Source organism: Nuphar pumila, chromosome 1 (assembly GCF_984573655.1).
Source record: "Nuphar pumila chromosome 1, dmNupPumi1.hap1.1, whole genome shotgun sequence".
Taxonomy (NCBI): Eukaryota; Viridiplantae; Streptophyta; class Magnoliopsida; order Nymphaeales; family Nymphaeaceae; genus Nuphar; species Nuphar pumila.
This window is the reverse complement of record NC_143249.1, coordinates 11,971,959-12,044,047: the sequence shown is the minus strand read 5'-3', so window position 1 is coordinate 12,044,047 and position 72,089 is coordinate 11,971,959. Positions and strand designations below refer to the sequence as shown.

At 37.6% G+C, this 72,089-nt stretch overlaps 1 protein-coding gene across 8 annotated transcripts; it reads left to right on the top strand.

The window, feature by feature from the left end:
• Nucleotides 1–16,115: 16,115 nt before the first annotated feature.
• Nucleotides 16,116–55,747, top strand: LOC149847979 (class V chitinase-like). Of its 8 annotated transcripts, none has more exons than XM_090011934.1 (4): nt 16,116–17,212; nt 35,565–35,792; nt 35,925–36,090; nt 45,095–46,422. In XM_090011934.1, exons 1-2 carry the CDS (start codon nt 16,138–16,140, stop codon nt 35,567–35,569), a joined length of 1,080 nt encoding a protein of 359 aa, XP_089868060.1. In that variant the 5' UTR covers nt 16,116–16,137; the 3' UTR covers nt 35,570–35,792; nt 35,925–36,090; nt 45,095–46,422. The 8 variants fall into 8 exon arrangements, 7 of the variants coding, with proteins under 7 accessions (XP_089868060.1, XP_089868121.1, XP_089867942.1 ...); XM_090011995.1 differs by having other exon boundaries at nt 35,912–36,090; XR_016433012.1 differs by lacking the exon at nt 16,116–17,212 and adding an exon at nt 17,908–17,943.
• The last annotated feature ends 16,342 nt before the right edge of the window (nt 55,748–72,089 follow it).

Here is a 72,089-nt window from a genome sequence, read left to right as displayed (position 1 = left end):
TTTTTGACTGTCTTAGCACACATATAAGCATGATCGAATCACATATATAGCTTTTTGCCTGCCTTAGAGCACATATGAGCATGATAGAATCACATATAAAGTTTTTTTATTGCCTTAGAACACATATGAGCACATGATAGAATCACATATAGTGTGTAATTTATTTCATTATATTTTGTTTATCAATACTGATTGTTCTTTTCTTGTGTAGGCTACTAGCGATAATCAGCGTAGCGGAGCTGAAGGGACAGATAAAGGCAATGAAGAAGAAGACGCACAAAATCTTGGCGATGATTAGAGAACTGTGTTGAATAAGTTTTATTTTTTTTGTTTCTTAAATGTAATTATTGAATTGTAGTTAATTGAACTTGTTAATTTTAAGGTAGAACGATTAATTGTTGTAGATTCCTTTTATATGGAATTTTTTGTGTGGTTTGTTTTTTATTTACAGAAAATATAAATTGTACAGAAAATATAAATTGTACCATTCTCGGTATTTAATTTTCAAATATTTTTTTTTTATTTTTTTCGTGTTTGTGAAGGATTAGCGCCGGAAACATTTGTCGTCATGTATATAAATCTAGCGACGGCTTAGCGACGGACGTAAATCCGTCGCCAAGCCGTGGTCGTCGTTTAGTACCGGCGGATTGACGACGGAATATATCGCTTGTTATTCTGTCGCAATTAGCGACGGACCTGACGATGAATTTATTCCGTCGCCAGTTAGCGTCAAAAAATTCGCGACGTAAGCATACCGTCGCCTCATCGTCGCTAAGCCTGTTAGCGACGGAATGTGGTCGTCGCTAATCCCCTGCTTTGTTGTGGTGAGACATCGAATACAACTCATCAAACTTACATGCCAAATTGGGTAAATCCTAAGAACAATGCGAGCCATTAAAAATTTTAGCCTATTTCTAATATATTTTTTATTACAATTTTTTTTTTGTAAAATATTGAATATATTATCCTATATTGAGAATTTTATGATATTTTCAGAGCAAACTCTTTTCATTTGTAAGTTTTGCAAAGGCAAAGCCAAGGACAATAACTGTCATTGTGGTCAGACGGCTCTACAAAAGTTCCTGGCAATTTCCTTGGGGCAAGGGGTAAGCTCACTAAGCTTTATACTATCAGAAGAACGATTGTAAGGTAAGTCTGGCAGAACCAACGTGGCTAGGTCTTTAATTTTGAGAGTAGTTTTTTTTGTGTAAATATTAAAAAATACAATATTGAAAAAAATGTAAAATGATAGTATTGTAAGACAAAAATCACTTATTTTTCAAAAATTCTTACAATTTGTCAAAATCAGCTGATATTCAAAAATTGTAAATAAGGTAAAAGAACCTTTTTAACCTTTGCATGTGCGAAACTCACAAAGTTTGCGCGATATATTCTTTTGCTCGCCAGATATCGCAAAATTAGTATGCACATTTTTTTTTGCGGACATCATGAAATTCACATAATTATATTTGAGAAAATTCTATTAAACTCAAACCCCGATCTAAGTTTCGCATATATATCCTTCTAGATACATGAAGTTCCTCTAAAATATGTGAATTTTCTTTTAATTATGCAAAGTCCAGCTCCCAAATATACCAATATTCTTTCAGGAGATTCACAAATATATAACAATATATGCGTCAACTTTTGGCATGCCAATTTTATCAAACCACATTAATTATGATGTTTAGATATTTAAAAAAATGATAATTTGCATTTTAGGGTTTGTTTTTCCCTTTAAAAGCCAAAAATTTCTGGAAAAGCAAGAAGACACTACAACAAGAAGGGAAAATAACGACGACACCGAGACAACGAGTCCTCCTCGAAGAGATCCAATCGTAGGTAAGGTCCTTGCAACCTAGAGTGGTACCCAACCCTTCCTCCATCGAGGGGCTTGGGATACTCTCTCTCTCTCTCTCTCTCTCTCTCTCTCTCTCTCTCTCTCTCATGCCTGGTGTGCTCCTCTGGTTGGGAGACCACTGCCACATGGCTATAACTACCAAGGCAGAACCAGTACCACCTTCAACACTCGTACTCCACCGATACCACTTTGCTGGTAAGGGAACATTTTCCTGTCGACCCCGTTTGCATGGAATTAGTATGCCTCATTACTACTGTACTGATGCAGCTTCCAAAGGTGCATTTCCTAGCCCCTAGAAGTAACATTCTGATAAGGGTTGGTCATTGTACCAACCAAGAAATTTGCAGGTTTGTTGATGTACCATATATTTCCCCATCACCATTTGATTCAATCAATCGTGGGGTATGAGGTCCATAGGAAGTTTGATTGAATGGCCAAGGACACTATCTTGTCCATTGGCTCTCAATGTTTGCCACCCAAATATAGGTAAACCAACTGCTACCAATGGCACACATATAACGGTGACACTGGTGCCACCTTCATTTTTATAACAAAATGGAGCAAAAAACAAGGGTGGTTCCTGCATTTTGTACTTTTTCATTTTTTGCCATTTAATTACAATCTTGCTCTAAAATGAAAATTAGCTCCAAAGTTCGATCAGCTAGAAGTCTACGCTCAATTAATTAAGTAGCAGCTGAATCTGTGGGTATATTCATGAACATGGTTTATGTATGAAGTTGTATTTATCATCATTTAAGTATTATATCAATATAGAATTCTATTGGACATTTCTGTTTATATGATCTTCCTTGGTTGTATTTCTACTTAAGTGGTGGCTAAGATTTTTCATTATGAAAATTTCAACTGAACTTTTTGTAAATTAAATTAGAACTTGAAATACTCACAAAAAATCAATGCGTGAAGAGCGCTCTGAATTTGATATGGATTAGAAAAGTATTTGTTATTTAGTGGAAAAGGTCTATGTAGAACATGAGTTTAACACAATGTGAATCGGAGTTTTGAGTCATGGTTGGCATGTTTGAAGGGGTATTCAATGGGATCATAAGTGTTGTCTCCGTTTTCAACATGTAAGTAACTTTACTAAGAGCTTGGATGCATCATGGAATGACTCAATGCATCTAAGGTAATGGTGACAGAGGAGAAAAACCTCAAAGCAAGAAAAATCAATGGAATTCATCCTGCTAGCAGGGGTGGGCAGCAGGTCTGCCTGACCCAACTTGAGCCCATCTAGCCTTCACCTACCAGGTTTTTCGTTACACCTTTGAATTGTATGATTGATTTATATATACATGATAGAAGCTACAACATCTACATGCCAAAAAATTTTAGAATTTTGTAATACTATCCAATGATGTAAAGTTTTATTTCATTTTTTGCAGAAAATTGATTGTGAAAAGTTTTGTGGTCCTTACAGGAAGGAAAACTAGCATGTATAGAGAATGGGATGACTTCAGTGGACAAGTAACTCACTTTAAGAAATCGTCTTACAAATCATTTACTAGCGAAGAAGAAATCTATCATTCTCTGTGTTTCCGGAAACAAGAGCAAGTTGCAACTCGAGAAGGCCACAAGCACATGAAATGTTTTTGTATACATTTGTTTATTTCCACACTTGTAATTTTATTGATGGTTTATGTTTAAGGTTGTAAGAAATATTGAATTTTGGCATGTTTGTTTTTAGTTAGTATGTTGATTGGTTTCCTATCTAATTGGTTCCCCATTTCATTAGCGAACATATTGTAGATGTGTACAATCTCGTCTCATCATGTATGTTGGTAAAAATAAGGCCAATCTGATTCAATCTAGCACAGTCGAATCCTTCTTGCAAAATTTGCAAAAATGATAAGCTGGCTGGCCTCTTATTGAATTCCATTATTTTGAAATTTTTGTCATGTTCAGATTTGAACCACATTTCGCATATGATTTGAATATGGAAGTTTTACCAAACCACATTCCACTGCTTTCGAAACAGCCAAGTTCATTCTTATTAATGAGAAAGGCCTAGAGAGTTTTCAAGCAAGGGAAACATGTTTGTCTACAACCATGATGAAACTATTCATTATATCTTTCTTTTTTTTTGAAAGGCAAGCTGGGGTTAGGCAGACACCTACCAGTTATACAACTGTACCATTGGGTTTTGAACCTGCAACATCCCAACACAAGGTGACGTGCACTAGTTGCTCCTACCAGACAAGCAGAGCCTCCTTTGGTATTAGTTATATCTATTAATGACCGAAGGATCCAGTCAGACAACCCTATTGAAATGAGAACTATAGATTGCCTATTTTTTGCTACATATGCACATTTTTTATTTCATGAAGCACTCAAGGCAGACGTTGTGTAATTTGACACAAGGACCCAAACAAATAAAGACATTGTTTTAAAAAACACGTGAAAAGTATGACTATCCTTTCAAGTTGACAAAAAAAAGGTATACTTACTAGAAGAGGCTTAATTACTAGAATTGGCATGTCAATAATTCACAGACTCAAAGACACGGGATTCAAGTTCCACTCAAAAACTTTGAAAAAAAAAATTCAAAAATTTGACACACAGAAAAATAATAATTTTTAATCAATAAAAAACCATTTTTTGGGTATTTTAACATTAAAAATAGCTTTCTATTGAAATATATATTTTTAGAGTGAATGATTCTCCAATTTATTTATTTTTGGATATGCTTTAGATTTTAGGGTTTTTCTATTTTAATCTCTATTTTTTAAATTTATTGAGTGAATATGCTAAATTTGTTTTTTGTTTTTGTATGCTTTAGATTTTAGCAATTTTTTATTTTAATTCCTTTTTTTTAATTTATTGAGTAAATGGTGCTTAATCCATTTTTTTGTATACTTTAAACTTTAGGGATTTTGTATTTCAATCCTTATTTTTGTAATTTATTGAGTTAATGATGCTAAATTCGAACTCTTTTTTAGTATGCTTTAGATTTTATGGATTTTGTATTTTAATCCCTATTTTTATAATTTAATGATCAAGACAAGACTAGACAGAGCATGGTGGCCTTGTCCAACATGGCGTGCGAATCAAACACCTCTTAAAGTAGAATGGCATTTGCCACTTTTACTTTAAGGGCAAATATTGCAACCACCACCTCAATTACTCAAATGCCTTGTCAATTCTTTTCTCAAACAGCCACAACTAGATTAGTTCAATTGAACTCGACCCAACTCCTTACTTCCTGCCTTGTCTACCAGCTTCCAAAGAGGGCCCTATAGGAAAATTACACCAGTTTCCCTAGTGGATCCTGCCATCATGAATAGTTAGAGTCAAATATATAGTACTGAATATTTGTATTGAAGGCTCTAAAGGCTAAATTTTACAAAACAAGATCTCACACCTAAACAGTGCCGCGTTTCTGAAATTGCAAAAGCTAATTTTTTTATTTTTAGAACACAAGCACATCTTACAAGTGAGGAAAATATGAAACTTTCATAAAGATCTGCATCAATCTACATAGGATATTCCAGTCTTGAATTACAGTTTCATATACATACTCTCCTAGGTAAGTCAAAGCTCAAAACCATATATACCATGACTTATATTTTAAACCTGTATTGTTGTTGAACTACTACCAGTCCTAAATTAGGAGGCCATGTATCAACCAGTCTTTTGGCCGGACCAACCACTTGAACCAAACAAGGACATTGTTGGTCATCAGCGGATGTACATATGTGCCTTCTTTCATGCCCAAGCAAAGACGATTACCTTCCTACCAAAACCACCACCAAAATTATGTTCTTTGCAAATGGAATCCGTAATAGTTATTGCAAGTACATAGCACTTAACAGAGCATGTATTAATTAATAGTAATACTCATTTCAATTGAACACTTTGAACAAACAAACAGAAACAAGAAATATTATGTATTTAACAGTATTAGAAAATCATCACTAGGAGAGAGTACTTGAAACAAATACTTTCCAGGCCAAAAAAGAATATTTGAACAAAAAATAGCAACTGAAGCTTGTGCATTTCTCGTAGGTAGGTATTAAATCTATAATCTATTACATAAAGAGCAAAACTATAACATGCAATTGAATGAATGCAAACAAGAGACAACCAACAATAGGACGGGAGTAACAAGCAGGTCAGATGGATGTTCCACTTTTAGTTTGAATAGGGTTATAGATGTTTGTTGTTGGTTACCTGACCTGAACTTTGTTAAGTCTCAACTAGGCTACATGGCTCTAAGGACCTAGATCTAATTATTTGGCAGATAAAGGCCATAGTTGAGTGAACCATGTTTAAATATGCTGTTGGACATAACGGATCTGGGTCTAACCCATTTGGGTGACCCACATTAGTGGACCACATAATGGAGAGATAGTGGGTGGAAGTTAGGTACGTAACTGCCTCTTTCCCCATTATATAAGGGTGTTGGCTGCTACGAAGATGATGAGAGATTCATGACAATAGCCTACCCAAATTTCACATTTTGTTTACGTGGTATAGGGTCCTGCTCACCATCGACCTAAGGCCTAAGCTCACCGTGGGCGTCGACCGGATGAGGAGAACGCCAAGCACCCGCACGTACATTCTGTGGCATCAGCAGACACTTGCAGGTATACTTTCTGTGTATGTTGATTCAGGAAACACTAACATTGGGTTATGGGCCCACAACCACACATACCGCTTACCGCTGCGAGTGGGTGCGTGCAGGCATACTGGCGTTTGTTGTGATCGTTGTCGTGGGATGACGTAAGTAGCAAGTTGACGATGACAACCACCGTGAGGTAACTATTTTTTCGGCAGTCTATCGCCGTGAGGCGACTGCAACAAACTGAAACTGTCGTAGTGGGGCAACAGTGTTTCCTGGCAGCCCGTTAACACTGGTCACCAATAAATGGCTACTGTCACCGTGAGGCGACTGTTTTTCCTGAAAAACTGTCGTCGTGAGGCGACAATGTTTTTCGGCAAACTGTTGCCATGGGGCAATATGCTTCACCGGCGATAGTGTCATCCTGAGGTGACCGCCCGTCGTTGTTGGGCAACGTTTGTCACTCGATGATGGTGATAGTCGCCGTAGGGCAAATGCTTTTCCTGACAATCGTACGTCGGTGGAGGTTGCAGCCCCGCTGACCCTCATTAAAAAAAACAGATCGAGGGTTATTTGTGGTTGTCGAGCTGCAGGGGGATCAAAGGGTTTCCGACCATTGAGGTATCGCCAGGATGCATCGTCGAGCAGAGGCCCCCCCTTTCGCTGGCCGATTTACCTATGGCGTCGGGCGTCAGGCGAAATAAACGGCATCCGGCATGATGGGGGTCTGTTGTCGTTGGCAACATAAGGTATCCAAGGTTGTCACCTGGAGCGTCGCCACAGACATCGTCCAGGCGGGGGGTTGTCGGATTGTCGACGTCTGTCTGGTGACGCATGGAATTCAGACCTCCATGCCGTTTGGTTGACCGGCATCTGGATAGACTGGTCATTGATAGAACCCTTTTGTTGGATGGGGGTTTCTGTCAGCGTCATCGCCGGACAGTGATGATGTCGACGTTGGGGTGCATCGTTGCCGGGGGGGGCGATGTGCAGCAAGTAGGGTTGAAAACCCTCATTCTTCAAAACTTTGTTTTGCTACTTCAGTCGTCGGGCTAGGGTTTTAGATTGGTGTGCTTTCACCAGGGGAATCAGGCTGATCGATGTGGGGCGATATGCCAAAAGGGGCGACAGTTGGTCGTCGTTTGCTTTCGGCTGACTGTCGGTGTCTATCGTTGTGCTGCGACGTGGGTCACCGCCAAACGGGTGATAGGCTTCTCCTCTTTCCTCCTCAGACCGCTAGGGTCGAAGGGATTTTCTTCGTCGCTGGTGAACTTAGGTTGTGGGGCATCGCCGGAGGTGACCATCGCCGGCTTGGCACCGATGTCCATCATCGTACGTTGTCGTGGGGCGACGTGGGTAGTTGTGAAACCTGGTAAAGGGGGCGATTCGATTTCTGTAAAAAATGAAAGGTTTTTTTTCAGTTTTCTCAGAAACCGAATGCTCTTTTAGGTTTTTGGTATGGATCTCGATACTAGGTCCAGCCGATCGCCAGACCAGATCCAGACCCATATAGTATTTCAGGTCTGGGTCTGATCCGATGACACCGGGTCTTTTTTGGAACAGGTGACCCGGGTCGGACCGAATCCATAAAGTATTCGGGTCTGGGTCTAATCCTGTGGACTTGGACTCATTTAGTATCGGGTTCGGGTATGGGTCAAAACCAATGTTTTGGATCAAGCTTAGGATCTGATCCTCTAGAGGGACCCAGATCCATTTGGGGTTCAGGTCGGTGACAGGATCTGACTCAGTTGGATCAGAATCGAACCCATTTGATTTCGAGTCTAGTCTGATCTGATTGTACCGGATTAAGATCTAAAACATTTCTGGACCCATCTGGTGTTCGGATCTAGATCTAATCCATATGACGCGGGTCTAGTATATGTCGGGTTATACCCAGATTCAGTTTTGGATTGGGTTATGGTTCGGACCCATAAGGTATTCGGGTCTGGATCTCATTCGAACAACATGGATCCAAATAGATCAAAATCAAATCCATTTGGTTATGGGTCTGGTCTGATCCAGTTAAACCGGGTTAAGATCCAGAACTATTCATATCAGATTATTATTTGGACTCATCAGCTATTCGGGTCTGGATCTAATTCAAAAGACCAAGATCCTATTTAGATCCAGGGTTCAGATATTGTTTACACCTGAACCGGATCAGGGACTGATACGGTCATTTAGGGGACCGGTTCAAAGCTATTTTAGATCGGTTTCTTCCAACTTTTCACAGATTCTGAGAAGCTAAGACCCTGTTTTCATAAATATGTGAAGATACAAGGATTTCGACATACGGTTATAGGGTTTTATGAACTTTTGTTCATATTTAAAACCGGTTCATAGGGTTTAAAATCAGTTTAGACCCTTGGATGATCGGTTCATGGTCGTATAAGACCGGTTCCTGCTTAAAGACTTTGGGTTTTACTCATATGAGCTTGTTTTTGTTATTTTTCATGCTTTATAAAGTGTTTATTGTATAGAAAGCATGACCTATGCATATTAATTTATGTGTACCATGTTGGTTAAGTCATGCATGATGGTTTTAAGCATTAAACATGAATTATGACTAAATTCATGACCTTTTATTATCAAAATTAGTTTATGCATATAAGTGGAAGCATGAACTTGTATTTTTTGATATAAAGTGTATCTTGTCATGAATATATAAGCATTGTTAATGTGTGCACATGCATGCTCCATAATACGAATATATTTTCAGTAAAAGATCATGATTGACCGATTTATGTTATTACCAAAGTGATATGAGTTGTGTTGATTAAGAATTCTTTGAACCGTATTAAGATTCGTTATTATGATTGTGTGTAAGTTTATGAAACATTGATTCTACCCAAAGGTAAGTCGTTGTGTTCTAAATTCACACAGGATGTTATAGTAGATGTGTTTTATAGCCCATGAAGCATGTTTGTACCCAAATGCACAATGTTGAATTGCCTCTAGTTACATGATTTGGTAGTTTCACCAACTGAAGTCAATTCTTTGAGAATTAAAGAGACGGAGCAACTATCAGTATTGTCGTTTTCACCAAAGTGAAACAATAATGACTCTATTATGCTTGTCTTAAAAAAGGTGAATAATAAAGGGTCTCATATTTACCTTTTCAATATGAATCTTGTATAGAGCAATTTATCTTTCACTCATACAGAGAATAGAATAACCATTTTGAAGGTTGTCTATGAGAAGTGAGAGCGCTCAAAATGATGTCCATGAGAAGTGAGAGTATTCGAATAATTTTAGCATGTTACTTTTGCAATCTTAAGTGACTCGGAATATTCGAAGTGTTATCTCTCACTGCAGGACAGTGAAGGAATTTCTGAAATCTATTGGGACAAAAATTATTGATTTTATATGAGATTTTATCTCAGACCATTTGGATAAAAAAACTTTATTATAGGTTTTGGTATTGTAGAATCTATTGAGAGACCACTAAAGATCTTTTGTAATAATAAAGTAGTTGTGTTCTTTTCAAATAACAATAAAAGTTCAATCTCGTGTCGACAAATAAAGTTAAAATACTTTGTTGTTAATGAAAGGACTGATAATCATCTGATATGTATTGATACAATTGAGACGAAGGAAATGACTCTGAATCCTCTTACTAAAGGGCTAGCACCGGGATTGTATTCCCAACATGTAAAGGGGATGAGTCTTTTTTATTCCTTCTTATGTATGACAATACATTACGTGATCACATTTAATTGTCTATGGCTTTGTAAATTGTTGATTTTGCATAAAAGATCTCTCATATGGGTTAGAGAGAATAACAGAATAACAATATTAAATGACCAATAGAATAGGCAAGAGACCAACCTATTCATAAAGGTAATTTCAACATGCTAAAGTACTGAAGGTGAATTATAGTGTAGTATATGGGAATATGATATTTCATAAAGGAGTGTTATCTCTATGACTCATATGATTCATCCTTGTGATAAAGGGTAGCATGTGAACCCACATGAAGAATTAAATCGAGATAATGGTAAAAAACTCGATTTAGTGCAATTTTGGTGTTAATGGGTCAAATGAGAGAATGTTGGATATAACGGATCTGGGTCCAACTCATTTAGATGACCTGGTTTGACACCATTAGTGGGTCACATTAGTGGACCACATAATGGGGAGATAGTGAGTGGAAGTTATGTACGTAATTGCCTCTTTCCTTATTATACAAGGGGGTTGGCTGCTACGAAGATGATGAGAGATTCATGGCAATAGCCTACCCAAATTCCACATTCTGTTTATGTGGTATAGACTCCTGCTCACTGTCAACCTAAGGCATGAGCTCATCGTGGGCGTCGACTGGATAAGGAGAATGCCAAGCACCCGCACATACACTATGGCGTCAACAGACACTTGCAGGTACACTTTCTGTGTATGTTGATTCAGGAAACGCCAACATATGCTTCATCCATGCTTGACGTTAGTTCTTAGTATGGATCTAATGGGACAACTTATTGGATCAACCTTTTGACTTGCTTTGATTTGCCAAAATATTGACTTTGAAAAGCCGATGCAGTTAATATATTAAAAAAATTTAAGTGTATCTGGTGGATTCGTGTGGTAGCAACACTAAAGACTATTGTGTATGTGTATGATGTGCAGTTGGAATTTCTATGCAAAGTTCATTGTAGCTGTTTTAAGCTAAAGACAGGAGGCTCAGGGTGGTAGCATTTTCAACATTTAAAAGTGTGGCTGAAGACAATATCACCAGCACTTCAAAATGTCAGGTGCTCTTCTAGTGAAGTTGGTAAAAGATAAGGGAACAGAGGAGTTATTTGTTGTCATGTACATTGAGAGAGGGTAAAAGGTAAGGAATTTTTCTTCTCTTTTTATTGATTTCTTGTTCTGTATATAAAGAGCCTATGTTGGTAGATCAATTTGGAAGATTGGGTTTTGCAGGTGGTGATCTGGTTCTATGAGGAACTCTTGTTTCACAAATTGATGAAAATGCTCAAAGAGATCATGAACTACAAATCTTGAAGCATCACAATATAGATCCATTTAAGGAGATAATAATTCATTGGCCCTTAGTTCCAAATCTGCTAATTTGATGAGATTCATTATATGTTGGGAATAGAGAAAATTATCTATCATTTTTTTTCTAGAGAACATTCAATAATGGTCTTAGGAATTAAAGCCATAGAGTTATGTGATTATCCTGCTACACTAAAATAGTTGGGTCAAATCTAACTATGAACACATCTTTTGAAAGAAATATCTTTTTATAAACCCAAACTAAATGTAAATCATGTGGGGAAAGAGAATCTCAAAACATAAGAAAATTCATAATCATAGACAAGAGGATAACCAATCATAGAAGACAAATACCATAAACACAAGAGATAGAGAGAGAGAGGATGAGGCAGAGGATCCCAAGCCCCTCGATGGAGGAAAGGTTGAGCACCAACTCTCGGCCTGGTAGGTTGCAGGACCTTACCTATGATCGGCTCCCTTTGGGGAGGACTCGATTCTCGGCAGCAGAAAGAGAGAGACAGAGAGTTGAAGTCGGTGCTGTGGGTGGTTGTTGTGCATAGGCAGGAGTGCTGCAACCAAAAGAGCAGCAGCAGACGGTGGATGCACAATGCAGGGGTTTACCAACTAAAGGACAACACACACACACACAGGAAGTGGAGGAAGGAAACTGAGTGAGAGAGAGAGGGGTACTGAACATGACAGGTGGTGGGGGGACAGGAAGGACCAAACTTTTTTAACACAACGTCTAAAAGGGCTTTAAAATCGAGAAACTGTCAATCGTCTGATCCTATTGATCGGACGGTTCATTAGAGACTGGTTTGACCAACCCAAAATCGGGAAACCGTCAACCGTCAGATCCTTGGCTCCCGCCTGATTACCCCTTTGTCATCCCTGTTTCTTCCTTTTATTTCCCATCATCTGAAAGGCGCTGCTTGACAAGGTGTTTTGGTGTGATCAGAAGATCCATTATGATCTCTCTCTCTCTCTCTCTCTCTCTCTCTCTCTCTCAAGTGTTTTGGTTAGGGAGGAAGGAGAGGAGAAGACGAGGTGTTTGCTGCAAAGCCCTCGATCCAAGGTCTCTCTCTCTGGTTTCCGCAAGGGGGGGAGGGGGTTAAGCAGGGACGCCCTGCCCCCAACAGAAGGGGGACCGACTGGGTCTGGGTTCATAGACCGAGTCTGGTCAAGATAAGGAGAGGGACAAAGAGTATCCTAGACCAAGTCTGGTCAAGATAAGGGGAGGGACAGAGAGTTTCACTCTCTCAGCGAGACCGAGTCTGGTCGGGACGGGGAGGAAGCGGGACAGAGAGCTGTCCCTGCTTAGAAATAAGACCCACCCAGACCGAGTTGGGTCTAAGTAAAAAAAAAAAGGATATATTGTCTAACTTGGTCCGAGCTTGACCAGACTGAGTCTGTGGGAAACCGGCCTGGATGCAGCCCAGGCAGGGTCAGTGAGGTCTCAGTTTGGGTGAGTTTTCACACCCATTGTATGTTTAAGAAAAAGGAACTAAGATATATATATATATATATCACATAATTATGGAGAAAACCAAGGTAAGGGGTATCTCAATTTTTTTTACCATAACACAAATCCAATAAGACTCATGTCAAACTAGACCGGGTTATGATTGAATCCAGTGACCAGATTTGGATCCATTAGAACCAAATCAGAATAGAGCAAGTTTGGATCCAGTTCGAACACAAACCCAAAACTGTATCAGGTTTTAGTTTTTGCACCATAGCAGAGAACCAAGGCCTCGATCTGTTATATTGGATTTGGACCTAGCAAAGACTGAATCTCTATTCAGTCGGATCCGTATTAAATGGATTTGGATCCAAGTCGAGGAATGCGGAACTGAATCAGGAAGGTTCAGGTTCAAATTAAACCTAGATCAGACGAGTACTGAGTTTGATAATTTAGAAGTTTAGATTTGAAGGATCCAGACGGTTCGAGAAGTAAAATAACCTTTTTGCCCTTATCAATAATCTAGGCATAACCCTTCACTCTGAACTCAAAATTGGACAAATCTTGGTATCTTGGATTTGGGACTTAGAGAAGAATCTTATTATTTTGTTTTCATAGTCAAACACAAAATGGAGAAAAAAATGAATATCGATAGACCTTTCTAAAGAATAGTAGTTTAGTAATTTTATAAACTATGAGAAATATTGGTTTGGCAATTAAGTAAGCAAGTTTTATGTATTGAACAAATCCTAATACATCAACGAGCGATTCAACTATAGGTTAGAAGTTCAATATTTGCATTTCGAGGTAAAGGATATTATAAACATGTTTAGTTAATAATACATAGTATGTTTGTTACTTGTATGAGTTAGCTTACATAAAATCATATATGTTTGAGAACATTAATGTATCTTGTATTTGATACAGTTGCATTGTAAAATATGTTTCATGTTTCATGAAAGAGAAAATGAATGCACATGAGTTTGTTGTAATGTCAGGAATGATTTCATATATTTGTAAGTTCTCAATACAAATTTCATGTTAAAGAATTATGGTATTTTAGACAAAAATACATATAGAGAATGTAGAACCACATGCATAAAAACAAAATTGAGTACTTGAGTAAAGTCCTAAGAGTCTCTTCTTTCAGTTAGTTTACTAGAAGCTTAAGTCAACTTAGCATGCTAGGCTTAACCCCATAAATCCTGGAAGAGACGACGGATAGAAACGGCTACCAAACAGCCGTCTGAGTGGAAGCCGCCATAAGCATGGGTCATCGGTGATTTATTGATGTAGTGTCACTACATCGTCAGTATGCTTAGATCTTGGTGAATATCAGAAGCCTAGGAAGAACTTGAGAAACTTAGTTAAGTTACAAAGAAAATAGTAAACTCGAGGTAGTTCATGTGGAAAAAACAATGATTGCTAAATACATCCTAGGGACTATGTTTCACACAACAAATGAGACTCTGGGAAGATCATGATATAGCATGAACTATAAACCATGGAGATCTGGTATAACTTTCTAGTCTGACTCTTCGGCTAACTACTGACGTGTCCTCTTTCACTGTAGTGCTTTATGACTTACTTGGGAGCACAAAAAGTGGTTTATAGTTTGGTCAACACCGTAGAATTAAGGTATTCTACACGGGTAGTTACGCCCAAAGTAGATTGAACTTATACATATGGGTAAATATTGGCTACTAATTAAGATAAGGAATTTTATAGTAGAAATCATTTTTTTCTTCAAAATTTTTTAATTTTTGTCAAAAAAAATTAACACAAAAGATCACTTATTTTTATGTTAGAAGAGCACAATCCAAGGCTTGATCTTTAACAAACAAACCATGTTGAATATATCTATGTGGTTAGATTGAGGGGATACAACTTGCACCTATGATTTCTAGCTCATTAGTTTCTTACCTTCATTATATATAAAAGAAGGTGGTAGATTCTAACCACTTTTATAACTAACTATTTTTTTTAAATGTGATTTTTTAAGCCTTGAATATTTATAAAAATCTTAGAGCATAGATTTTCAAGCCTTATAAGAACCTACTTCCATATCAAAATGGGATGATTCAAGTGTGGACTCTTATAAAATGAATCATGTAAAACACATCTATATGGTCAGATTTAAGAAAAAACATGGAAAAAACTCTTCAAAAGCCCTTCGACTCTTTGTTGAAAGTTTTGGCAACCAAAGTCATTGCAATGGCTTGTGGGACCTTTAGCAATGGTTTTAACATATGGGTATTCAAAGTTCCCTCCGGTCCTTGTTTACAAGGACCCGGTAAAGCACAAGACACAGATGGCTACTGTCCATATGCTATTACAAAATCTAACAACCAAATGATAAATATGACCTTGCATATGTGTTTAGCATGATTTGTTTAATATGTTAAAAGGTTTCATTATGTTTAATGTGAAATGGTAAAAAATCGATGGCTCACAATTCATGAAAACAAGGGCGGTTTAGAAATGGTATAAAACGTTATATTTGATTTAACTTTAATACTTGAAAATAATAAGTAAAACGTACCAAACATCATCCAAAGGTTAGATTTTGCTTTTAGAACTTAGTTATGTGTAAATCAAGTGTATACCACCGTGTGTTATGGTGGCACAGTACCACCATAGAATTCACCCATTACAAAATCAATTCTTAGTACCATTTCCACGCGGTTTCTGTTTCCAGGGCAGCTTCCTGGAAACATTTGCATTAAGCTTGACATTTTCGTTGATAACGTCACATCGGTATACGTGTACGGTTACTACTAGCAAGGCAGCAACATGGTTTTATCATTTTGTACGTCAAGATGCCACTTTTATCCCCTAAAACAGATCCATTCATGATTTGTTGATCGGCAAACATCACCAGTGTTGGTTTCTTTTTATACAAGCAAACCCTTTCCGTGGAATCCACTGCCGTGAAAATGAAATCGGACCCCTCATGGGATTCATTTCTTCGAAAAAAGGGGTCCAGCGTGCATTTTTGCACGCCTGTCGAGGGGATTTCACAGTAACATGTTTGTTTCAAAATTTTGGGTACCGTAAAAATGCACGTCAGTCGATAAATACCCATTTTACCAGACATGCAAACGCCCCCTAGGGGTGGGTGGTTACGTTGATTTTGGGGCTCTCTTTCCGTGTGGAAAAGAGCACAAAACCGCGTGAAAAAGAGCCTTAAAATCAACGTGACCACCCCTTAATGATGCCAAATCGCTTCCCGTGGGTATATCCATCATGGCAACCCACAACCCTCTTCTCCTCCTCACCCTGCTCCTCTCTTTCTTCACCATGCAGCCCTCCCAAGCACAGACCACCAACGTCAAGGCCTCTTACTGGTTCCCAGCCAGCGGCTTCGAAGCCTCCTCCATAAACTCTAACCTCTTCACCCACCTCTTCTGCGCCTTCGCCGGCCTCGACCCTCAGACCTACCAGCTCTCCATCTCTTCTTCCATGGCCTCCTTCACCTCCACTGTGAAACAAAGCAACCCTTCTGTTACGACCTTGCTCTCCATCGGTGGCGGGGACTCGAAGGCTTCCGACTTCGCCGCCATGGCGAGCAGTCCTGCCTCCCGGAAATCCTTTATCGATTCCTCCATCTCCCTCGCTCGCACCAACGGCTTCTCCGGCCTCGACCTCGACTGGGAGTACCCGCAAACGGTGCCGGAGATGGCCGACTTCGGAACCCTTCTGAAGGAATGGAGAGCCGCTGTGAACAGCGAGTCGTCGACTTCCGGCAATCCGACACTGCTGTTGACTTCGGCCGTCTACTTCAGCCAAACGATCCTTTGGCCTGCGAGTAGGAGTTACCCTGTGGATGCTATAAGGGATAGCTTGGACTGGGTTAACTTGATGGACTATGACTACCATGCACCGTCCAACTCCAAAACAACAGCAGCCCATGCTGCTCTATATGATCCCACTAGCCCCATCAGCACGAGCTCAGGTATAGACTCTTGGATCATAAGTGGGCTCGGTGCCAACAAGTTGGTTATGGGCCTTCCTTATTATGGTTACACTTGGGCCCTTGTGGACCCGAACCAAAATGGTCTAGGTGCGCCTGCAACTGCACCAGCTGGTGAGCCTACCATGACCTACTCTCGAATTAGGGATTTCATTCAACAGAAAGGTGCAACAGTCGGTTACGACAGCACCAGGGTGGTCAACTATTGCTATTCGGATACGACGTGGATCGGGTACGACGACGTGGAGTCGGTCCAAGCCAAGGTTTCCTACGCTAAGCAGAAAGGCCTTCTTGGTTACTTCTCATGGTCCGTGGGTGCAGACAAAGATTGGAAACTTTCACAGACTGGTGAGTAAAGACATTGACTTTGACTTTAAAGTTTTCGTTTTCTTCATATACAAAGATCTTATCAAGTGAAAGGCATGTGTGTCACTCCATGGCACAAAAAGATACGGGTACGACCTGATACGTGATTCAAGCTTGACACTCATGTTCGATTTTTTTTTTCAAAAAATAAGTGAAGGTGGCATGGATTTTTAATATTTTAATCAATAAAAACCTATTTTGTTGATGTTTGAATATATGAAAATTGTAGTTTTTACTGAAATATTATTAAAAAGTAATAAAATAAAATTTTAAAATATTAAATCACTGTCAGTACGTGTCACTGTGTCAAAACGTGTCAGATTTATGCCACCCATGAATCCATGATACGCCCCTTAAATGGCATTTCATTTTGACACAGGCGTCACCATGACATTGGCCTAGTTCTATATGTTATAGAGTCCATGATGATATTTTTTTTTGGAATGGTCTAGAGGAAAATAAATGTATAGCTTCTTGGTTTGACTAAGATATTGTGGTTTGTAGCATGCCGTGTGTACTATGGGATATTATTTTGGTGTTGTGCTACCAAACACATATCTTTAATGTGGTAGTCTTGTTTGCAGCTTCTACGACTTGGGGGTGAAACGTCGTGGAAAGGGCCATGTTGAAATATATATATATATATATATATATATATATATATATATATATATATATATATATATTGCTGAATATGAAAGGGCTTTGAAATGGTAAACGGAAATATGGTGTTTTTCCAATATGTATGTTGAAATAAGATGGTGTCATACTTTGAATAAGATATATTGAAGCCCTCATGTTGATTAATTTGTTAAAAGTTCGATTCATATACACTAATAGTGATGATGATGTGATGAGTTGAACGATTTTAATTTATCGCGTTACTTTGAAATGCACTTGTTTCAACTTGACCAATTAGAGTTTCTTCATCTTGATTAAGTTTTTTTTTTTTATATTGATTAGGGTTTGCTTTTTCTTTTTCATTCTTCCCGACATTTGTTAGACTTGAAACAAAAAGAACAAAACAACGATCAAACATACCCTAAAATAGCAGCTCCCACGTAACTTCTCCCCAGCGTCCAATTACTATCGTGTCTAACAGCCTAGAAAAAGTATCCTCAGAGTTGGTGGGCCAGGGCAAACTTAATGTTCCTTGTGATTGATGCCACGTCATCGTAACCTATCCAAGCTGTCCTTGCATATGAGTACGTGGACACTGTAGGCCCATCATATACAACATTTGCATTGTTGGCCCAATTGAAGTCTGCCACCTGTGAGTAGGTCAACACTCCATTTCCGGGGCCCACACCCAGTGCTGGTGCACCTATCCCATTCGACCCAGCATCCATGAGGTGTCCAGGTGCGACCGTACACTGGACTCGCTTAGGACCATAGGAACCAGTAGGGCCAAATTAAACCAGGATGGCTGATGTCAATGTGCACAAGTCAAAGAAAGTCGGGTTGTTTTTGTCATATTCTACAGCACGGACTTGGCTCGGTTCTAACCATAATAAGAGAAAACCCCACCACAGAGTTTAACCGAATTAGGATGCCAACAGGGCAACATACCCGATCCAAGACCCACACTTCTCCACCTAATAGATACACAGGTTAGGTATATTTAGGGCTGAGAAACGTTCAGATCGGTTCTGCTTGTCTTGGAAATTGAGCTTGACGAGGCGAGCTATGAGCCAGCTCGTTTAGGTAAATAAGCTGAGCACCAACAACTGTTCTTGATCGATCCAGCTATCTAGGCCCACGATCCAGTCGGAGAAGGTGGACCATGCATGCTCGGAGGGAGGCTCTGAGTCCGGCAAGCGGCCGGGGAAGAAGGCTGCATCCTGGCGTTGGTGACTGCAGGGGGCTGAAAAACCACCAACCACCTCCGAGTCTACTTCCATCTCTCTCCCGACTGTTCCTTTCAGAGTTCAACTTTGAACCTTTAACATCGATCAAGCTTAAGAAGAAGCATCTAGGGGCCTTTTATTTTATTGTTAATTGAAAAAAGAGCAAGGGCCACACGAGATGTTCCAACGCCTCAGGTTGTTTGGAATCAGAGTTGTTCGGTCGACAGCATCAGCAGTGGAACCATTTTTCTCGTACTGCTTTATCCAGTTCAATTCCCGAAACTATTTTTTTTTTTAACGAGATTTCGACTAACAATGCTTTTCTTTCTTCCTGTCCCGTTAAAAAAAACATGCTCAAATGTGTATTTTAAAGATGTAAAAGAATCAATAGTTGATATTATACTACAATTTGATAATAAATTTTTTATATTAAATTAATTTTAAAAAAGATTGTCGCTTAGTAAATAAGAAATGACAAACATCCAGCAATAAGTACTTTAAATTTCTTGAAAATCTAACCTTAGTGATTGATTTCTCCTAACGGTAGGAGGGTGTGGATAGTCTTAATTTTTATTTTTTATTAATTTCTTGGAAATCTAACCTTAGAGATGTAATCTACATGGTTAGTTTAGTAAAAAAGTGGTTTTTTTAGTAATCTAATTATGACATTTGAGCAGAATTTTATAATGATTCAAAAATCAACCTTCCCTTGCATGTTGCAAGTCCATGGCGACATGAAACAGAGGTGTGTCTTTAGCTTTGTGAGGTGGATTGCGTAAGACAGGGTGGTCGTGGGGCCCCACTTGAGGTTCTCCTTGCTTCAGTGAAGGTTCCTTATCATACAAAAACGATTATAAAAATTTGATTAATTTTTTTATAAATTTTATAGCTTGTAAAAATTTAAATCTTATAAAAACCTACATTTTTTTTAATATTTACACAAAGAAACCACCCTCAGTTGCCTAGCCTATTTACAGTCGACGGAAAACTCCATGGGTGTAACCTCAAGGAGTTGCCACACTTTGGATTAAGGGGTGATACCCATGGAATTTGAACCTAGACCACCTGTCTAGTGGCTCATGGCTCAGGTCACATCCCACTACACCAAGACCCCTTATGGCTTATAAAAACCTGCATGAGTGTTATATTAAGACAATCTAAGTGTCTCAGATCGAGCCTTCAGAATGGGGCATATGCAATGCGGAGTTCTACTGGGTGAAAAATGCATCGAGTGTAGGAGCGCACCTGTTACATGCGGTGATAGCGCCACACACGATAAGCAATGATATCGACGTTAGTGCATCTTTGTGTGGCGGCTCAAACATAAAGCCTTGTTTGATTAAACAATGCCAGCAGATCTGATGTTGTTGCCTTTGAATATTTGGTTAAGGACCTCTCAGCTTGCAAGAGTTTTTCACGCGTAACGGTTGGATGTATGAAAGTGCGTGTGAGTTAGGGTTAATTCTCTCAGGAATCACCTTAGGTGGTTTCAACAGAGTATGATGACTCAGGGCGACGCAAGCGAATGCCTATATGCCGACGAATGAGTCTGGATGGTGCTCTTCACTATGGTGTTCAATCATCAATTGGTCTTCGGACTGAGAGCCGTAATGTCTTGTTCTTTTAGTGGTGAGGTTTTGTCGTATCGTGCACATGGAGTCATGATACGCTCTATGATACAAAGAGCTAAGGCAAGTTTGTGCCCCTTTCAGAAGTGATAGCCAGTATGGGATGATTATGCACTAAGCGGCATGGACTAGATGAAATTCGTATTTGAAGATGTACTTGATAAGCTTTCGCTAGGTAACTGCGCATGAGGTGGTGCGTAGGGCCAATGAAAATGATATTTAGCACATGAAAAGATGTGTGCATGACCTTTATCCGTTGGGCTGGCCAGACTGGGCAGTCTGACATGTTGTGGGTTTGCGAAAAATTTTATACCCGTGATAAATTAGCATAAGAGCAGAAAGATTCATGGAGACTTTGTTCTTCATTGTGTGCGACACTGAAAATGACAACAATGGTTTATCTTGGTTACATAATTTTGCGCAGTTGAAGTGTGATTGACCGAGTACAGAAAGCAAGATGTTACAAGATGTTAGCAGGTTGGTATGGGTCATCTTGTCGATGATAAGCAGAAGTGTAATGCTGCTTTTCAGTTGGCTAAGAGAACGTATATAAGTCAAAGATTCTTACAAGTTGTGCATTAGGCTCACATGTGGAGCATGACGTTTGCCTTGTGCATGCAAAGAATGCACGTTGGATTCGGCTGGATGAATTTACACCTTTGGGTATGAGAGACTTAATTAAACTTCTAGATTTTCTTTCAAGATTATAGGTTAGCGAAGTGCCCATGTTGAGCAGAATGCTCATTCTTTTGGTTTCTTGAGTTGACAGTTTCTCTGTAGATTATGTGTGCAAAAAAAATATTGTTCCTGGCTCGTTGGTTTGGTTCCTGTGGGAACGTTTTGTTGGCTCCGGATGAGAGTTGTAGTGTGTTGGTTCTGGATGAGAGTTGCAGCATTAGGTCGTTTTGCCCCTTGTGTGGACAAGTGCCCAGGAAGACGCTTTTAAGAACCGCTTTAGGTGTTACGCAAGTAAGCATCCTCTACTTGAGGACTAGTTTGGACCATTGAAAAACCACATATTGGTACTTAAGGGAGTTGATATCCCTACGACACACATTGATGATCGTCTTTCTCTACAAGGACCACAAAGGGCTTGAAATTTCCCTTCCTGAGGTTGGAAGGCACCCCAGCCATAAGCATAAAGATGACAAATTTGTCGTATGGGTGAGGATGACCTGCTTGTGCTTGAGATTGCACTGGGTCCCATGAGCAAACGATGCTCGATGTTGATGGAGTGGAAGACCGCTGTCTAAGTGATCAGAGATGCGTTAATGAATGAGATTTGGTGTGTTAAAGGTTGCGACGATGGTAGATGAAAACCAAAACAAGTTAAGTAGGGTAGAGAAATAAAGTAAACCAAAAATGAATCTAAAAGAAAACTGACATATCAGTTAAGACTGTGTTTTTACTTGCACCGACATTATCGAGGACGATAATGGTTTGGGTGGGGGAGAATGTCCCAGATCGAGCCTTCGGAATGGGGCATGTGCAGTACAGAGCTCTACTAAGTAAAAAACACATTGAGTGTAGGAGCACACAATATGCGTTGGCTTGATCGGTGATGCGCTTTGATAGAGCCACACACGATAAGCAATGATATCGGCATTAATGCATCTTTGTGTGATGGCTCAAACGTAGAGCCTTGTTTGATTAAGCAGTGCTAGCAGATCAGAGGATGTTGCCTTTGAAGATTTGGTTAAGGACATCTCGGTTTGCAAGAGTTTCTCATGCGTAGTGGTTGGATGCATAGGAGTGCGTATGGGTTAGGGCTAATTCTTCAAGGAATCACCTTAGGTGGTTTCAACCAAGTATGATGACTTGGGGCTAGGCGAGTGAATGCCTAGGTGTCGGCGAATGAGTCTGGATGATGTTCTTCGCTATGGTGTTCAATCATCAACTGGTTTTCAAAGTGGGAGCCACAAGGTCTTGTTCCTTTAGTGGTGAGGTTTTGCTGTGTCATGCGCATGAAGTCACAATACGCTCCATGGCACGTAGGTCTAAGGCAAGTTTGTAGCCCTTTCAAAAGTGATAGCCGATATGAAGCAATTATGCACTAAGCAACATGAACTAGATTGAATTCGTATTTGAAAATACGCTTGATCAGCTTTCGCTAGGCAGCTGCGCACGAGGTGATGTTCAGGGTCAATAAAAATTATTCAACACATGAAAAAGTGTTGGTGAACAACCTTTGACTGTTGAGCTGGCCAGACTAAGCAGTATGACCAGTTGCCCATAAGACCAAGAATAGATCCTTATAAAATCTATAACATATTTATACAGTCACGAAAATATTACTGTAGGCAGCTACCACCTACTCTTATAAAGATTACTTAAATTTAGAGATGAAAAGAACATTACATGAAAAGGGTTTGGGTACAAATTGTGTTTGGGTCGGTTAAGGTTCGAGTTGGGTATGGAATGAAATTTGGTACAGGTAGCGTTTGGACTTGGTTAAGTATGGTACAAATCGTATAAAACCATTTGAGTCTGACATAAAATGGGTTGGGTATAAACAAGCTCAAGCCTAATTTTTTCTCACCCAAGAACCCATCCGTTTCTGAGAATGGTCTGTATGTCAGACCCAAACCCACGAGTCGAACAAAATCGGGTCTGGCCTAATCGGTTCGGGTCGGTATACCCGACCCAGTTACTCTATGAATGAAACGTTTGGATGTTCGTTACGAAACTTTGCAAAGCAAGCAACCTCTCTCTCTCGATGATCTGAAGATCTGGAGAAACGGATCTCAAATTCTAGTTTGGGAAAAAGAGGAGTCCGGATTTCATGGATTTTCCGAGCACATGGGACTTCCTACGCAAACATGTTCTTTCTTCTCTCTCTCTCTGTTTCTTTTTTTTCCTTGTTTATTATGGTTTTTTTGGTGTTTTTTCGTAGCAGTAATCGTTTGTTCGGCGAAGATTGCCGATTCCGGCTTTTTCGTGCTGATTATGGATGAGAATGTTGAAGATCTCGGTCGCTTGCGTCGATTTCCCCCTTTCTTTCGTTGAATTGCGTCTACAAACGCGCCATTTTTACCTGATTTCCATTCGAGTTGGTGTTATTGTTTAATTCCAAGCGAATGTGGTTGCGAAAATGGTTGATTCTTTGATTATATGATGGAGGTCTCACTCTGAATGCTTGAAAGTGTGAAAACAGCTGATTAGGAAAAGCAAATTTGCCCCTGGGTTGCACCGGGAACAATTTCGATTCGGGAAGCATTTGTGGATGAAAACTTTGGTGTGTGAGATGTAAATGCGAGTCTAGAAACAGGATTATTTGTCTCAATTTTCACTTAAAAGTTTTTTATTGGGGCAACATCTGGAGCTGGGAATTCGATAAGGAATCAAATACATATTGGCTAGGAGATGAGTGTGAGAAGCATGAGCTTACAATAAAACGATTTAAGACTCCCATTGCAAGTATATAAGGTAATGGGGATGGAAATAAGACCGCACGTTTGTTCTATCCTTCCCTACCTGGGACTGAAGCCGTATCTGGGGTTTAGATTTCATAGGGACTTGCTGATTGTGGTATTGGCTTGGGTTAAAAAAACAGGCTGAGCACATGCTAGTAGGTCTTATTTGGATGCTTAATTCAACTCTTACCTGCTGAGGTCTGATGAGGCTAGACAATCATCAGCAGAAATGACTGAAGAACACAATGCAATAATTTTTAAGTGCACAGTTTGATAAAGTTTGAGATTTTGAACTCTGAGTAAGAAGAGGGCGGGGGGTTGTTTTTGGAAAAGAAATTCTGAACCCGTGCAATGGGTCCAGGGTTATGTCACATGGATGTAGATTTGCTTGTAAAGATTTCTCATTGCAATTAAATGCCCTCTTATGGATGATGAATAACAGGAGTGCAGAGTGTTAAAAATAAGTGTGCATTATATATATATATATATATATATATATATATATATATATATATATATATATATATATACTAGATAGTAACTAGGTTTAGGTTTTTAACTTTTTTGTTTTTGGTTTTAAACTAGTCAACATAGGGAGTAGTTGGGCTCCCAACGTTTCCATTTAGAGTCGTTGGGACCCCAACGACTTTCTATGAAGCTCCCTCTTCTTTGTGTATAAATATGGGGCAAAACCCAACTTCAATGTATGCTTCTTGCATGGTCTTGATCAATAGAATATTATTTTTTATTCCTTGTGTTTGCCCTTTTAGTGGGTGTTTGTGTGTAAGCCCATTTTGTGGCTTGTGAATATTCTTTTGGTGCTTTGGTGGAACTCTTTGAGTGTCTACCTTGTTGTGTTGGTGAATATATTTTGGAGGACCTTGTTTCCTTTCATAGAAAAAGGGGAGATATAAGGGAATAAAGGGAAGTGGATAAAGATGGTTATGCGATATTTGTAGAATTCTGTTCTTTGATACCATAGTATATAATTGAAAAAGGAAAAAAGCCAAACAGAGTTGCAATGCAATAAAAAAACACTCTTCTGCATGAGGACTTTATGGCTTGAAATCCCATTCTGGATTAGAAAAAAAAATATATATATATATATTAGGATACAAAAAGTTGCTTAAGTATCTATGTGTTTTCAGAAAGTAACTATACCCCAACATTTTATTATGATAGCTCTGTCAGCAGAACTCTAATAGGACACTGAATTTTCAAACCTTTGACACACTAATTATTGTTATACATTTTCAAACTGGAGTTTGGATGCAAGATAATCAGCATCTTTCTGTTAAAATTAGTAGCTAAGTAACGAGTAACGACAATTCATGGATCCCTAATTGATAGAAACAGTACTGTTGGATAGACTGCTTTTTCCCTTTTCTTTTTTATAACAAGGAGAAACCACCACTATAGTTTGAAATAGGAGTAAATCTTTGCTAGACAAGCTCTATAGTGAGGAGCAAAAGACTCATATGTTACAAATCTATCGGGTACTTTGTGTTGTCTTTCAGAGTGCCTAATGTTTCTAGTTTCTTGGTCTTCTAGGTTGAAATATTTTTTCAAGGCATTAGGATGATAGTTCTCTTGTCGTCTTTTATATTGAATGATTTGAGAGGAATCCTGATGTCCACCACATTGAGCATGTATTTGAAGTTCATCATCATTAATTTAATTTTCTTCTGATATCAAATCACTGTCATTCTTAGAATCTAATTCTAAAAATACATATTCATCTTCTCTCTTAGGCACATCTTTATAAAAAAAATTGCTTGTTCCAAGAAGATAACATTTCTTGAAACATATAATTTATCATTTTCAAAATCATAGCGTTGAAATTCTTTTTGACTCTCACCATATCCCAAAAATACACACGGGATGACCCTTGGAGATAACTTGTCATTTTTCTTAGTTAACACAAAACACTTACACCCAAAGGCCCTTTAATCTAAAATAATCAGGCGAAACTTTAAAGGGTTTTTCGTATGGATTTTCATTTTGAAGTTTTGAGGATGGAAGCTGATTTATAAGATAAACTGCAGTAAGTGTTGCTTCTGCCCAAAAATGTTTTGGAACACTTTTGGAGATGAGCAAAGTCCTTGCAGTTTCTATTATATGCCTCTGTTTTCGTTCGGCTAATCCATTCTATTAAGGTGTGTTTGCACATGACCTTTGATGCAAGATTCCATTTGAATCCAAATAGCTTTTAAAATCATTTGACATTTATTCTCCCCATGAATAAGAACAAAAGATAGATATGTTTGTTTTGAAAAGGTTTGTAACTAATTTATGAAGTTTTTTGAAGTTTTCAAATACTTCATGTTTGTGCCTAAGAAAGTAGATCCATGTATATCGAGAGTCATCCACAAAAATAACATAATATGCATATCCACCTTTAGATTTTACTGGGTCTGGGCCCCAAACATCAGAATGTATCAATTCAAGTGACTTTGAAGCAAAAAATGTTCTCTCTTGATAAAGAATGGATTTCATCTTTGCAAGTATACAATCATCACATTGTATTTTTTCATTAGAAAAAATTCTCAAATGAGATACATTAGACAATTTAGCAATACTAGGATGGCCTAGTCTTTGGTGCCACAAAATTAAATCCAATTTTTGTACATTGAGACAAAAAGGGTTTCTTTTGAATAATTAACCGATCCATGTAGTAGAGGTCTCCTTCTCTATGCCCTTTCCCAATTTGCTTCCCGAACTAGAGTTTCTGTATTAAGCATTGGTCAGATGTGAAGGAGACACTACAACCTTGATTAGTGATTTAAGAGACAGAGAAAGCTTAAGTTGAGTTTTGGAATAATTTTTATTTTTGAAATATAAAAATTTTGAGGTTTTTCAAAATTCTCAATTCCTTTAATATCAAAAGAAGTACCATCCGTTGTGAAAACACTTTTTCTACTTGAATCCGTTGTGAAAACACTTTTTCTACTTGAATCAACACTATGATTAGTAAGCATGAAACCATTATAGATCATATTAAATGAAACACCAGAATCTAGGAACCAAGGAGTCATAACAGGGGAGTGATGAAGTAGAGATGGCAATACCAGTTGTGGAGGAACCTTTGAGGAGAGGTTGTAAGGCTTCCATTAATTGAGATAGCGACATATTCTCTGTGGATTTACTTGAATTTTCTTTGTCGACTTGGGAGGTACCCACTGAAGCAACTTTTCTTTCCTCTTTAGCTTTAAATTCTGGACAATATGGCTTAATATGTCTAGGTTCTCCACAGTTGTAACAAACAATAATGAACTTTTTCTTTCCATCTCCTTTTCTATCTTAGGACCGGGGTTTTCCAAAATTATTATTATTTTTGTAGAAATGTGGAGGCTTGTATGAATAAGAGTTGGCACCCAGTCTTGAAACAGTTAGAACATTATCCGTGGCCTCCTTGGATTCTGTTAAGGATTTTAATCTTGTCTCTTCCATGCAAACTTGAGCCAAAACTTCATGAATAGGTGGGAGCTATGTCACATGGGTGCGAGTGCGGGTGCGGGTGCGGTGCAATTTTAAAAATTTTGGACACAGGGACTCTGCTATATATATATATATCCAGTGTGCGCATATATCTATATAAATTTTGGATACAGGGACTCGGCTCGTGACTCTTCCGAGTTATCTCAGATCCTGAACTAACCGAGTTAAAATAGTAGTATAACTGGGTTAGAACCAAACTCGGCTGAGTTTATCATTGACTCAGCCGAGTCTTAGCTACCATGGGAATAAAACATCATCAAGGTATTAATTAAAAGCATTAACTAAAAGCATGTTCTGGTAAACACATTAAACATCTTTTGCAGTTTTGCTAAAATTCATAACATTAATTAAAAGCATTAAAAGCTTTTAATTTTTCAAAGCTAGATTTGAAAGAGAGAGAGAGAGATCTTGGTGGATGAGAAAGTGTTGCTACTCGTGGATGAGAATTTATTAGCTTTTATAAGAGAGAGAACTCGATGGATGAAAAGTGTTGGTACTCGTGGATGAGAATTTATTAGCTTTTAAGATTGAGAGAGAGAATTAAATGATAATATTTAAGAAGAATTTTTTTTTCTGGGGCTTATGTTTGAGACTCATGCTATATATATATATATTTTAAAAAAATATATAAAAAGATATATTTTTTTGCCCTAAAATGGACATTTTTGGACTCAGTCAACGTTGACCGAGTCCAAAACATGGACGGACTCGGCCTTGACTCGTTGACCGAGTCCGACTCGGCGTTGACCGAGTCCGGGCCATGTTCGAGGCCGCACCCGTGTCGGGGCGTGTCGACTCGAGTGTGGCGCCTCCCTAGCCGAGTCCGTGTGACATAGGGTGGGAGTTGTTAAGATGGATGTAATCTTATATGTATATATACTATATATTATATATTATGGTCATCGTGGGTTGACTAAGTCAACCAAGGTTGACTTTATATAACCGTTGGAGAGGATCCAATGTTTATATTTCTAGCCATTGGATCCTCTCTAATGGCTATAAGGGTCCTCCCCTTCTTTTCTCTCCTTCTTCCCTATAAATAGGGGTGGGTGTATGCATTGTAATGTGAGAGAGTAATGGGTAGTTCTAGGTATTTTTTAAGTGTTTGAGTGTATTGTAGTGAGATCTTTATGTATTTTTTAATATTCATTATTAAGGAAATCATTCATTCACAATATTTGTATTGTATTTGTTTCAATGTGTCTTGTTTGTATCCAAATGCTTTTTGGTTTGACATTTTGGATTTCGGTTTGAGTATCTTGGTTTCCATGCCATTTTGTGACATGGTATTAGAGCGAGATATCTTGTTCATGTTTGTGCTTTAAAAGAAAGATTTGAATAGATGAAGGGCTTGGACTTGAGACTCTCGTATTCCGGTATGTATTTTCTTTGGATTCTCTACTTTAAATATTTATGGTATACATTTGAAAATGAGTTTGAAATATAATGGCTATTTGATTAGGTTTTCAAATTAATTAAAATTAGAACATTGTGAAAAGTATTGACTCTTGATATATGTCTTTGCATAAGCATGTTTACATGAAATATATGTTTTGATTATGAATATATAAATTTTGAAAAATATCATCATGGAAATTATATTTTACAAGAGTATGTGTTTTCCTTTAAAATCTTAAATACTATGCTTATATGTTTTTCTGTGCAAAATACTAATTCTTTTGTTGTATGTATTTGTTCTATCGTAATGATAATTGGTAACTTCAAGCATGTGTCAAAGCATGATTCTTAGGTATATTATGTGAATTTTATGTGTTCTTTGAGAACTTTAGATTATTGTATGATGTATACCTTGAGTCATCATGATTTTTAATTCTTTGATAATACCATGGTTATTTTTTTATGTTCTCGTATTGACATGCTCATGTCCCATATTTTTATGTGGCTTCAATGGTTGTCTTTAAGATGTTGCTCTCATTATGCAAAATTAGTTCATTGAAAAACATACTTGATTTATTATGCTTGAGAAAGATCTTGGATATTTTTACATATGATTTGTGTTCATTTCTCTTTGACATTCGTATTAATATTAACTTGTTTTTTTTTAAAATTTATCATATAAAATGGATATTGTATTTTGCCTCCTAGTGGGTTCTTGTGCTCCTTAGAAGGTTTATGTTCGATGCATTGTGAGTGATATTTAGTTCATAGCTTATGCATAGCCTATGTAGCTATAAATTATTATATTATCTTATTGCTTTGAGTATTCATGATTGGTGGATTTATGACTTCATTTTGAAGAATTACTTATATTAAACATGATTCTTGTTTATTCAAGATTGTAAAAGTTGCATATGATTACACTACATTCATTCTAAGATTTCATCTTTATTGGATTGTTGATTTGAAACCTTATTTTTTTTTCAAATCGGTTCCTTTTATGAACTCATCTATTTGAAAATTGATTTCCGTATATATTGCCTTTTTATGGCATTTGGATTGTCCATCACATAATTTTATATGATGCATCATTTTTTCTTGGCCTTGTTGATTGGTCAGGGTTAGCCGTTGAGGTGAGTTATGTGTGCACCTCATGTCATCTTATCAATCTAGATTCTCAAGGGTTATGAGTGACGTGTTGTCACTTGCCTTGGGTCTGATTGATGGTTGATTGACCTATGAACTCATTATTGTTGGTATTCCGAATTAGTCGTTGAGGTGAGTTATGTGTGCACTTAAAGTCATCTTATCAGCCTGCAATTATCAAAGTTTATAAGTGTCATGTTGATATTAGTCTTGGATATGATTGATAATTGATTGGTCTCTAGATCCATACGGCCTTTTTTATTTAGAGATGTTTGTTGGGGTGAGTTGAGTGCACCTTGTTTTTATATCAGTCTAGATTGTCAACTTATGGTTTGGATCTAACTGACAGTTGTTTGATCTCTAGATCTGAGTGTATTATATCATTCATTTGTTGTTTTGACCATTGTTATTGTTATGGATGCTTCTAATTCTGTTTATTTGTGATGACTATCTATTTTTGAAACCACAGTGTTTCGAAAGATTGTCAAAATTGATATTATGAGAAAGAACAATAGCACAATCACGGTTCTACGATCTTTGAGAGGAGTCAACGATCACACAAGCCAACAAACCACTCTTTTCTCCAGCTATGCAAGCATAAGAACACTTGAATCACGAACAAAGAGTCTTCTTGCTTCAAAGGCATGGAAAACGAGGTAGCAACTTTAAAAAAACTCTAAGAGCTTCCAAGCTCTGTTACCATGTAATGAAATACCTGCCTTCAACAAGAACACAAATGTTGACAACAAGTGTCTATAAAAGTTACATTAACCCAAACCCACAAAATGACACAAATAAGAAAGCACAAGAATAAAATGAATAATCTTTATTTAACTTCACATAAAATGCTTAAAAAGCATTCATATAATTGGAGGGGGATGACCCCTATTTATACACATGAATGAGCTCTTTGGAATAGAGCTAAAAGAAGCACAAGAGAGTCGTTGGAATTAGTCCAACAACTCTATTTATAGCCGTTGGACTAGCTCAACGACTCTCAAACTAGTCAACAATATGCTGACTAGTTTAAGTTTAGTTCAAATGGAACTAGATAATAAAAAGAAAATTAAATAAAAAATCTATTATATAAATATATATATATATATATATATATATATATATATATATATATATACACACACACTTTTTAACAAAGATTCATCAACTAACTTAGAATTAACCAAGCCCCCTAATCAATCACATCTTTTTGTTTATACGAACTTTCTTAAACACGTTTTTGGAAAACTTTAATGAAAACGTTAAACACTTTTTTTTACATACTCAAATCAAATCTTAAATTTCAGATCCAACGATGGATCAAGTCTGATTTAAGGTCTGATATGACGTTAAAACAGCTGGTACACACACGTACACTCACCCAAGTCCTAAATATGAGTTTTACGATATCTCTACCTTGATTCACTTTTTCAATGGTAAATCCGGCTTCCCCGCGGCTGTGCACCACCACCACCGAGCTTGGCTGCAACTTTAATAGTGTCTTACACTCGAGGAGAAGAAGAGGAGGTCGTGTGATCTAGGGAGAAGGAAGGAGGGGGAAATTCACAAAATGGCAATAGAGAGAGAGAGAAGAATACAAGGGGCATCCCACATGGACCCCTCTTATAAATTCTGATTGGGTTTCCCAAACCCAATAGGAGACATATATTTCCTATCTTACTCAAAGAATTGATGGGGGTGGGGATGTCCCACCTTAATTCCCTTCCTAACGAGGTTTCTCATTTCCAAAAGAGTCCTCATTTGGCCTATCTCAAAAATTATATCAATTTGGTAAGTATACATGTATATATGTATTTTATTGTACTAATTTTTCTTACCTCTTATGACTAGGAAAGAGTGGGGGATGTCCCACTCATCTCCAAGAGGTTTCAATTAGTTATTTTAATTTAATTATTAAATTGTATCATAATCTATTTAGTTTCCTAATCTCTTTACCTGATTAGGAAGCTAATCACCACCTAGGCCAACCTACATATGGAAATGGGAGGAGGTGGACGTCCAACTAAGTTTGGACTTAGTTCACACACATGTTAGCTACACAATCTGTGTGGGCACCACTTGTATTTCACGTGTACTTGTGAGCCCCACTTATCACTTAAGATCCAAATTCGGACCCTGTATGGCCCATTCTTGGGTCCAGGCGCAGATCCAAGCCTATGCTTTAGATAATTTCATTTTTAAATTTTAAGAAATTTGATTTTTAATATTAAAAAATTTGTAAGTATTACACTCATAGTACTCTCTCACATTCTTTTCACCTTGCTTGCTAGTGTGAATTTTGTCTTGCAATTTCCATCTATACGCAGCATCACTTTGAGTATAAGTTTGTTTGATAAAAAACCAAACTTCATCGGTTCTTTCAAACTCCAATATGTTATCACATGTATCTTCACTCATGCTTCCCATAAACAAGGAAAGGACCTTTGCATGCCCAATTTCCCATTCTTTCATAGCTTTCTTATAGTTTAAGAGAGCTTTCTTTATCTTTTCCTTTAAGAACTTTAGTAGATCCATTTTTTTCACTAATAGTCTTTGTGAGAATAGGTTGTGGTTCTATTGAGGAACCATCAACATATTTCCGCAAACCTTTTTCGATTAGAATTCTTTTGATGGCGGTGACCCATAAGTTATAGTTATGTCCATCAAATTTAATTGGGACAACTGTCACCGTTTCCTTGTCAGCCACAGAAGGAAGAAGAGAAAGATACAAGATACAAGATACAAGAGCAAGAAGAATAGAAGGTACTTGTTTAGATGCATGCTATGGCAAAGCTCCACAATTTTGCTATGACAAAAGCTTCACATTCTTCAAAAAACAACGCCTATCAATCTTCAGGTGAGGCTATAATCATGCTTCTTGAGGCTTTATCCGATCTTCACAATCTACCATGCGTCTCTTGGATATCTCAAGAATCAACAATAGAGCACCAAGCTCTGATACCATGTAACAAAACACCAAGAGTTACACAAATGTCACTTATGGACAAATACAAACACAATGAATCAGCCACTTATGGGCATAAAGCACACATAAAAAATATCAGTTTTGTATTGACAAAATACCTTGAGAAAGCATTACATAGAGGAGGGGTTTCATCCCCTTTATATACCAGTAGAGAGAAGCCTGTGTTAAGTTGTATATATATATATATATATATATATATATATATGCTGTCATACATATATATTTATTTCATATTGTACATATATACATATATACATATATATTCATATATATATATATATATATATATGTGTGTGTGTGTGTGTGTGTGTATATATGTCATTTATAATGATGTAATGGGTAATACCCTCTAGGGGTATTTGTCTTTTTGTAATAGATGTCCACTAGGGACAATTTTTCTTTTTTCTTTTTCTTATTTTCTTTTTTATTTTCCCTTTATTGTATTGTAGGGGCTTTATGGTCATTGGGAGTCCCAACGGTCACATTTATGACTGTTGGGAGCTCCCAATGGCTTTATGCCTTGAGTCTTTTTGTATATAATGGGTCTACTTGCCTCTATTTTTCTTAATGCTTCTCTTAAGCATTTATGCTCAATAAAGATGAATACTTTTTATGTTTTGTATTTTTCTATTTAGTTCTTTGATGTCTTATATGCACTTAATGCTTGTGTTGTTGCCTTTTGTTGGCTATTGTATTGTCTCATAGTTGACTTGTGCTTGTGCACATTGTGATTGTAATCTTGTAAGCCCTTAGTGCATTGGTTTATGCTTGTGTACTTTTGTGATTGTGATCTTGTAAGCCCTTAGTGACATTGTTTTTGCATTTTTTTGCTATTTCATTACATGGTATCAAAGCCAAGAAATTCTTCTTGGCATTTTTGCCTTTTTTGGGTCTTGGGATTCTTTGGTTCAAGTTCGTGCTTCGTGAAGGATTCATGATCGTTGTGTGGCTTGGATTCAAGAAAGATCTTGTTGATGATTCATATGTCCTTTAATGATAAAATTTTCTTATGATCAATGTTATGTTTTCTTGAAAAATATATTGATTTTAAGATTATGGTACTTCGTTACATGCTCTAATACCATGTAATGAAAGTACAAGTACCAAGAATAATGTCACAAAGTGACTACAAGAAGGTACAAACATATAAACAAGTTGTCTCTAATGGACAAGATACAATATGCTACAAAGGGCAAACACCAAACACACTCACAAAGGAGAAGAGAGAGAGCTTAAAATAAAAATATATTTATTGATAAAATGCTTGTTCTTGTACTTCATTACATGGTATCAGAGCCCCTAGGTGTTTGAATACTCTTGGGATTTCTTTCTTTTATATTTGAGTGTGTCTAAGCTTCACACTCTTGTTCTTCTTCAACTCTTCCACAATGACCGATAAAGATGCAAATATTGACCTCTCATTCAAATTGAATGTGACCAACTATAGAATGTGGGTGATCGTTATGGAAGACAACCTCAAAGGCAAGAAACTTTGGGGATATGTACGTGGTACCGTTCTGAAACTACAACTAAAGCCCACCAAGAAGGAAGAAAATGAAGAAAAAAATTTGGATGATGAAGAAAAAGCCAAAGCTATTGAAGAATACCAATCCAAAGTTAAAGATTGGGAAAGTGAGCATGCCAAAATATTGGCATGATTCATGAATAATGTGGAGCTCAAAATTTGTGCTAATTTGACCAAATTTAAGAAGGCAAATGAAGCATAGTTCTTCATAAAAGGTATGTATACTAAAGATAAAAATACACCTAGAGGTTATTACCTATATATATATATATATATATATATATATATATATATATATATATATATCATGTAGTCATTGGGATCTCCCCAATGGCTCTCTAGCCCAATTGCAGAAAGGCCCAAGGCCTATTTCAAAAGTACATCAATAAAATAAAAAATAAAAAATAAAAAATAAAAGAAAGTGGAGAAATATATGTACAATGACCACTATACCCCCTACATGAGTAAAAGACTAAAATACCCCTATACATACATACATTGACAATTTGGACGTCTTGTCACTGGCTGAGAGGTGCCACGTTCACTATGGGCCAGTTTCAGTGTCTGCAGTGTAAAATTCCATGAGTACTCTCTCCAGGAATAGCTTCCTGTTGGCTTGTCCTGAAGCCAGGGACGTGCACCTTGGGTATCAAACTCTTTGACATCCTTCAACTTGGACACCTTAAGCTGACCCACCAATCCATGTGTGCAGAGCCCTTGTGGGCATCTCGATGGACTTCTTTCAAGTGTATTTTTTGCTAAAATAAAGTGGCAGTTGCATTTTATGTATGGTTTGGCAAACAGTTCACTGCTTCTGTAGACTTTCTTTAACCATTGATTGATGTAATGGGACATAATGAAATTGATATAAATAAAATTCCTTTTACGTTACATAGGCTAAAAAACTTAAAGCACAACTGGATGAGCGAATGAATTCATATAGAAGACTGATTGCTACCAAAGCAGATGGTACTGAGAGCAAACTTGAGTCTGAGATAGACAGGCTACTTAAACAGCTTCAGAATGTAAATTCTCAGATGCAAGCGTGGGTATCGTCTAGAAGATCAGAAATTCTTTCTCATACTTTGGCTCAGCATCAGGAGATTCTTTAGGACCTTACTCAGGTGAATCTTCCTTTTAACCATTTGCTTTGCAAGGCTGCTTTTTGTTTATACTTATCTTTCGGATGCAGCACTAGATTGACTGTGCAACCGAATCCTATGTAGTATTACAATTTATTTAGTATTCATGTGCAGGAATTTCACTGGCTACAGTCAAGCCTTAGCGCAAAGAAATAGCACTCGGCACTAATTGAAGGTTTCAGAGAATTTGACCGCGCCAGAACTGATGTGGAAGATAGTGTTGGTTCTGTGGAGCATGCCCTTCAAAGAGAGGGCGGCTTTGAATAGAAGCACAGGACAGGTAAGGACTATTTGATTTCTAGTTTTTTAGTTCAAAATGTAGATTCTAACAATCAGTTTAAGGGTAGAATTTCTTTTCCTGTCTTTTTCTTATTTTATTTCTTCATTTTTCATTTTTCATTTATCATGTGGTACCATTTTCAAGTTAGAGTTGAGCAAATTCTAGCATATCACCTAGACCATAATTCAATGCATGGTTACCTAGTTGTCTATAGGCTAAGTGTAAAACTGCAAATACAGACAATCAAACAAGTAGGAATCTAATCAGAGCTGATAGAAATAAAGACTAATACCATCATCACATGTTCCAGTATCATCCAACAATTAGTGTCAAACAACTCTTCAAAGAATTTTGCTGATAAGGAGAGACAAGTCGCCATAGATACATGTAAAAGATCTTCAACCCTTACACTTCCGATGAAGCATTGTGGATGAGTTTAAATCTAGGTCCAAAACTGAGTCTTGATTTTATGCCTTCAGTTGACAGAATCAAGGCACTACAGACAGTGCCTTCTTCTCTAGAGCATAAAAATCTTCACAAATGACCATGAAAGTCACATGCAACACTACTACCAAATGACCCCAAATAGAGAATCAGTGAATTGAGCTCAAAATCTTAGGGAAGAAACATCAGGTCACTGTTGATCAGAAGTTATAAAGTTCCATAGCCTTGGGAGCACTAAATCACACTAAACTAGCAAAGAAATGAACTCCCTCTTCCTCATGGTGCAGGATTGAAGCACAAAAGAGCTCTTACCAGACCCCATTTTTCTTTGACACAGGTAAAAGATGGATTTAAATCCCTACAGTTGCTTCAGTGAGGTTCTAGACCTCACTGAGCTCAACAACCACATATATCTATGGAAAGTTAAATGATGCTAAGTCAGCAGTTTGCATGGATCAATATCAGCATATTGTTGAGCTGAACTTGTGTGCATCTCCATCAGGCCCAAAAAAGACTTCAAACACAGCATTCATTGAATGCATTTTGTCAGCTTTCGGAGTCTCCTGTTCATTGACCTGACAGAGGTGAAGGTTTTTGTGCTTCTCCAACTACTGAGAAATAGGCCAGATGCATGCATGATTGTCAACTATGGGAAAAAGGTTAAAACATTGTCAATCATAACCACCGGAAGCCAAGAAAAGAGAAAGCCAAAGAGAGAACAGACTAAAAACAAGTGGAGAATGTGGCTTTTTATACCATTAACATGAAGAAAAGAAAATACACTACTGGAGACTATATTTCAATCCTCAAAAGTAGCATATCAAGACTAATGCTATACAAGGGAGAAAGAGAGAAAAAGACTGTCAAGATGTACATAGCACAAATGTGAAGTATATGTTAAATCAAGCAACAGGCGCAGTTAGTTGAGACTTGTGACTAGCAGATTCAACCAATGATATGGATGCACTATTGCTGATAGATGAAAATATACTGCACCTTAAGGAATTAGATCTGGATATGGAAGGCTTCTTGGACCAAGCACTTGAGATTTCTTGCCATATATTTGGGTTATTGTCCCTTTTCTTTACACAAGGGCCATTTTTTGGTTGGTGGTCCTTGGATAGCCAATGAAAGCGGCAAATCTATGATGGAAATATCTTTGGTTCAAGCAAATTTTGATGCATTATCACAGTTTTTAATCCTTTAGCCACTTTTACCTCGGCAGTCCTGGTTACCATGTTTGTCAAGCTTTTGTGGCCTCATGTTTTGAGTTTGTTTGGCACAGTGGGATTTCAGGATGTTGTTATGGCATAATAATTTCCTTTAATTGTTTTGGTGACAACTTGAAATCTGTCGTGCATATATGCGATGAAGAATGTGTAGGGGAAAGAAATTGACACATTTCATCCATAGTATATTCTTTTAGATGGTTGATATTATTGAGAATAAATGCTTGAGAAAGCATTGAATTTACAAGAGGGGGAACACCCCTATTTATACACAAACACACACACCATAGAGCCATTGGGATCTTCCCAACAGCTAGAAATAGAGTCGTTGGGGAGGTCCCAACGACTTTATGGGCCTATTACCTAAATGCCCTCAAGCTTACAACTTAAGTACTAAATTATACAAATAAAGAAAACATTTATAAAAGACTATTATGCCCCTAATGGGCACATCCTATTACAATACTGTGAAAAGACTGAAATACCCCTAATAGTTTTTTCCTATTACAACACTATAAATACTATAAAATATATATACATATATGTGAATATATATGTACAATGTGAATTGGATATATATATATATATATATATATATATATATATATATATATATATATATATATATATATATATATATATATATATATATATTTGTGAATACATATATTAGTAATGATAGGGTGCTCCCGGAGTACCTACTCCCACCTGATAGAAGCTTCAAATTTTTAAAATTTGAGTGTTTTTTTCATTGATCAGACCCTATAGATATGATCTACAATCATTATTTAGTGAAAAACAAGTTTTGGATCATGCGAGTATGATATACATGTAGGGTTTTTAAGATCTTCAAAAACCAATGGTTCACAATGTACCAAAATTTCATGACTTAAAAAGACCTATTTTGATGTCCAAAAAACAAGATCCAAACCATGGTTCTTATCAAATAAATTGTGTTAAGTACATCTATAAGGTCTGATTGAGAAGATGCAACCCGCAACTATGATTTCTAGTAGGTGGGAGTAGGTGCTCTTGGAGCACTGTAGCATTACTCTACATATATATGTTACAACTTAACAATACATATATATACATAGAGTGAGTGGTAGGTGCTTGATCCATACGTACTTGATAACAAACTTGATCTTGCTGAGCGTCCATTGCGCATATGATGGACTCTCAACATTTTTTTTGCGCAAAAACACGCAAAAACTTGCAATAATGACATTTAGATGCGCTCAATACCTCCGCTAAAAACAAAAAGGAAAATACCGAGTGCATCCATGGATGACCTTTAGTGGCGGTTTTGAGTGCTGCTAAAAGTCCTAGCGGAAATGGGACCTTTAGCGGCGTTTCAAAACCACCGCTAAAGGTTTTTTTTGCGTGTTTTGCATCTTTTTATTGTTTTTTGTGCGCTGACCATCCATCACGTGCACGATGGACAGTCAGTGCGATCAAGGACTTATTGGATCAAGCACCTACACATTTCTCTCTCTCTCTCTCTCTATATATATATAAATGGGATATTTTCTTCTCTAAGCACCATGTATTTGATTTATTCAGAGCTATTAGAGTGAGAACCACCTTTTGGGGAATATGAGTCAAAGCAATACAACAACAACAACGACAACTACGCCTTCATCCCAAAACAATTGGGGTCAGCGATATGAATCAAAAAAGAAAATCATTCTGAGTCTTCCACATGAATCCTTCTCCTCCAATCATTTCTATCCAATGCCATGTCCTTGGTGAGGTTCAAAGCATTCATATCCTTTCCTATCATCTCCATCCATGTCTTCCTAGGCCTACCCCGACCTCTTTTAACTAATATATTTTCCCATTTCTTTATCCTTCTAACTGGAGCATCATTAGGCCTTTGCCGAATATGTCCAAACCACCGTAAACGATTCTCTCTCATCTTATTTTCAATGGGTGCAACGCCTACCTTCTTACGTATCTCCTCGTTCTGAATCTTATCTTTTATTGTATTTCCACACATCCATCTAAGCATACGCATCTCAGCTACACTCATTTTTTGAATATAATGTCTCTTGGCAGCCCAACATTCCGTACCATATAGTAAAGCGGGCCTAATAGTCGTCCTATAAAACTTTTCCTTCAACCACAATGACATTCTACGATCGCACAATACTTCAGTTGCACTTTTCCATTTCATCCACCCAACCTTTATCTTATGATTTACATCTCCATCAATTTCTCCATACTTTTGAATGATAGATCCCAAATATTTGAAACAATCATCCACCAGTATTTCTTGCTCACCAAGCTTCACTACACTCTCATCACTACTTTGTTGCTTACTAAACCGACATTCCATATATTCTGTCTTACTTTTACTCAACTTAAAACCTCTTGCTTCCAATGTTTGTCTCCATAATTCTAACTTAGCATTAACCCCAACTCTAGACTCATCAATCAAAACAATATCATCAGCAAACAACATACACCACGACACATTTTCTTAAATTGATCTCGTAAGCTCATCCATCACTATAGCAAATAGGAAAGGGCTTAAAGCAGATCCTTGATGTAACCCAACCGTTATAGGAAAATTGGTTGTCACTCCTCCACAAGTGCGAACATTGATTACTACTCCTTCATACATATCTTTAATTATACTAATGTACTTGAGAGAAACACCTTTCTTCATCATTGTCCACCAGAGAATGTCCCTAGGTACTCTATCGTATGCCTTCTCCAAATCAATAAAAACCATATGCAAATCTTTGTTCCTCTCTCTATTTCTCTCAATAAGTTGTCTAAGAAGATGTATAGGTTCCATAGTTGATCTTTCAGGCATAAAACTAAATTGATTCTCCGATATCATGACAACCTTCCTCAACCTAGACTCAATCACCCTCTCCCAAAGTTTCATAGTATGACTCATGAGTTTTATACCACGATAGTTTGTGCAATCTTGTATATCACCCTTATTCTTATATAGAGGCACCAAAGTACTCTTCCTCCACTCATTAGGAATCTTATTTGTCCGCCAAATCTTGTTAAAAAGATTTGTCAATCATTCTAAACCTTTCTCTACCAAGCATTTCCAAGCCTCGATAGGTATACCATCTGAGCCAACTGCCTTTCTTGATTTCATTTCCTTCAAAGCCTATGCAATTTCTTTCTTTTGAATCTTGCGCATGAAATCACTATTCATCTCATGAAAAAGAATGGAGAAGTCTCCAAGATCCTGAGCATGACTTCCATTAAATAGCTTATCAAAATAATCTTTTCATCTCTCCTTAATCTCCTCATCTTTGACTAAAATCCTTTGCGTTTCATCTTTGATACATCTAACCATACCCAGATCCCTCGATTTCCTATCTCTCATCTTTGCAAGCCATTAAATATCCTTCTCGCCCCTCTTTTGGTATCCAACTTGACATAAACCTCCTTATATACCTTATCCCTCGCGTTTCGAACTACTTTTTTAGCTTCCTTCTTTGCTATCATATACTTTTACAAATTCTCATTATCACGACTCTTAGATTTCTATAACACTCTCTTTTAACCTTAATAGCTAATTTGACATCCTCGTTCCACCATGATGTATCCTTACCTAGCGGTACACCACCTTTAGACTCACCCAATACCTCCTTAGCCACCTTTCTCATGCCACCCGCTATCTTATTCCATATTGATTCTGAATCCTCCTCGAGACACCAATCAACTTCCTTAACTACCTGCTCTACAAACATTCTTTGTTTAGCTCCTTTCAGTGCCCACCACTTAATTCTAGGATCTATCCTATGTCTGTCCCTTTTGTGACATTGTCTAATTCTAAGATCTAAAATTAAGACTCTATGTTGTGTAGCTACACTTTCTCCCGGTATAACCTTACAATCGATGCAACAACCCCTATCTCTCTTTCTAAGTAGGAAAAAATCTATCTGACTCGTATTAACCCCACTTTTAAATGTTAGTAGGTGAGACTCCCTCTTCCTAAACCAAGTGTTTGCTAAGATCATATCATAGGACAAACCAAAATCTAAAATCATTTCTCCACTTTCGTTTCTTTCTCCTATACCATAGCCTCCATGGATACTCTCAAATCCATCCCTACTAATGCCTACATGCCTATTAAGGTCACCGCCGATGAAAAACTTTTCTCCATAAGATATCCCTTGTACTACTTCATCTAAATCTTCCGAAAATTAATGCTTAATAGAATCATCTAAACCTACTTGAGGTGCATAAACACTAATAATATTAATAATATCCATACCTAATACTACTTTAATAAGTAAAATCCTATCACCCTTCCTACGGACCTCAACTACATTATCTATAAACTCACGACTCATAACAATCCCTACTCCATTCCTATTCTTATTTATTCCTGTATACCAAATCTTATATCCCCAAGGTTCTATCACTTTTGCTTTCTCACCTACCCATTTGGTCTCTTGTAGACATAAAATATCAATCTTTCTCCTATACATAACATCTACTAACTCTACCAACTTACCAGTTAAAGACCCTATGTTCCAAGTGGCTAACCTAATTTTATGGTCTTGGACTAACTTCTTTACCCCCACCCGTCCAACAAAGTGAGGGAACCCTTGCCTATTTGACACCACACCTGGGCGCCGGTGTGACGCGTCGCTTCTGGGCGACGACCTAGCAACCCTTGCCCATTTATCACTGCCTCCGGGCCTATAGAGTACAGCGCGTCGCTCAGTAGGGAATGCCTCAACGAAATTCTCATATTGGTTCATATTCATAGGGTATGACTAAGTTTTTATGCTGGCTGTCACTGGCCTACCGCAACCCTCTTCCTATATATATATATATATATATATGAGTCAAAGCAATAACAAGAATATTTTTAGTGGAGCATCTTTCACAATCCTTAGGGATATGGGATATGGTTCACCAATAAACCGAGGAATATAATTCAAACTCATTCACATACAGATCATGCATGGGTATATATATATATATACTTTCATGCCCATTTTCCCGAATTTTTTTGTTTCATACCCATGTCATACCCCGGACCCGCACTCGTACTTATGTGGCATAGGCTATAGGGAAGAACAGGGAAATCCAACTAGTAGAATTTAGGTAGGGTTTCATCCATAAATCATGCTTAGTTCATCACCATGTGTGAAAGTTTTATTTTTCAGAAGCTATACATCGATCTTGCACTGCCATAACTAGTGTTTATTTTTCATGTTAGTTATTTTGCTATCTTAATTGTAACTCAAATATAAGACACCTACATATGGTCATTTCTGGAATGGCTGGTTACAATTTCCTTTTTTCAGGAAGAATGGTAGGTTTACTAGTAGGTATTTTTGTCATTGTACTCCTATTTTTCCATATTCTTGTTGCTTTCTGTATCTTACCAGGGCAATTTTCTCCTACCTGCAAAGTTATGTAAATATGTGATGCTCAATAGAATGATAAGAGATTAAGATTGAACCCTAATTTTTCTTCTCTTAGTGTTTCCTTTCTTTCTACACCACCCGATACCTCATCTTCTTCGTTTCTCTCTATCTATTTCACAATTTTTTCTTGTTTTTACCTTCAATAACACTATAAATATAGCCCCAATGGGTTAAATATGGTATCATAGCAGATGTCAAGTTCTGGGACAGGGTTGAAGATTCTGGTTGCCACCTAGTGACATCAGCAACCTCTCTCTAATGATGAGTAAGGATATGGGATTTTGCTTTGGGTTCTTTTGCACCAGATAGAGGGCCATTTTAGAGGATTTTTGGGCCAAGAATCACTACATTTGGTAAAGGTACGAAGGAGTTATGATTTTTCTTCATAATTGTCTACTATCTGGACTGAGAAGCGGTGGGTGAAATGGAAGTGAGCGTTTAAAAAGTGCCTTAGTGCATGAGGTGTGCAGCATTTAGGAAGCATAAGAATAAAGCAATAGGCAATAAGTGGAGCGCGTAGGAAGTAGCATTAAAGAAAAAAAAAATAGATGTATTTTTACTTGAACACATCTTTAAGCCTTTTGCCCCAAAATACCTATCATATATACGTTTTATAATACAAAATATTTTTTAAAAATAAAAGAAAATACTAAACAAAAGGTGCAATTGTAATTTTCATAATGGTGGAAGCGAGCTTTCGATAAAGTTTCGGAAGCGTGAAAGAAGCACGTGGTTTCATGCTTTTGAAGGGAGTTTACAAGGTTTCTAAAAGCTTCCAGTAATGATGGATACATCTAAATATCTTCTAAATGCATGACAATGAACGAATATTTCTATATCATATTGTGAATGGTTTTCAGAACTTCCCCCACATTGCATGCTAATCTAAAAGAAGAGAAGCAATAGAAACTTGTTTATGGTCATATTGTGAGATGCACTTAAATATGAATAGCATTAGGTTAAATTCAACATAATTACATATTTTGCTTGCTACTTTGCTAATTCCCAATAGAAAAAATGTTTGAAGGTCAGGTAGGGATCTCAAGCAGATCAGGGATAACTTGAAATTACTCACCATGTAAATTAAAATGAATTGTCTTCACTGATTCTTCACTTAAGCATCTATGCTGAGTAACAAGAAAGTGGTGATTGTTGTTTTCAAGAAACCTTTGGATTTTGCTTTTGCTCCTTTCTCCATCCAACATCTTTGGCTGCCAAATGTAGCATACAAGATTGTAAGCAAAATAGTATGTACTGCTTGTGGGCCAGTGGATTTAGATGTCAACTGCATAGACTTCATAGCCTCCTGCCAATATGCACAACTTGCATCAAAGATGGGCTATCCTTTACTTAGTTTTTGTTCTCTTTCCTGTCAAAAACAGCTTAAGAGGAGCATAGATTTGTGTTATTCCACTTTGGAATGCCCTTGCATGATCATCTTGTATTCTTGTTTGCAACTTGGACTTGAGGCCATTTCTGTTGCTATATAACAGAAATAGGGGTGCAAGAACCAATTTTTTCCTGAAGTTTGAGAGCCAACTTAAAAAAATGATTATAAAACTGAAATTGCTAGCATATCTTTGTAGTTTAAGTATATTCCCTGTCTTCATTCTCTTACACTAGTAAAAGGATGCATAAATGTGAGTTCTTCCCCTTAGAAATGCCCTTTTCTTTCATGATCGTTTTGTAATTTTTTTTGTGACTGAGACTCGAGGCCGTTTCTGTTATGCTACAAAAATAGGGATGCATTTTTTTATTTTTATTATTTTATTTTATGTTTTTATGCATTTTTAGATTTAAAGTTTTAAATATGCTGAGATTATTTCCAAAAGATTTTTTCAAATTCTTTTAATTTATTATGAGATTTTCTCCTACTGAGAAAATTCCGATACTAAGATTTGTGAAATTGTTCAGGATGTTCAGGTTCTCTTCCTTCTGATTCAAGCATGTACGATTTGCTAACGATGTCGCCAGTGTGCACTCTATCAAGAAGAAAGCAAAAGTCGATCATAGGGTCCCCTTTTTTCATGCTAGGGATGGGGACTCCCTTTTTCATCCCTGGAGCCCACAATGATGCCATCTGTGGCTGGGAAACTAACCGAGCAACTGGTTTCTTGGCTCATTCCAAGCTTGTTAGTGCTTGGTTCATTTAGATTACAAGCCGAGCACGAGCTCGTTCGTTATAAGTAGCCGAGCACGAGCTTTTTCGTTATAAGTAGCTGAGCTGAGCACGAACAAGGGGTGTTTGTCTGGGCTCTGCTGGTATAGGTTTGTTAAGTTGATTATATAGCTTTTATCATAAACATGATAAGAAACATGATAGGTCCATTGGTTGAATGGTTGTACTTAAAACCACTAGGTCAAGAGTTCCATTCTCACCTTAGACCTCTTGATTAAAAATATTTTTTCACTCAAACAAGCCAGCTAGCTGATTTCGGCTCCTTTGACCTGAGCCAGACGAGCTGAGCTTGAACACTAGCTGACTGTAAATGAGCCGAGCCCAAACAGCCCTTGTTTGGTTCCTTCGGCTCGTTTACCAGCCTTACTGCCAGCATGGACCAAGGATGAGAAAGGACTTTCACATGGGGGGAAAGTGTGACTCAAAAATGACATGAAAAGAGGGAGTGGGTGAGAAAAGCTGGGGCTGACACCTGCCAGCTCACATTTCCCTTCCATTGCACTGTTGTTTGTCTCATCAATGGTGGAAAAAGTATGGGCTTTTTTGCCAGCTCAGCATTTTCCCATCAAAATACCCTAAAACAAGTGGGCCCTTAATATGATTTGTGATAAATGGCTTTTGTTTATGCTTCTAGACAAGGGTACTTCTGTTTAGTTGAAGAAAAATATGGTTGGGTGGAAGAATTGCACGGTGGTTGGATTGAAAGACGTAGTAAATGGACGTTTGGTAGCTATGCCTGGCGTACTTGAAAAGAGTTTTGAGGAGACATTCTACCTAATTCATTAAATGCATCTTCACAAAGCATATCTTTTTCTTGCATGTGATGGATAACGTGCCATCAAGACGGCAGTTTGATTGGTTGCATAAAGAAAATGTCAATTAGGTTGATGAACTAGAGAAGAAAGCTGTGTGATAGGGATAATATCCCATTTGGGGTGCAGTCATTGTTTTATTCTTAAGAGTTTTTAAATAATTCTAATTATATTTTAGTTTTTTATATATTAAGATATTTACAATTATTTTAATCAGTTAAATAATTAGAAATTCATGTCCTTGTGTGTTATTTTTCAACATTTTGTAAATTGGCGTCTCATGCTCTTATTGAGTCACAGTTCATGTTCACGTCTTTGTGACATTGGAAGAAATGCATATATTGCCTTAAGCCTTGCTGGACAATATGAAGGGTTCAATATTGCTCAAGTGAACACCTGGTTAGGTAGGTCAGCGTAAGGTGTTTTGGCTGAAGGATGTCAAGAGTTCAATACTCAGGGTGTCCCTATCTGTGATCAGGTGGAAGCTGATGTGGTTGATAATTGGGGTGCGCTTACTTTGCTTATGAATATGAAAGCAGTCCTTTATGAAAACATTCACATGATTTGCATGGAATCAATTGAGCCAAAGTTCACCATGTAAGGCCAATCATAAGATTAGAAACTTAATTCACTTTGAATGCTTTTTCATGACCAAAATCGCAAGGTTTATAAACACTCCATTAATTTTGCAACCATGTGAAAATGACGATGATAATATGATGTATGATGAGTGGAGAGTAGGCACCTACCAAGTAAGGAGTCTACCGTGAGCCAACAGCTATGGTACTTGGATACTCCACTTTGCCCTCTGTATGTCACACCCTTTTACCTTTCTTACATACAAGTTCATATTCAATTTATAATTTATAATTATATTTTCAGTTTATATCTTTATATTTTCAGTATATAATATATATTTAGATTATAGTCAGTTTATTTTAAATTATATATATATAGCCATGTCCCGTACCCACATTTTTTAGAATTGCTATGTTGGATCCTCTGTAGGGTACCCGCTCCGTACCCAGGTGACATAGGTCAACATGAGTTTTGGTGGTAACTTTTACTTTGCTTATGCATATGAAAGCATTCACATGATTTGCATTGTATAACTTGGGCCAAAGTTCACCATGTAAGGCCAATCATAAGATTAGAAACTTAATTCACTTTGAATGTTTTTTCATGACCAAAATCACAAGGTTTATAAACACGTCATTAATTTTGCAACCATGTGAAAACGACGATGGTCATATGATGTATGATGTATGATGAGTGGAGAGTAGGCGCCTATCAAGTTAGGAGTCTTTTGTGAGTGAACAGGAGTTTTGGAGCTAACTTTCACAAATCCAATCCTGCAGATGCATTCAGCATGGTCAATTTGCTAGAAAATGATACTCTGATTTTTTTTTATGAAAATGTGATTTTTTTAATTTGAATATTTATCAAAATTGTAGACTGTTGATTTTCAAACCTTATAAAAGCTACTATGAAATTGGACGAGCTTAGAGTCCATTCTTATAAAATCAAGCATGTATAACACGTCTATGGTCAGATTTGAGAAAACATAAAAAAAAGTCTTGAGAAGCCCGATAGACTGGCAGTAGGCACGAATCAGAGTAGGCAGCTACCCCTTATTTGATGTATAATATATTCTTTTCTTTTGTGTATTTAACATATTATCTTAATGCTTTATTTTTTAGTTATTTTCTTCTTTGCCGGAGAGAGAGAGAGAGAGAGAGAGAGAGAGAGAGAGAGAGAGAGAGAGAGAGAGAGAGATTCAACATTTTCTAATGAAATACAGATTAAATACATGGTATGTCATTATCTCAAAGCATTGAAAGCCTCCCTGCACTTGGCACCATGTCCAACTAAGGGAGACTTTTGCTCTGCACCTTGGGATCATCTTGTTGTTTCATGAGACTCCTGTTTGAAAGGAGGACGTTTTGATTGGTGAGTCCATCACTTTTTTAAATTTTATACATGTACTCCTATAAAGAATTCTTTGCTTCACTTGCTTGGAAGGCAACAATGCTTTCATCTTATTATAATATATGTGAACGCCTTTGAGTTGTTCAAATATGTGCTCAACTGCAAATAGTTTTAAATGTTTGATCTGCATAAAGAAGACAACTAACCACACTTTTTTTTAACTTTTCATTTTTTTCTGATAAAAAAGAAAGAAAGATGAATAGGTCAAGGCATTAGTTTTAACCTGTGTCCAGGAAAGACGTGAACAACTAAACTTTTTTGGTCTTTGTCAATCTGTAAGGCTTTTTCATATATAGTCATCATTGACCAACATATGCAGTTGCATTTCAAAGTTCTTACTAGGGGTGTCAACTGGTTGGTTTGGTTCGGACCAGGTGGAACCAGACTTGGACCAAATTTTTTTTGGTATGGTATCGAGTCCAGATCCGAGTCTAATCGGGCCCACTATAAGAGAAATCATACCCAGACCCAATAAGAACTACATGAACCAGACTTGGACCATACTCGGTAAAATAATATTTTTTTAATCATTTTTACATTGAAAAATTGTGGGTCTTAATCGGAACTCGGGTCGGGCCCGGGTCTGATATAAAATTTCACAAACTATACTCGGATCCATGTATTAATCAGACCTTCTGGTCTGGACCTGGGTCTTAATCAGGACTTCTTATTTATCACCATGCCCGAGTTCTATAGGCTTTGATCCGGGTTGGGTCCGGTTGACACCCCTACTGCTAACACAAGTTAAATCCAATCCGACTACACTTTTGTTGTAAATATTTAATGAACTCGTTGGTTCCTATTGGACCCCAAAATACAAATATTAGTGGTCCACCAATCAAACATGGACTGGTTGTTGGTGGTACTTGGTGTTCATTTGAGCCATTGGATATCAAAATTCACTATACACAACTACTTATTCACAAGTCATGCCTACCTTGGTATGGTTATTCAGTAAATGGGTCTACTGCAGGCTGATCTCAATCCTGATAGACATATAGGGATACAGAATGTCATTGGAGTCGGTCTAATTAAGCAGATATGAAGTCAGATCCAATTGATCTGAATGTGAGCCTGACATATTATGCCTACTTTTTTTTTCAACAGAGAAAGCTGGCGTTAGTCCGATCCCTACCAGTTATACAACCATTCGAACTTGCAACGCCCGGACACTAGACCAACGGCCTGTCCATATGTCCAGGCCCAACAAGGCAAATGAAACGGTAAAAAAAAAGTGATATTAGACACCTTTATCAAGATTGAAAGAAAAAATAATTTGAATCATAAACTTGTTAATTTAAAACATTTTAAAGTATTTATTATTTATCCTTGTGATGCATGATATATTCTAAAAAATATAAATTTTGTCAATAAAAAATAAAAAAACCTAATGTCCAACAAAAAAAATTGGCATTGAAATGAAAAAGGCAATTTAATAGAGTTAGCGAGGTTTAACCCATTTGGTCAAAGGCTAGATAAATGAATGGCAAATTATTTTACAAACTTTCGTATTTAGCAAAAAGAAATTAAACAACACAAAGACACAAAGGCTAGATAAATAAATGACGATTTTTTTTAACGGGGGCTCGGCTTGTATGGCGGGAGCAGTTAGTTCCCGTCACTTTGTGTTGGGACGTTGCAAGTTCGAACCCCAAATGGTATGGTTGTATAACTGGTAGGGCTCTGCCTAACCCCAACTTTCTTTGTCGAAAAAAATGGCAAATTAACTCATGTGGACAATTTTCTTCCTTTTTCCTTTTTTAATATAGTGGAATAGCTTTTTCGTTAATTCCATTAAAGATGCTCAATTTAGTCATATAATCAAAGAAAAATCACACAAAGCTTCAATACAATTTTTATGCATAAACATTCTCTTATAATATTATCAGACAAGTATATCATAAAAGCAAAACAAAATCAAACAAGTCAAAGGATTGCCTACCCTACTTGCCATATTGGCCACCATGCCTAAACAATTGGCATAATTCCAAACTCATCCTATCCCAATACACCCAAAAAAAATTAAGCCAAACTCTACCAAATATCATACCTAATGGTAAGAAAACTCAATTTTTAAAGAAAAAGAGGAAGGGAGGAGGTGGAATAACCCAACGTCATTCACCTCTCCCATGTAAAAAAGAAAAAAACTAAGAAAATATATTACCAAGTAAAAAAAAAAATCAAAAGGGAAAAAAAGAAAATATTTATAGAAGTGAGAAATATTTTCATATAAAACTTCTTATCTCAAGGAGAACAGTAGAATAAGCGAAACATAAAGTGGGGACTCAGAATCTTGAATTGGAAAGCAAGGAGGATGTAGTTGCATTGAAACATGAAAGAGAAAGCTGCACACCTACAAAGTGCTAAGACTCCAGTGTGTGAAGACCGAATCAGTGCTCATACAATGTAGGTTTTCTTATTTTGTGGTTATTATGAGAGAGAGAGAGAGAGAGAGAGAGAGAGAGAGAGAGAGAGATTATCCATTTGAACGGTTACCTAATTTATGATTTTTGAGTTTTTGAAAAAAATTACAAAGTGCCATGTAACACTCTTTTTTTTTTAAATATACAAATGGCCAAACAAATTTATAATGACATTCTAAAAACACATGACAAGAACATCTAGGGATGGCAGTGGGGCGGGGCGGGGGACAAGGTCTCCACCTCCGCCCCTCCTCAAGATTTTATCCTCCACCCCCGCCTCCATCCCCGACGGGGAATGGATTTTATCCTCCATCCCCGCCTTCATCCCCGTTTCATGTCCTTCATCCCCGGTTCAAACGGGGATGAGGCGGGGGGGGGGGGGGGGGGGGGGATATTGCGGGGAAAAGTGGTCGGGGCGGGGTTGGGGCAGGGATCGTGGCAGGGACGGGGCGGGGCGGGGAAAAGTGCACGTCCATCCCCGCATCCACCCCCGGACGGGGATGGATTTTAACCTTCGTCCCCACCTCCATCCCCATTTCATACCCTTCATCCTCGATCCAAACAGGGCGAGGCGGGCGGGGCGGGGCCCCACTTTCCCCCGGTCCACTGCCATCCCTAAGAACATCAATTAAAAAAAAGACAAAAACCATCTAATTTTTTGCACCTATTACCCTTGCTTCTACTTTTATAATATTTAGGATCAAAGCAAATAGTAACATGATTTCATGAGGCATCTGTGTGGCTCGTGACATCCCAAGTTGAAGGGGTGTCATGAGTTAGAAACCCGGGGTGTGCATCCCTTGCCAAAAGGCTAAAGCTGGGTGTAGTCTCTGATGGGCAAGGGAGTCCTGGAGTTTTATACTGGCGGGCACAGTGAACAGAACGCTGATCAACCGATTGTACTTTTTGACAAATTGAAAATAGTCATCTTTCTCCCCAGCTATATGAAAAAATGGTAACCTGATCAAGCCAGATACCATATATGAGAAGCATAAGGGGAACCGTGGTGGCACTGGATTCCAATAACGATGAAATGTGATTCATCTATGGGTGCAAATGGGTCGAATCCAGGATGGAGGTTTTGCAATTTTTTGTTGTTATGGATCTGACTCTCCCATGTAATTATCTGTTCCAGATCTGACCTGTTTGCATCCCTAAATTCATTTGTTGACAGCCCTATATGAGAAGGCCTAGTATTCATAAGAGTCTATGCTTTCACCTAAGTTATCACTCCTAAAATGCGCATAATGTATTTGTGGATGTTCACAAAATCTTTTTTTTTATTGAAAGGTTGCAAACTTCCTACGGCACCGCACATGAAAAAAAATATATCTTAAAAAAAGTCAGTTCATTCTGGATATGCGAAAGATTTTTGTCAAATTACACTGATCACATTTTGCAAGGTATTTCGGGAAGCTCACCATTTTTCTAGGACTGGTTATTTTTCATTTTATTTAAGCATATGAGCATGATTCATCCATCAATCATGTACAGCTCTCTTTCTCTCTCTCAATGTCATGAGTTAAAGTGAATTATGGATGCTTTATGTCTATCTCAATCCAACATTTACACATAAATGATGCTAAATAAAATAATAAAATAGAAAAAAAGTCAAGTAACAAATACAAATTATATGAGCTAACGCCTAGTCTTTAGCAACCAGTCACATAGGTTCACCTCATCTTAAAGCAACTTGGCCGCTAAGAGTATCAAAATTAATTTGATGAGAGGGCTCCACCAATTATCTCTGTAGTAGTAGATATGGCAAAAAAGAAGAACAGATTAATTCTTTTTCCCTTTTGGTTTAAAGGGTCAACTAGTGGAGCTGAAGAACATGCTGTTGACTGAAGCAACGTAGATAATCGTGTTCTTTTTCTTCTCTTTTCTGGAAAGGAACAAGTATGAAGGATGCTCATGCTGCACTAGGGTTCCCCACTTAAAAAGTGCAGAAAACTAAGATTCACTCGTGTCTACCTTTTCCCCTTTGACCTTATAAAGCTTCATTCAGAAAAAGAAGGCCAAAACTTAGGTTCATTCTTCTGGTAAAACCATTAGAGACAGCAAAGATCATTTGCTTTCGTTGCCATGCTATTTACAAGCTGTCACAGAGATACACCATTTTGGCTACGTGTGTCCTCAGTGACACGACTAGACAAGAGTCGCTAGACACGTTGAACATCAACCAAAAAAGTACCAACATTTATTTTACTAGACTTTGATAAATTTTAATTATATTTTGACAGAAATATGTTTTTGCACAGTAAATTATCGAAAATAATTTTTATAGATTAAAATTTTAAAAACCCATGTCCTCATGTCCTATTTTATCAAAAAAATTATAGACTCACACCCTGAACTCGTGTCATAAAAGTTTCGTTGCTTATGCTACTTGGGTCCTAGGTTTGGTTTGTATATGGCTGAAATTCCTGCGTGTGTATTTTATTTATTTATTTATTTATTTGTGTATAGTCAAGAAAAAAAAAAACCATCACTGACCGCACGCTGGCTGGCCTCCAGTTGGCAAAACTCATGAGAGATCTCCAGTGCAAGGGTGGCCACTCTTGGGTTTCAAACTTGTAATGTCCAGTCAACTTGGCAATATTTACAAGTGGCCTCTACCAGTTGAGTGGAGCCCTTGTGAGCAAATTCCTGTGTGTCTGTATGCAAGAGCATGCCTGCTGGGCCCTATGTCACAGGGATACTTCAACTTATACCCATATCAATGTTCCTTGATATACTATTTCTAACAGAAAACAGCACAAAAATGATGCATTTTGAGTCCTTTTTGACGTGTCCATGTGACATAGCCAGGGGCATGTAGTTCACATCTCTAATTATTCTTCCTGTATCCTATATTTTTTGTGCTCTTCTGCCGCCACCTGTTACAATAAAAGAAACTCTGGATATTGTCTGTAATTCTTTTCTTTTTCTCAAAGTAAAGGATCTTTTGACCCTTTTGACAACTTAATTTTGTGTGTGAAGCTATGCAAACTGAGTTGAAATGCACCAGACCTATAGGTTCTCATATTTTGCTCCCTTTACTTGCACTTTAGGTGGCTACCATGGCTGATCTGAGACAACTAGCTAGAGACCATCGGTAGAATAACTTTTAACTGAAAAAAAAAAATATAAGTGTATGTCTCGTTATCATCATCATTAAATTTCCGTTTGAGAGCTGGATATAGGAGGAGATGATATTTAATGAGGGTGTAATTAATACCACTTATCACTAAAGGCCATTTTAGGAGATCGGAGTGGAGATGGGCGGTTTTCAACGAAATCCTCAAGAGGATGTTCCTCATCTCCATAGTGACAAACGTTTTTATCGGCAATTTTTTCGTTTTCAAAGCTTGTGAGAAATTGAAAAAAAAACCATAAATCTCTCGCATTTTTTTCGGCAAAATCTCCGCAATAAAAAAATATTAATTTTTATAAGAAAATATTAAAAAATTTATTTAAAAATAAAAATACATGATTTTTTTCATGATAAATAGCCGTTTAAAACATAAATATCATGTTTAAATCACAGTATTTATGTTTTTTTATAAATCTCATGATATTTTGTAAATCTTGCGAGAAATTGACGTTTTAAACTTTCAGGCAATTTCTCCCGATATTATCACAACATTTTCATAAATCTTGCGATATTTGTCACACTGCTCATCTCCCATTTTTGTGACCCCTCCATCTCCTCTCCAACACCGGGCTCCCAAACAGAGCCTAAACCTTTTACTAATAATTTGTGTCTATTACTAAAATATACTATCATTAAAAAATTTCTTTATAAAGAAAACCCATGATACTTAGAAAGTCATCTCTTAAAGTATGAGCAATTTTTTTGTGAACCAAAATTAAGAAATGACATACGAGACAATTATCTTCAACTGAGGTGGGAAACTCATGAGAGGCGTCCTATGTTGGAAGGTCAAAGCTGAGTGTACTCCCATTAAGCAGAAAAATATATAGGGTTGAAAGCCTATCCATGGGCAGTGGATGAAGAGGTTTTAACACACACACGTGTGTACCTCTCCATTCCAGCATTAGTCTTGGATTGTGTCATTTCCATATAAAACCATGTTTAAGTAAAAAAAATTGGTACAGTGTGAGGTGTTGATTTTTTAAAGTTCTTGACAAACTTATTTACATGGTCATAATTATAATATCCAAAACATGTTTTTAACTAAACAAAAAAAGTCAACAAACAATGTACATTACATTTGTAAGGTTAGATCGTGTGTGAATATATATATGGTTAATATTTAATGCCTTCAAAGACACCAAATTATACATAACTATTGAGTTAAAAATCATAGGTTGAAGCTTTATCAACTCAATCCGACCATGTGTTCACTTTGCTAAACAAAAACAAATGATTTTCAGCTCAATAGTTTCATATAATTTGGTTGCCACCAAATATTAACCCATATATATATACATAGGAAAATGGGTATGTGCTAAACCAATTTGGTGCTAAATCATGTGCTAAATGAGTTTTTTGGGCTTTTCTAGTGCTTTTTATGCGGTTCCGGCCCCATAAATATGTTGGTCATGATCGATTTACTAAGAATCCACACCTGGATCATGTGTTTTCGATGAAACAAATAATATTTGGAGCCTAAAAAATTTACAAAGATTTTAGACAGTTGATTTTTTGAACTTTATAAAAACCTACCCATGTGTTGTTGGAATCAAACGTTTCAAAAGCTGATCCTTATAAAATCAAGTATATAGATAACATCTGTACGGTCAGAATTTAAAAATAAAATAAAAAAAGCCTGAAAAACTTATTTAGCATGCGGTTTAGCACCAAATTGGTTTAGCACCTACCCATTACTATATATATATATATATATATATATATATATATATATATATATATATATATATAGAGAGAGAGAGAGAGAGAGAGAGAGATATTTGAACGTCAAATGGGTGGTGTGGATATGGTCGATGAGTAAATGGGCATAGTGATATACTATTATGTCACAATTGGGCTTTTTGGGATGGATATTGTTTCTACTCCTCAAGTGGTGTACAGTTGCTGCTGTTGGGTGAACACCTTAGGAAGTGAGGACACGGAGGCGTTCACAACTGATGATCTCATCCACATTCAAATGCCTTTTCGTGTGAACACCATAAGATGCATGGCTGTATTCCTTTTCATCTAAGGAAGGTACGTATAGAGAGATCGGAAAAATCCCTTGAGAATCTAGTTAAGTTGGGCATATGAACAAGTTAAAGCATATTTTATGAGGAGCCTGCCAGAGGGGATCCCTAAAAAAGCCTAAAATACAAGAGAGGGTGCTGTAGTGCTTGCTCATTTCGCTTTTCCTCATTTCATACTCTTTTTTTCAGGTACTGTACTATGCTCTTTGTTGGATCCACTCAGGTCCCATCATTCTCAAAGACGGACGGCTCTCAAGCAATTTGAGGTCTGTTTGATTATGTGGGATGTGTAGGGTCCAGCACTACAGCCCAATCATATTCCCTCTTGCTTTATGGGATGGTGAAAGTATGAGGTGGGAGTGGAACATGGTTGAGAGAGAGAGAGAGAGAGAGAGAGAGAGATTATTGGGGGATGCTTACTTTGTGGATGTGACCATGGTGCAATTGATAGGCATGGTGCCCTAGTGAGGGCCACCGTGGGCCCTCCACGTCATCTTCCACCTACTTGTCGGCCATTGTGTGCCTCACAAACGACGAATCCTTGTCACCATATGCCACGTGGCTCTGCGGCATTTGCTGGATGTGGGTGGAGTGGCCCCACCCTTGGTGTATGGTGCTGGGAATCAGGCCTCTGGTGCACGCACACACACACACACACGGGGGAATATGTGTAGGAGTGGACATGGGATCGACCCGGACCTTCTCATGTTGGGTCTCGGACTCGGCCGGAGTCTTATTGACCTGGGTTTGAGATGGGTCTGGTTGGGCTCTTCGAAACCGCGTATATAAACTGCAGGCCAGGCTAGAGGACTCCATAAAGACAATCTCACATCCCAACCTAAAGCTGGATCAGAAAATAGGTTTCGGGGTAGGTCCAATCAATGTAAAAACATGAATTTTTTCCATTCAAAAAACTACCCAAAATTAATATGCGATGTGATTTGGAATCGTATAAGATGCAAGCAAACATAACCAAAAATAAACATCTTTTGTAAGGTAGACATTTCCATATTGCTAACTTTAATCATTGTCAGCTACCAAGATATTCTGGCTCATTCCTAGGTGCAATGACCCTAAGGGACAAGACGACCATACAAGACAAGACAGGCAGGATTTGTTTCATTGCATTTAGGAATTCACCCCCCCTCATTTGAATAAAATTTGGGTAAGGTTTCCCAAAATTGTTCAACGATTTGAAAGCCTGACAGCCGTTTGGTTTAGGTCATTTAAAGATCAAAGTGAATTTATTTAGACGTAGGTCATTTTATATATTTAATGAAAGGAAGAGAGTGACGCCTTACCCTATGGCCCACCCCTAAGCAGTTAAAACCCCTGCATCTTATTCCACAGTTCAATAGAATCCTCTGTGCCTGAGGGCTGGCTCTCCATCATTGTAGACAACACCCTTCTAGTGTTCTAACTTTGGCTTCTGCCTGGAGACCAATGCAGAAATCCTCCTCGACTTTCACTCAAATACATTCAACGCCCTCTCTCCTCCAAACTCTCCGAGCCCAGCGTTGTCAACCTATTGTTTCTGCCTTGTGACAACCCATGCACACCTTAGGTATGGAACTCTTGACATCCTTCTGCTTGAATGCTTTATGCTGACCCGCCTAACCTGGTGATTAGAGCCTTTGTGAGGAATTTATCTGGATGTAACCTTTAGCTTTAAGAAAACAAGGGATTTTGGCAGAAAAGATCCGTTGGGATAGGGCCTGTCAGTTGTGGGGCCCAAGAAATGATGGAGGGCTATCAGGTACAGCTGCACACTAAAAGTGTGCAATCACATTTCACCTGATCCTTCCTCGGATTTTCGAGGCTGGTTGCTATATTATGTTTGTGGGACCTGTTGAACCAATAACTCGGCTCTCAGAATAATCAATTTAAGAAACGGCAACATGCATAATCAATGATCGATATCAATGTAGATAGGGCTGCCAATAGGTTGACTCAGGCGCCCCAAAGGGGTTTGGTGAAGTGGGATGGGACCTAGACTGCTAGGCAGGTGGTTTAGGTTCAAATCTCATGGGTGTCACCCCTTGTGCAAAGCCAGCACAGCAAGGTCTATGATCCTGGGAGTGGTTTTTCTGTATAAAAAAAAAGATTGTCTCAGCTACTTGACATGGGCATAAAAATTGCTGACCAACACGTTATATAACCTAAACCAGAACCAGAACCAGAACCAGGTAACGTGTGGATCGGATTTGGGCCATGATTTTTACTAGATATCCAGCACTACCCAGCTGAATCAAGTGTTTCTACGTTCATTCTTATGAAAAATATATTTTAAATACCCTCTAAATTATGTGAGTCAGGTTTGAGGTTCTATTTTCTTAACTCGACATAACCCTAACCCAAGAGTTTGTTATTTTGGTAGGTTTGGGTGCACCCTGATGGGTTGGATACCCGACCGTTAACAGGCCTACATGCAGCTCATGTTCAAATTTCAACCTGCTTGAACTCTGTAGATTTGGTATTAAAAATAGGTTCTAATCCAGGTTTTCAGCGATCGTTACTGTGCTTCCTAAAGTCCATTTCCCTGCAAGAGCAATGCATTGTGTTAGGTCCGGTGTAGTTTTCCAGCCGTGGGTCCTACATTTGAACATGGAATACACTATTTGAACACCTGAGAATCAGCCACCACCCAACCAATAGTCACTTAAATTGGTGCTTGTTCAGTACTGCTTTTACACTTGGTCAGACTCACCCAGCACACATATCTCACAAATCTATGCAATGAATAAGTGACACGAGTCAGGTCGAGCCAATCAGACCTCATAGATAGGTTTAGCATGGTCCAAATGTTAGGAGCTGTCTTTTGGGTCATTTTTTTAATGAAAAAATCTGATTTTATGAGCCGAGAAAATATTGTACGTCGTAGGCCCTTGATTTTTCAAGGCTCATAAAATTATACCTAGATCACATCTGTTAGCTACGTTAGTTTAATAAAAAACAACAAAAAAATAAAAAACACTCATGCATACATAATGGTGACCATGGTCACAAATTTATATATCGGCAACTTATCATTTGCCATTCATATCACATATTGGCCATATATAGCCTATCTATTGTTAATTTATCAGCAATTGAGTTCCTATTGAACACATAAAAAAAATCAAATTCATGCACTAGATCAGTGCATTAGCTATAATCTTCAATTATTATTGAAAATAACATATTAAAACATTCAATTGCAATTACATGTTAACACATTTAATGCAATTACATGAAAACATCTAAAAGATATGAAGGGGATCAACTATGTTTTTTTTTTCTTTCGAAATTGAATCCCCAAAAAATATCAAGTTTTGCTTATCTACATCAATTGAAAGGTTAGATTTCCAAAAGAATAGAAAAATACAGGTAAAAAAACTTGTTTTTTACTCAAATATATCGGAGTGCATATTTTTGGCCTATTGTTTCGAAATTTTTAGGATTTGGATTGAGTGGTGATATATAATGTTATATAGGCTATATATAGCCTGTATTGTCAATGATGGAGACCTAACAAAATGCTAAACCAGCATGTAATAATATTTTTACTAAATTACCATAAAAAAGTGTGTGGACTTAATATATATATCTAGACGGTTCCACTTAGCAACTTGACTTATAAAAAAATATTGATAGGATCAGCATCATATTTGATCCTTTGTATTTTAAGAGCAATAGTCCAACTGGCATCCCCACTGAGCAAACTGGTTAAGATCTGAGGTGTTCAGATCCAAGTCAGTATGCATTCTTTTATTGCTTGATGATCAATGTGTGCAGATTATGCGCATATAATGCTCTCCACATTGAGTTGGTTGTCCCATCTAGATCTAGTCTACACTCAGGTCCAATTGGAATTAACTTTTTGTTATGATTGTCCATAGAAAATGATCTGGTTTGGATCCTATTCAGATTGGACCTATTAGGGCAGCCCACGTCAGCAATTTTTTTCTGTCGAAACAAACAGGACCATAAATGCATAAATCTTCCATGTATGGTATTCATTTGTTGTATATATCAAAAGCACATAGAGTGGGTAGGCAATGACTTTGGTCCATATTCTTTCCTTTCCCCATAGTCTTTACCTTTTAGAGACTTTACAAAGGAGTTCCTCTCTAGCAGAATAAGAATAAGAAGGAGAAGAAGAAAAAGCTCACCTTCATTCATTTATGTGATCAGACTTTTCTTGGTGACAATCTAAAACCCTCACCAACATCACAGTAAGTGTGAATTCTCTGTTTCTTTTTTTCTTTCTTTCTGTTGAACATGAAATATTGCTCTTTTCTTCTTTAATTCTTTCAATAAATATACCATGTAACTCATTGCATTCGATTCAGAAAGAAAACATTTTCCCTTGAAGTAAACACCATAGATCTCTAATTTGATCGCTCCTTACTGATAGTCCATATACAACAGAGAAGAGGGATCTGATGGGGGGAGATAAATCTGATCATGAAATATCAGATACAACTAGTGAGGCCACTTCAAAGGACCATGAGGTTGCTGGGGATCAGGAGGCTCAGATCGAACTAGATCTAAGCCTAGGCAAGAATGACTCGAATTCTGGTGCCGTGCTCGAACTCAATCTGATAGAGAACCTTAACAATACTGCCCCTGCCGAGCGCCGGCTCGAGCCAGATCCCGAACAAGAGACCGAGCTCGAACCCAGGGTCTTCTCTTGCAACTACTGCCGAAGGATTTTCCTGAGCTCACAGGCACTAGGTGGCCACCAGAACGCACACAAGAGAGAGAGGACTCTAGCCAAGAGAGGTCAGAGGTTCGGCGGCCACCATGGTTTCCAGAGCATGGCATCTCTGCCGCTCCATGGATCGTTCCCGAACCGGTCTCTTGGGATCCAGGCACATGCCATGATTCATAAACCGGCCGCGCCAAGTGTGCACCATGGCTGGACCCAGTTGCACTTTGACCAACATCCTGCGGTCGGTAAACACGGACTTGGCGGCTGCGATGCTGGCTGGAGAGCCGGTGGTGCAGCTAGGTTTGATGGTGGGCTCGCCAAGTGGACCGGGAGGAACTTGGGGTCTCCGATGGCATCGGTTAATGGGGACGGATTTGGATGGAATGGTGCCCAATTTGAGCCTCCGAAAGAGTGTAACAAACTTGATCTGTCATTGAAGTTATGATTTTTTTTTTTGGTCCTTAGCATTTCATTTTTGGTAATGTCATGTAAATGCTTGGTTTTATAAACTGTGGAGATATATTTCTAACAAGATGAAAAATACAAGTTCCTGAGCTTGTTGAGCCTTAAACCTTGTATTTCATTTATTGGGTGTTTTTACTCTAGTTGCAACTGTGAGAAACCAAAATTCTTCTACATGAGTCATAAAGATGCATGCAAATGCAATTCAAACAGAAGGCTGAAAAGAAAGGAAGCGCAAGCAGGTAAATTAAACAAACATGGGAACATGGAGAGATTTTTTCCATGGGGTAAGTTTTTATAACCTTAGTTTGGAAGGAACGCTGGCTGGATTCATTTTTGGAAACAAAGTAGGTGAAGAAATTTGCAAAAACATGTGGAAACAGGATTTTTTGTAATTTTGTCATTCTTGTTGGATGCTTCCTTTTTTTTTATTAGCCAATCTATTGAGTTATGAACAACGGGGAATTTCCTTTTATTTTTCAATAATGCTGTGTATTTATCAAATTTACCTAAATTATGATGTTCGGCATCGGCCACTTGTGAATGTCACCAAGTTGAAAGTTTGAAACCCACAAATAGCATCCCTTGCAGCAAGGTCAAAACTAGGCGCTGTCCAGTGGGGGCAGGAAAACCTCAAGGGTTTTATCAACAGGGGGCCAGCCAATTTGCAATGGGTGATGGGGTCTTTTCTTTGAATTATCCAAGTCGAGGAGGTGCCCATGAAGTTTTATGCCTCCAAGACTGTACGTAGTAGGTACAGCAGACTAAGACCAGTGCAGCTAAGTAGCCTCTAAGACTGTAGTAGGTACAGCAGACTAAGACCAGCGCAGCTTGGTCTCCGATTTCAGATGTGGTTTTGATGTGTGGTACAAAAATCAAAGATTCTTTTATTGTTCATGATGTAGTATCTCGTGGTCCTTTGATGTGTGGTACATCGGTGGTCACTATTGAAGATGAAAAAAAAGTGAAAATCATGATCAGTGAAGGAGCTACGAAAGAAACCGTGGCTGTAATGATGCAGCCGCAGTATTACCAAGAGACATGTTTGAGTTTATCGGCAATCGTGTAAAGATGGCATCATTTCAGTGATGTGTTTGTGTACTGATCAAGTTCACCGATGACATGATACCACCAAAAATTGTACTTCTGCATCACGTGAAATGTGACAATGATCATGGATTTCAATATGTACCAATGTTGGAATTCTTGGAACTGCACATACCTATCCTAATTCTACAATTAACTTCTTATAAAGGTTATACATTGTACGCATCCTTGATAATATCATATAAAATCTCATCGGATCAATGTTGTCAGAATTGGTATTGGGGCTGAATCCATTTTCAAAACGATTAAGAAAATTTTCCCAATCCGATTCTGAACCGAAACGATCTGATTCTGCTAATTTTTAACCAGCAGATGACACGTGTCAACACCAACATTAGAATAATATTAACAATATTCAAAATATAAAAACTATTTTAAACCCTTTTTAAAAAAATAGGCCAATCAATTTTTGGCCTATACAATATGAATCAGTTGACTCAGGCTTACTCACAATGATATTGACAACAAATCAACAATGAATTAAATATATAGGGATAGCATTGATATCCTTGTGGGTAGGAGCTCCCTACTTGGAAGTAACATGTGGAGGTTATTTTGAACAAATTTGACCTCATTGATGTATTCAACATGGTCAAAATAGTAGGAAAATGTATTTTTTTAAGTTTAAAATTTTGGTAAATTTTATGTTATTGCATGATTCAGAGTTCAGTTTCTACTAAACATAATATTCAGAACACATTGTGCAAAAAAACTGAAAAAAATTAAAAAATACTATATGTTTTCACTAGGTCCCTTATTCACCGGGATTGCAAACATTACCCCCTAATAATATATATATATATATATATATATATATATATATATATATATATATATATATATATATATATATATATAGATAGAGAGAGAGAGAGAGAGAGAGAGAGAGAGAGAGAGAGAGAGAGAGAGTATCGTGGCAATGAGATGCGGTGGATGGCAGGTTTTTGTCTGGAAATTCAGGTCATGGTACAAATTCAACCATAAAAAAGATAGGACCATTAATTATTGTATCTCTAAAAAATCTACCCACGACAGACAAGACCCACCTTAGATCTCCAATTAAAAGTGGGAAGTGGCTTTTGGCTTTATTAAAGCACTATAAAGGAGAGGAATCTTAGAAGATTGCATGTGAATTAAGGAAGAGAATAACCATCTCGACGTCATTCATAAGAAAAGAAACATCACAAAACAGCAAGAATTAAATGCTACATTGACTTCAATACTTTGCAGTTTCATGGAAAATGAGGTGCCTTAAGCAATCAATACTACCCTAAAATTCATCTTTTGAGGAGGAAAGCTTGATAAAAGAAAGCCATTCATTTAATACTGTAAAAGTCTAGTACTTCAACTCTTTTATTTGTTCAAGTATATAAACCCTTTTAAAATGAGTGAGGACCAACAGGACGATGCATGTGCCACAGTTAATTCCCACTGGCAAGTATTTGGTATTTGAGGGTGACATTCCACTGTTAAATCAACATTCAACAAGAGGAGGATGAACGTAAGCCCCATTACCATTAATGGATGATCCGATCCAAGACAATCCTAACCACAGTGACAAATATTGCCAATATTTTTTTAAAATATCGTGTAACAATGTTGTGTTTCGGTCTATGTCACAAAGACACGAGGATGCCAGATGCGGGTTCAACTCGCAAATCTGAAAATCTTTTGGAAAATAAGACACGAGGACACAAACTGTTTTAATTTTTTATTCAATAAAAAAAACTAATTTTTCTACATTTTTAAATAAAACATTAAAAATATTAAAATAATATTAAAATGTTGTCTGTGTGTGTCCGTGTCCGTGTCCGTGTGTGTCTGCTCGTATCACTAGGGACACACCACCAAAATGGCATGTCCATGTGAGGCAGGCTTCGGACCCTGTTTTAAACAGCCAAACTATCACACTATTTTAAAATAACATGATATTGTCATTTATACCAAAATATTGTGATTTTATACTGATATTTACTGTTATATATGCTATTTAACGAAAAAAATAGCACTTTTTTTGCTCTTTCTATATTATTTCTTCTAACATATGTATTTTCTGTTTTTTAATTTATTTATTAATGATGATAAAAATTCAACAAAATGAAAAATTTCAATTTCTCATGAGAATTTGGTTGTCGTTATTTTGCCGTTTAAAATTTTTTCAGTATGATCCTATTCCAACCTAGCTACTTGAATGCTATTGGTTTGGTTTAGATGTCCACATTTTGAAGCCTCTATAATTTTGGACATGTTAAAAACCAAACCTAAATAAAAGATTTGGATCCGAATCTGGTCCGGATCCCACTACAACAGCTATTAATCCTATAAACCCAAGCCGATCAGACAACATTTAAATTGATCTGATGGACTCAGACTTCCATTATCCAATCCAGTTTAGACACTAAAGTGGATTTGGATCCACACAGTTTATAGTTCCATCCAATTCAACTGACCAACTAACCATACAGAACTCAGGCCATCTATACCAGCACAGCTGAGTGCAGACCCATCAACAAAAGAGAAAAGAATGGCATGGTCCTTACTGAAGGCACTTTGGTCATTTTGAGAACATGGATGTGCCTATCCTGTCCTCTTGCTTCCAACAGTGTTATTGCCAAGAACCAAGCGAAGCAAACTGCAAACCGCACCCCCTTGTCATTCAATGCAGCCACAAATCGTTGGGTGGAGTCATTTGTTGCGTTCTGATGTGGTGTCTCTGTCTATTTAAGTACAGTGGTCCAACTCCAAACTCATCCAGATTTCACACATGGGGTTTATAGCTGGTAAACGAACCCAACGAAAGGTACAGGGCATGTTCTGACTCAGCTTGTTTATCAGTAGATTGAGCTCGTGTTTGTGTTTAGCTGAGTAATGAATGGAACTTCTATCTCTCAAGGGGGATGAGATGTACTTTCTTTATATAATGGAACTTCTATCTCTCAAAGAAGTGAGAGAGAGAGAGAGATTTGTGGATGTAGGTCAACGTTGAAGAGTACTGAGTTCTGGTGTGAGTTTGGTGTATATTCAATCTTTTACCTGAACCCTTTACTTGATAAATAGAATGCGATCATCTATTACCAAAATGAGATCACCCTATGAAATTTTGTATAAAAAACTTCCTGATTACAAATTTGTGGATGTTTTTCTTGTAGTCACCCATATAATGCTCGTAAACTTGAATTTAGAAGTATTAAGTGTGTTTTTTTGGATATAGTCATCAACACAAAGGGTATTTATTGTGAGACATGAACCATAGCAAAATGTTTCTCTCGCAATGTTTTTGATGAATCCACATTTCCCTTTAAACAGGACCCACATGTATCTTCCTCTGCTAGGCTCTGTCCTAACGAACCCACCTCTCAATCGGTCCTGTTACAGTCTGTGCCTCATAGCAGTGCCCCTGCAACTCCCAACAATCATGCTAGCTTGGCAACTTCTGGCACCACTCCTTTGCTTTCTACTTCAGACTCTATGCCTGCTCCACTTCCCAATCCTGTTGAGTCACCTAGTCCTCCCTCTCTTGCTCCAACCCGTACTCAGCCTATGGTGACAAGGTCTCAAAGGATCATTTAGATCAAAAACCTTTTTGGACACCTGATATCCCTTACCTGCGGCCCTTCTTACTGAAGTTTCCATAGACATGAACCCACCCTAGCCAATAAATCTCCTCATTGGTGACAAGCTATGATTAATGAATTTAATGCTTTATTACAAAGTAGTGCTGTAGCTCTTTAAATGGATATTCAAAGTCGAGCTAAGAGTTGATGGATCAATATTGGAATGTTTGTTATAAAGTCAGACTTGTTGTCAAGGGATTCACTGAAGAAGAGGATATTGATTTTTTTGAGACCTTATGGTGAAACCACCTACTATTCATATAGTCTTAAGTCTTCTGGATGACCTATTCACCAATTGGATGTTAGTAATACTTTTTACATGAAAATCTTTCTGAAGAATTTTATATGTCTCAACCCTCGGGGTTCACAGATCCATGGTTCCCTCACCATATATGTAAGCTCCAAAGGGCCCTCTATAGCCTCAAACAGGCACCAAGGGATTGGTACGAGCGACCGAGTCTCTTATTGACACACATTGGTTTTCGTGGATTCAAAAGAGATACTTCTATGTTTATTTGATCGGTTGGAAGATTGCATATATTTGTTATGGTATATGTAGACATCATTGATAGTTCTTCCGTTGCAGTTCAACATCTTATTCGCCTTCTCAATAAGGAATTTGCCATTCGAGACTTGAGGTTACTCCATTATTTTTTGGGCATTAAACTGCTTCCTATTTTTGGCGGGCTATTTCCTACTCGACAAAAATATATTGTTGGGCTCTTATAACACACTAATATGGATGGTGCTCTATACCCTTGTCTCCCTTTGCTAAACTATCTCTATATGATGGAGAACCCCTTCCCGATCCCACTCAATATCGACAAGTGGTGACTTTGCAATATCTCACAATGACTCACCCAGACCTTTCATTTTGCAGTCAACAAGGTGTGCCAATTTATGCATCAACCTATTACATCACATTGGATGGCTGTCAAACAAATACTTAGCTATCTAAAGCACACTCTTTCTCATGGGCTCATACTGAAAAAATGCATGGATTTAAGATTCATTGCCTTCTCTGATGCTGATTGGGCTAACTGCCCTGAAGATAAAAAATCCACTGGGAGATTTGTTATTTTTCTTAGTTCTTTCCTTATCTCTTGATCAGCTTGGAAACAAACCACGGTATCTCGATCCAATACCTAATCCGAATATCAAGCACTTGCATCCTCTACCATAGAACTTCTATGGCTTCAGTATCTTTTGACAGATCTTGGGATCTACTCAGCTACCACTCCAATTCTCTGGTGTGACAACGTTGAAGCTACTTACATGGTTGCTAATCTAGTCTCTCATAACCAGGGTAAACATATTGAGATTGATTATCACTTCATGTGAGATCATGTTTTCAAGAAACACTCAAGACATTTGCTCAACCGATCAATTAGCAGATATCATGACTAATGCTTTGTCTTTCACTCGATTTGCATGGCTGCGTAACAAGCTCAACATTCGCGAGCACCTGCTGTGATTGAGGGGGGGCTGTTAATGATATCAATCTTAATCCAACACCAAATGAAGATGATCCAAACAGAAACCCAAATGACAGCTCAAATGAGAAACCTAATGAGGATAAAATAAGCATGCATGCTCATGATAAGATGCTCACATATGCTGGCAACCCAAATGTAACCTCCGTCGAATCTAAGTGTAATCTCTCCTTAATCAAGGGGGATGAGACGTACTTTCTTTATATAATGGAACCTTATCTCAAAGATGTGTGTGTGTGTGTGTGTGAGAGAGAGAGAGAGAGAGAGAGAGAGAGAGAGAGAGAGAGAGAGAGAGAGAGAGATTAGTGGATGTAGGTCTGTTTAGACCGAACCATGTTAAAGAGTATTGCGTTCTTGTATGAGTTTGGTGCATATTCAGTCTTTTACATGTTCGCTTAGTACCCATATCCTACTTCTTTGCAACCCAAACCCTTAATGCCAGTGCATAATCTGATTATCCTAGGTTGAATAGGGGCCTGGTTTTAAAACGCCTAAACCAGCTCCTGGTCCAAATAGCACTTAAACCTTATAGTTACAACCCAATTAGCGTAATGGACATTATTTTGCTCATTAATATTGGATCGGCATGGGTTAGACCCAGTCATATTAATTGAAGAGCATTTTCCCAACTGCCATCAACTCTAATATTTGTCTGGTCTGAACCTTTTCACTTTAGATGATCTAAATCTTGTTTTAAAGATTTCATGGATATTCATGATCAGGGCTGCATAATTCTCATAATTTAGTATCTTTCCTGCCTTGTTTATAAGTCAGAGATACGCAGAGCTTGGAGGTGGCAATCTTATATTCTTCTTCTTCTTCCTTTTTCTAACAAAGACACTAAATCTAGCAATTATATAGGAGTTAATTCTTAACATAATTGGATATGGGATAATTGGAGATCCGGATATGGAAGCAGGAGTGGTTAGAAATAATGTTGTCAGTATCAGTATCGGCCCTTAATCAGAATCAGCGATTCAGATTCTGACCTGAATCGATTTGAATCGGGCAGTTTTCAACCAAGGGATGACATGTGCCAGTAAAATGTTAAAATAATAATTTAACATATTAAAAAATAAATTTTAATGATTTTTAAGCATTTTTGAAAAATAAGCTGAATCATACCTGTTATTGAAATCCAGCACAAACGGAGATTTGAGCCACATGACCCAGAATGGGACACAGTGAAATTTAGCAATGTTGTCAGTATGGTGCGAATCCTATTCGTATTGTATCTACTAACCTGAATTGGCTATTTTTTAATAAATGTAAAAAAAACTTAAAATTATTTTTTAATATTATTTTAATGGTTTTAACATGTGTCACGTTCTGATTGACACGAGATATTTTTAAATTATTTTTTAGCCTATTCAAAACGATTCACTTGAGAATCAGTATCGTCTGATTCACCTGAATCGTTGGCAAAACGATACGATAGCCGATACGATTTTGACAACATTGAAATTTAGGCTTTCTCTACAACCAAAGAGACAAGATAAGAAATCTTTTTTCCCCAACTCTGGAAGTCTTTCTTTCAATAACAAACCAAAGCCTAGCCTCTAAAATGTTTTGTTTCTATTGAAACCAGTGCATTAGTTGCCACAACCCGCACATGGCAGAATTGAACTCAGCATTGCCATTTTGTGTTCACCCAGGGAGCTGAGTGGTTAGTAGGGATGCAAATGGGTCGGATCCAGGATGAAGTTTTTGCAATTTTTAACTGTTTCAGATCCGATTCCAATCCAAAGCTTCATGTGTTTAGCTGTTCTGGATCCAAACCATTTGCATCCCTAGTTGTTAGGCTTGGTTTGACTCTTTGGAGAATTTTGTAGATTCAGCTCCCCTTCTGCATCTACCAGCTTTAATTAGAGTAGTCCCACCATGAGAGTTTGGTGACCAAATTAAAGTTGTCTCGACCCATCAGCCTCGGGTCTGGTATAGTGCCATCATTGAGTCTTTATGCTTGTGTCAGCACAAAGAGAAAAAAATGAAGCACATCACATCGGATATTTATTATAGATGGAATATGACTTCCAAGCAATATCAATCCTTGGCAGAAACTGGATTAGAGGATCAAGTCAAATCTAAATTGGCTTGCTGATAAGGGTTGAGAACAATTTATACTGCATTATTTAAAAAATCAAAGGTAATTTTGAAGTTAAACAGATATGTGAGGAGGATTTTAAGGAGAAAACTCCATCAACTTTTGTTTGTTTTTACGACGAGAAACCTGCCTAGGAACGGGGTCACTTGATGCCACCCCCCCCCCCCCCCCCAAAAAAAAAATATATAGTACACGCCAAGCCACTGGTATGATCTCAAGGGGAATCGATCCTAAGCAAGATGGGGTTCCACCGTCCTTCCAAGACGGACCTAAACACTTGGGAAACCTAGGGCAGGCTCCAAAACTCCCTTAACTTTAAGCTTGACAAAATGCAGTAGTCAAAATCATGGCTACCAAAAGTTGCTACTTACCTTAGAAAGCTGCTTTGAAAGTTGGAAGCTAAGTGCTTCCAAAACTCAAATTTCCTTATCATAAGAAACACAATTTCAAAGACGTAAGATTTTCAACTTGAAAATTGAATTTTCACTAAAAAATAACATATTTACATAATTAATGAATTGTGATTCCTATAATAACAGTGTAGTTGACTTATTTTAATTAGATTGAAAAATAGATTAAAAAAAATAACGTTCTTTTTATCATTTCTTAAAATGTTAGGTAATTCTAAAAAACTTCTTAAATGCTTCTATTAACTTTTTACTTTTCATGTCACATCTACTAATAAACCCTTCATTTCTTGATTTGGCTTCTCCATTCCTGCCCATCTGAGATGACTCGGCTGAATTGCGAGTCAACTCGACGAAAAATCCAACCATGGCCTTCGTCAAGACTAGTTTTTCAAGCTGAGAGGCTGGTCAGATCGTTTTTCATGTGAATTAAATGTTTCAATGACCACCAATTATTCAACATGGAAATAATAATCACACCACAAACCTTAACTTAACCCATAATAACATGGTAAATTGCATTTGAACACGACAATGGAGTAGAAAATCCAAAAAGAGGGAAAACCAAGTCTGATAATAGAGAAAGAGAGAGAACTAAAAAATGATGATGACTTGAGAGTACAACTGCATCAAGTATCCCACACAAAGCATGCTTACAGCAGGGTGAATGGATTCAACGGCCCGATGACTTGAGAGTACAAATTGTTTTCATGCTAAAAAGATTTTACCATTTAAACCCAATCGAATTTTCAAAAATGTCATTTTCTTAAGGTTATTTGGTAATTTTAATCAGTTGAATAGGTCTATTATTAAACATAACTAGTTTAATGCGAAAGATAAGCCAGTGTTTGGTGATGGAGGAAACTTCCTGGAGACAAAAATGTAGTATACAATGGCAGAAGGTGATCTTAATATCATGTTTTTTCGTGCATGCTTCAAGCAAAATATATAAAGGTATTCTATTCGCTATATAAACACTGATGCGGGGGATCCGGTGACTTCTCAATTAGATATGCAAATAGAAGCTTGATGGTTCTTTATGGTGCTATTCACGACGACTATACCATAAGGAGAGATGACTTTGAGGGAAGAGCTGAACTTAGAGTTCATGATGTCGATAATTTGATGCTGATTCAGCCTGTCACATGATGAAGTTGAACATGCTATTTTTGAAATGAAAAATGACAGTGCATTGGGTCCTGATGGATTTAAGGTATTTTTTTACCAAAAATTTTGGCACATAGTTGAGAAGGAAGTGACTCTGGCAACTCAGATTTTTTTTTGACAGTGGGCAGCTTTTAAAACATATAAATGCGACATACATCGCCCTTATTCCGAAAGGTGGTGAGTGCTTCTTGGATGAAGGATTTTAGGCACATCAGTCTTTGCAATATTATTTTCAAAATTATCACTAAGATATTCGGAAAATCAGAAAACTTACTTGAAGGGACGATCAATTCAGGAAAGCATTGTAATTGCCCATAAAGTTGTTCACTCATTGGAAGCCAGTTCTCAAAAGACTGTCTTATTCAAATCCGATTTTGCCAAAGTCTATAAACATGTTGATTGAGAGTTCCTGCAAATCTTCCTAAAAATTTTTAGGTTTCATGAACAGTGGATTCAACGAGTCATGACATATCATATCCCCTACCTTTGCAGTCATGATAAATGGAGAACCTAGTGCCATTTTCAAGAGCTCGGGAGGTATTCACCAATTGGATCCCCTCTCCCCTTATTTGTTCTCGCTCATCATGGAAAGGCTGAGGTTCCTATCTTTATAGTAATTATTTTGAAAATGTAAAAAGATTTGAACGCATTGAGTGGGCATTTGTTATCTCTGGTACTTATTAAATTGGTACTTGCCTCGTATCCAATCTATTGGATGATGTGTTTTCATCTCCCAAAGAAAATCATTGACACAATAGAATATCTGATTTTGAGATTTTTTGTGGGATGATGCTAGAATTCAAAACATACCCACTTAATCTCATGGGAAGTCGTTTGTAAACCGTACACAGAAGGAAGGAATTGTCTAAAATGTTGTGGAATGTACCAACCGCGTGGTTGGTAGGAGCTGTCAGTGCACGTCTCCTTGTGGTGGGACGTTGCAGGTTCAAACCCCAGTTGTAAGTTGAATAATAACTGATGGGGGTCTGCCAAACCTCAGCTTGACTTTCAATAATAAAAAAAAAAAAATAACATGGGGTGGAATGTGACCACCAAAGAAACGGCCCTTGGGTCAGGCTGGTCATAAATAAATATGGATGCATTAGCTCGATATGGTTTTCATGGAGGGATACTGGGTTGTCTTGGTGCTGCAAGAGCTTCTTGCGAAGTATGAATATTTTTTAGAAGAAATGACAAAGTGGGCTATAGGGGACAATGTGATTTTTGGTTTGACCCATGATATTGTTGGATCGTTTTTCGGATCACACAGTTTCGCAATCAACATCATGATAT

Coding starts and splice junctions, on each gene's coding strand:
- LOC149847979 (XM_090011816.1), top strand. CDS start 16,138: ATGGCAACCCACAACCCTCTTCTCCTCCTCACCCTGCTCCTCTCTTTC. Junction 17,213..35,924: donor TTGGAAACTTTCACAGACTG/GTGAGTAAAGAC, acceptor ATTCATGTGCAG/GAATTTCACTGGCTACAGTC.